General features: G+C 39.9%; 1 protein-coding gene across 1 annotated transcript; it reads left to right on the top strand.

Annotated features, from left to right (window-relative positions):
• Nucleotides 1–22,612: 22,612 nt before the first annotated feature.
• Nucleotides 22,613–53,851, top strand: LOC125401398 (vomeronasal type-2 receptor 116-like). Its single transcript, XM_087906689.1, has 7 exons — nucleotides 22,613–22,793; nucleotides 23,928–23,961; nucleotides 25,563–25,869; nucleotides 26,144–26,941; nucleotides 28,261–28,488; nucleotides 32,780–32,903; nucleotides 52,947–53,851. The coding sequence occupies exons 1-7, from the start codon at nucleotides 22,613–22,615 to the stop codon at nucleotides 53,849–53,851; spliced, it is 2,577 nt and encodes an 858-aa protein (XP_087762815.1).
• The last annotated feature ends 18,238 nt before the right edge of the window (nucleotides 53,852–72,089 follow it).

Here is a 72,089-nt window from a genome sequence, read left to right on the forward strand (position 1 = left end):
GTTGAAAGTTGCTGGGTAATGGTTATACACGCCTTTAATCACAGAATTCTGGAAGCAGAGGCAGGCAGATTTCTGTGAGTCTGAGGCCAGGCTGATCTACAGAGTGAGTTCCAGGACAGGCTCCAAAACTATAAAGAAACCCTGTCTCAAAAAAAGAAAACAAAAAACAAGAAGAAAAAGAAGAAGAAGAAGAAGGAGGAGGAGGAGGAGGAGGAGGAGGAGGAGGAGGAGGAGGAAAAATATATTGGAAATTATTTTACCAACAAGCACTCTTAGCCTTTGAGTCATCGTCAAGTTCCAACTTAATTTTTTTTTGTAACACAGACTCACTGTTTATCTCTGGCTTTCCTGGAACTCCCTGTTTGGGTTAAGACTTCACCCCAGGCCCTGACATCCATATATCCAATGAGTCTGAAATGTTTGGGTGGAAAGTTCCATCCCAAGCTCCATCTCCTTGTTGCCTCACTCCACCTCCACCTCCAAGAAAGCCACCAAAAAATAACCCCTCTTCTGAGAGGCTCAAGACCATTCTCTCAGGGTATTTAAACTACACCCAGAGAATGAACACAAGGTTTTGGTTTTTCCACCTTCCTTCTCCATTTCCTTTTTGGGGGCTGGAATTCCACCTGGGAGTTCTGGTATCCATTAAACCTGGGCTTTTCCTAATTCTGATTGATTTGGTCTAATTTCGATTATTGCATCAGTGGAGAGATTTATCGGGGCCACAACAACTTTTCACTCACTGTATGGACCAGGTTGGCCTTGAACTCAGAAATATCTGCCTGCCTCTGCCTCCCAAGTAATTGGTGGGATTAAAGTTGTTTGCCACCATGCTCAGCCCAAACTTTATTTGTAAACTTTGCTTAATATTTGCAGTTTGTTGTAAATCAAACCTTTAAACAATGATTCTAAGAAAGCCTCAGGCTCCATAAGGACTGTAAAGATATCTACACTAGGACCTGGAGAGAGCCCTCAGTGATAGGAACACTTGCTGCTCTTACAGAGTTCCACGCCCAACACCAACATGGTGGCACATAATCATCTCTAACGCCAGTTGTAGGGAATCCAGTGTTTCTGGAGGCACCTGGTACACACATGGTTTATGTTATGCCAAGATCACAGAGTCCCCTAAAAACTAACTAGGAGACTGAGTCCTGAATGTCAAAGCAAGGAACCTTTCTTTATTCAAGCTGAAGCTTGGACTCTCCATCTGTCTGATTCAGTGGTTGAGAGCAGAGGGTGCCAAGCCCAGTCAGGTAGGGTTTTTTTTTTTATCATTGTAGAGATTGAGGTGACAGAGTTTTTAGGGTTCAGGACCCTGATTGGCAGACATTTGTCTTGGGGTCTTGGCAAAAGGAGAATAGGGTGAGTCCTGGGCTCGGGCACATCTAGTGGTCTAATCTCATCTTATCTAATGGTTGGATTGTCAGGAACTTTTGTTTAGATGTTGTCTCTTTCTGGGTGGGGTTAGCTTATGACTTTTACTGGAACCCTGTCTTGCCTGCTGTGGCAACTGCGAGGCCTGAGCCCTGTGAGCGGCCAGGCTTCACTGGGCCCCACATGACCTAGGCCCCATTATGTGTGGCCAGGTTGCCATGTGCCCCAAAGTTTAAACACCTTCATGCAGGCGAAGCCCTCATGCATATAAAATCAATCAATCAATGTCATAAGAGAATACTCCCCTAATTTTAATAAACTCCCTGACTTTGCTTCATTCTGACTATCCTTTTTTCTCTTTTTTTCAAGACAGGGTTTCTGTGTATATTGGTGCTGGCTTTGTTTTGTGTCCTAAAACTTGCTTTTTTGACTGGGCTAGCCTCAAACTCACAGAGATCCACCTGCCTCTGCCTCCCGAGTGCTGGAATAAGGGCCTCTCCCACTACTGACCTGCTCTTTATGACTTTTCTTAAACTCCCTTCCAGAGCCCACATCACGGATCCAGTTTACCTGAATGCAGGTCACTATTTGTAGCTCCTCAGACTTCTGGGCTTTGCCATGCTAGGCTCCCTCAACTAGGGCCCTGCTGTGTCTTATTTGGTTTAATTCTGCTGTAATTGCCTTTCCCAGGGTCAGGTATCCCAGACTGCTTTAGAACGTGATCATTACATATAGGCAGAAATATTAGGAGTTAAGGGTCATTAACAAGAGCAACTTATAAGGTCCCAAGGCCTAGATTCCAAGACGGTCTGCCTCTGAAGAAAAAAAGCAAAAAATAAAGAAACAAACTTTAGTAAAGGAACACTAGCCCACTTCAGCATCTGGCTCTGGCAGGCATTGTTCTTCTCCCTGATTACCTCTGCCTTCTAAAAACCCTTAGATTTCACTCCTGAAACTAATCCTCAAGGTCTATTCCTTTGTTTAGCCACCTCTTCCTCCTGGGGCCCATTACCAAAGTCCAGCTTAAGAATTGAATATCACTGGACGGTGGTGGCACCAGCCTTTAATCTCAGCACTCGGGAGGTGAATGAATATCTGTGAGTTTGAGGCCAGCCTGGTCTACAAGAGCTAGTTCCAGGACAGGCTCCAAAGCTAGAGAAACATTGTCTCAAAAAACCTATGGTGGCGCGTGCGCCATGCAAAGTCACATGCCTATAATCCCAGTACTTGGAAGGCAGAAGCAGGTGGATCTGAGTTCAAGGCCAGCATGGGCTACAGACCAAGGTTCAGGCTCCAAAGCAACAGAGAAACGCTGTCATGAAAAACAAACAAACAATAAAATTAAAAAAATATATATACTTTAGGGGCTGGAGAGTTATGTCAGTAGTTAGGAAAACTAACTGCTCTTCTAGAGGACCTAGGTTCAATTCCTAGCACCCACATGGCAGCTCACAACTGTCTCTAACTCTAAGATCTGACAACTTCACACAGTCATACATGCAGGCGAAATACCAATGCACGTAAAATAGAACTAAAATAAAAAAAAGTCAGGCTTTGGTGGCATATGCCTTTAATCCCAGCTCTTGGGAGGCAGAGGCAGGTAGATCCCTGTGAGTCTGAGGCCAGCCAGTGCTACAAAACAAGTTCCAGTCTCCAATGCAACAGAGAAACCTTGTCTCAATAAATGAAAAAAATTAAAAAAATAGATACATTAACTGTGCTCCCTGGGCTGACGTACAGAAATCCAGTTTAAGAAAGGGTGGAAAGATTATGAATAATTGTGTGTGTGGCGGTGTGTGTGTTGGGTATCAAGATCTTGATGGGAAAACTCGCAGAGACGTCTGACCTGAATTTATGGGAACTCACAGACTGTGGATGGAGATCTGGGGGGCATGGACCGACCTAGGCCTTCTGCATCTGGATGACAGTTGTGTAGCTTGGTCTTTATGGAGCTTCTTGCAGTGGAACCAGGTCCTGTCCCTGATGCATGAACTGGCTCTTTAGAACCTATTCCCTATGGCGGGATGCCTTGTTCATTCTTGATGGGGAGTGGGGGACGGGAGACAGAGCTTAGTCCTGCCTCAACCTGATATGCCATGCTTTGTTAATTCCCATGGATGGCTTTACCCCATCTAAATGGGGACAGAGGATGATTGGATTGGGTGAGTGATAGGAGGGATGTGTGTGGAGGGAATGGAAGGAGAAGAGGAAGGGGAAACTGATTGGTATGTGAAATAAATAAAACAGAGATGAATTTATAAAGATAGATACACTAAGAGGCTGGGGTGAAGCAGTGGCAGAACAGAGATTTTGCATGCCGGTACCCCATAAAAAGAAGAGCTGCATCTGTTAGTGCAAGTCTGTGATCACAGATACTCTGGAGACTGAGTCAGGATATAAACCTAAAATGCCATCTCAGGGAACTTAATGAGACCCTGTCTAAAATTTAAACAGAAAGGGTTTCTGGGATTGTGGCTCAATGGTAGAGCATTTGCCCCACCTGTGAGACCATAAATCCAATCCCTGGGACAGTGTAGGGTTGGTGAGGTGAGTAAAGGTCCACCAAGTAAACGAGGGCCTTAGAGCCAAGGCTGAAGACCTGAGTTGGATCTGCAACACCCACCTGATGGAAGAAGAGAAAAGTGCTGACTCCGAAGACTGCACTAAGCTTCATTTATATACATGGAATTCAAATATTCCCCACCTCAAATTCAAAATAATAGAAAAGAAAGTCATTTTATCTGTCATCTATCTATCTATCTATCTATCTATCTATCTATCTATCTATCATTTATCTATCAATCAATTTTATGGCATGGTTTCTGTGTGTAAACAGCCCTGGCTGGTCTGGACCTCACAGAGACTCACCAGCCTCCCGAGTTTTTTTTTGAGACAGGGTTTCTCTGTAGCTTTGGAGCCTGTCTTGGAACTAGCACTTGTAGACCAGGCTGGCCTCGAACTCACAAAGATCCACGTGCGTCTGCCTCCCTAGTGCTGGAATTAAAGATGTACACCACCCATGCCCAGGCATTTTTTTTTCTTTTATGTGTTTGATTTTGGTTTGTCGAGACAGGGTTTCTCTGTAGCGTTGGAGTCTGTCCTGGAACTAGCTCTTGTAGACCAGGCAGGTCCACCTGCCTCTGCCTCCTGAGTGCTTGGATTAAAGACGTGAATCTCTCTCTCTCTCTCTCTCTCTCTCTCTCTCTCTCTCTCTCTCTCTCTCTCTCTCTCTCGGCAGAAAGGATCCTAACCACCTTTCAGAGACAATGGAGATGTTACATGCCCACTATACCAATATTTTGATTTCAAAAGACTGATCCTGCCTGGCAGGGACTGAGGAGAATCTGTGAAATGGGGTCATTGCCTTTAATTTTCAAAGATTTAGCTCTTTTTAGCCTGGTTTACGAAGCCTATATTATACTTCTTTGGCATAGACTGTACCGTGGGAATATGTTTGGGGGGATAGTAGAGGGGTTTCAGGTCTGTTTACCATCTTGTTTTGTTTTGTTCATTATGTAGCCAGAGGCAGCTATGTAGTCCAGGCTGGACTCAACTCACCCTAAGATCCTAGATTGGACACTAGCCAATCTGGTGTGACGTCATTGCTCAGCGTGGTGTCATTCAAACATTTGCCTTTCAAATACTGCATGATGTCAGTGTGGTTGGCAAGAACCTAATATTTCATTACTTTAGAGGCAGATGCAGGAGGAATTTCATGCAGTCTAGTCTACACTTTGAGTTTGAGGCCAGGGCAGTAGCAGAGGTTATAAAAACAAAAATAAGCAGGAATGGTACGGATTGATGAGTCCCTTTGATTTTGACTGAGGTTGTCTGGTACTGGGGTTTGATCCAGGTCCTGGCCTGTGTTAGACAAATGTTCTAGCTCTGAGCTGCATTCAACTCAATCATTTCCTTTTATTTTACATAGAGACAAAGTCACTTCGTGTACCCAGGCCATCCTAGAGCAGGAATTTGGTTTCCCTCACATCTCTAGTGCTAAGATTCCAGCATTGTGCAAGCAGCCTACCTGGCTTCTTTTTATGTAAGTTTGAGAGTGAACTTGTCAAACTGACCAGACTGAAGCAACTGCACCTCAACAGGCACTGCCCGAAGAATCACTGTCTTGTGTCCCTTCTTAAGAAAACCATCCCCAGGCTTGTTTTTAAGATACTGTTAAAAATTACATCCATTATCAGGGTTGTGGTGGCACAGGCCTTTTATCTCAATACTTGAGAGGCAGAGGCAGACCAATCTGGTTTACATTGAGATTTCTATGACATCCAATGCTACTGCCTTAGAGATCAAAACAAAACAAACATTTTTTTTCAATTTAAGCACAAAAGTATAACCCATGAGCTACAATTTCTGGCATTATATCACATCAAATAACAATGATTCCATAACTGAAAGCAACATAGCAGAGAAGCCAGGACAGAGCTAGAAGACCTGAAGTACAAGAGCAGTCAGGCCTGGGTAAGATCTTGCCTCAAGGCTCTTAAAATACTGAAGAACCTACACTTAGATAAAACCTAATTATAGTATATCACTCATTGGCTATTAAAACCCAGCTAAACCACTGGGTGGTGGTTACACACACCTTTAATCCCAGCATTCTGGTGGCAAAGACAGACAGATCTCTGTGAGTTCAAGGGCAGTGTGTTCTAAGAGTGAGTTTCCTGACAGCCAGAACGACACAGAGAAGTCCTGTCTCAAAAATATAACAAACAGAAAGCCCTAACTAAATCAAGACTAATGAACCAAAAATACCATCTTTCCTCTTGAAAGAATTTTATTTAAATTTTTCAAAATATTGCTGATTTTGTGTGTATGGTTTTTGGGACTGCATGTATGTATGTGCACTATTTACATGCAGTGCCAGGCCAGCAGAGGACTTTACATGTCTGTAATCTGTGACGTAGGTGCTGGGAATGGATCCCAGGATGTCCAGAAGAGCAGTCAGTGTGGTGTCTTATGTGCTGGGCCATCTCTTAACATGTAGATAATCTTAACATGTAGCTCAGTTACTTCGGATTCTTGCCCAGAATGCAACATGTTCTGGGTTCTATTCCCAACCCTGCACTAACCTGAAAAACACCTAGAATCCCAACAGTGAGGAGTTGTAATCGAAAAGATCAAACATTCAAGGCCAGTATGGTGTACATGAGATCACCTCTCACATATACTACTTTCAGATACAAAGAAACAGGCCTGTGGCCTGCATCCCACCTCTTGTGTGGTGCAAAGAGGCAGATTTGCAGGTCCAAGTCAACCTGAGTTACAGAGACTTCATGACCTAATGAGATTCCATCCCAAATAAAAGTTCTAAAATTCTTACATGAGCACCTATTTTCATTTTTCTTTTCTTTTCTTTTCTTTTTCCTTCTTTCTTTTTTTCTTTTTTAAGAGAGGCTTTCTTTGTATAGCCTCAGCTATCCTGGAACTAGTACTGTAATCCAGGCTACCCTCACACTGACAGAGATCCACCTCCCTCTGCCTCCCACTTCTGGGATTAAAGGTGTGTGCCATAACCAGAAGCATAAACACATGTTATTCCATATCACAATTGAGAAGTGAAAGCAGAAGTACAGTTGAAGGTCATCCTGGGTTACATATGATCTCTGGGCCAATATATTCAATATTGCTATCCTGTCTCCAAAAGCTAGTGGAATTTTAAAATACATTTAAAGTTTTGATTTCCACACTCAAGAGGTTCAGGCCCGTGCATTTCTGCAGGTTTGAGAACAACATGAACTATCAAACCAGACTATTTCAAAAAGCAAAGAACCAAGTTTTCTGACAGGATGTCCAAATGCTGGGAGGCTGAAGCAGAAATCCATGCATGAATTCACTTCACAACACTGAGTTCATTTGCTGTTCAAAATTCATTTATTATTTGCTTATTTATGTACTTGGCTTATAATTTATGTCTGTGATGGACTCTTTGTAGATAATTTTGTTTGGGACTTTCAACAATTCTCCTACCTATTCTTCAGCTGGCTGACTTTTGTTCATGTGTTCTCCACATTGTTCTGAGTGTGCCTCTATAAGACTTTAAGACAATTCTGAAGCGATTTCTGACAATTCTGAACCCTCCCAGCCTCAGTGCCACAGTGCTTACTCTCCTCCCCTGGGAACCAAGGACTTAACCACTACACATGCACGTATATTCTCCAGAAATTGGGGCAAGATAACCTTTAAGATGTTGACTCAGTTCCTGATTTACGTACCAGGTGGGAGGCCTCCCGGAGACTTGATTTGACTCAGCCCCTGGGAAAGGGGTCAAAGTGACCCTCAGATGTTTCCTCTTACTTGGCAACTGCTCTCCAGCCAATTATTGGTAATAGCTCTTTTGAATAAGCCAATCATAATAGTCAAAGAACAACCCCCAGACACCCCCCTTGCTTCTGTGGCTTTTTCCTTTAAAATTAGCCTGTACCAGCTATTTGGGGATCTTTCTGACCCCTCTAACGCTGAAAGACCCTGTCCTGACAGAATTAATAAAATTCTCATGCTTTTACATCAGCTGTGGTTTGAGAGATGGTCTTTTGGCGTGACTCTTCCTCAGTGATTTGACTCTATGGTCCAACAGTGGAAGACACTTCAAAACATACATTCTCAGCTGGACAGTAGTGGCACATGCTTTTAATCCTAGCACTAGGGAAGCAGAGGTAGGCTGATCTCTGTGAATTTGAGGACAGCCTGGTCTACAAGAGCTAGTTTCTTGTCTAGAAGAAAAACAACAAAAAACTAAAGCAAAACAAACAAAACAAAACCATACACTCTCAAACTGAGAGATATGGAGACTCCCAGGGTAGGGACTCTTCAGGGACAATCCCATTACAAAGGACTCTTTTTGTTGTTGTTGTTGTTTGTCTTGCTATTTTTTTTTGATATTATTTTTGAGACAGGGTTTCTCTGTAGCATTGGAGCCTGTCCTGGAACTAGCTCTAGTAGACCAGGCTGGCCTTGAACTCACTCACAGAGAACCACCTGCCTCTGCCTCTCAAGTGCAGGGATTAAAGGCGTGTGCCACCACAGCCAAGCTTCTCTGTAGCTTTGAAGCCTGTCCTGGAACTTGCTCTGTGGACTAGGCTGGACTCGAAGTAACAAAGACCCACTTGTGTTTGTCACTTGTGTCTGTACTCGAATTAAAGGCATGCACCAACACTGCCTAGCTTTTTTTTTATATTTGAGACAAGGTCTCTGTGTAATAACTCTGAATGGCTTTGATTTCTTCATAGACCAAGCTGGTCTCAAATGCATAGAGATTCACCTGCCTCTGCTTCCCAAGTGCTCTACCTTTTTTGGGCTAAAGGGCTCCTGATATATTATTTGACATTTGATAAAAGTATGCCTCATCAACACTGACAGAGTCCACTAAGAGACATAAGGACATGCTGTGAGCACTAGACATCCTTTTATAATGTATTTCTAATTATTTAAAATGCACCGTTGTTTAGTTGAGACCTAGTTGATAAATATAAAATGCACTCCAGCACCCAAGGCTCAGGAAGAATTGCTGAAGATGGGGTGGAAAGACTGTGAGACCCAGAGGGTCAGGAAACTATCTTTGAGACTATGTCTCCTCCAAATGTCAGAAGTTACACCATTAAAGTCTCATGAACATGGCTGCCTAAAGATGAGCTGGGCAAGAATGATAGACAAGCCAAAGTCACCATAGGAATAACTGGAGGGCCTCAACCCTACACAAAGTCCCAAGAAATACTGAGAATGGAGAGTTAGCCTACCCTAGGCAAGAACACACCAACCTTAATACAAAACAGTCAGTCCTGAAAACATACCTATGAGTAAAATAATGGAAGAGGAGGTTATACTTCAGAATAAACATGTATAAACTTTTGCATATATGCATGTAACAGCAATTAATAAAAAGGCCATGCATTTGAAATAGAGCAAGGAGGGGACTATGGGAGGTTAAATGGACACTGATTTCCACACAAAGCCAGCACTTCATCCATTGTGAAGCCCCATGTTTGTGTTAAAAATGCATAGTCGAGCAAACTGGGAGTATGGGGACCTCGGGGAGGGTTGAAGGGGAGAGGGGAGAGGCAGGGAGGGGAGCAGAGAAAAATATAGAGCTCAATAAATATCATGAAAAAATAATAAGCCTCAAAAAAACGGAAATTAAAAAACTAAGTAAAAAAAGATGTATTACACTAAAAAAATGCAAAGTCCTTAATTTTTAAAATATTTAGTTTCATCATATGTGCTTAGGTGTTTGCCCCCATCTATGATTGAGCACCCCATGGGTGCAGAGCCAGAAGAGCCTAGAACCCAGTGTCAGGTACCTTTGGAGCTGAGTGGAATTGCAGATGATTGTCATTACCATGTGGGGGCTGGCGTTCAGCCTGGGTAGTCTGCAAGAGCATCCAATGCTCTTAACCAGGCAGCCCTCTCTCCAGAGCTCCCCATTTTCTGATCTGAGCATGTGCCTGCTGTTTCCTAGGATGATCTCAAGCTCAATGTGTTGCCCTCAATACCTTCAACTTTGGATCCTGCTGCTTAGGGCTGGGTGCTGGGATTTCACCCCCACCCCAGTTCATTACACAGTGCTTTCTGCTGCACACCAGACCCAGTGCTTCCTGCATATTAGGCAAGTAGTCCAACAAGGGAGCCACACATAGTCTTAAATTATTGTTTGGTTTGCGTTGTTAGACCAGATTCCATGTATTCAGGCTGTCTTCCAAATCCTTATGCAGTTGAAGCTGGCCTCGGAATCCGGATCCTCCTGCTTTTAGCTTCCCAATGCTGATGTTACAGGCATTGGCTACTGCAACCAAGCGCCATTTTATTTTATTCAAGGATAGACACCTGGCAAAATCAAATGAACCTGTTATTATTACATTTTTTCCAAGTATTTTTAATTTGATGGTATCACATTTTATTTATTTTTTTTGAAAGTAATTTTATTAAATTATAAAAAGTTTCCATTTACGCCCCTCCTCCCAACGCCCTCCCACACCCCCCCTCCCTCTCCTCCTCCCTCTTTGTCCCCAAGGGCAGTCAGGGTCTCCTGCCCTGTGGGAAGTCCAAGTTCCTCCCCCCTTCCTCCAGGTCCAGGAAGGTGAGCATCCAAACAGACTGGATCCCAAAAATCCAGTATATGCAGAGAAACCAGTCCCAGTGTCATTGTCAATGGCTTCTCAGAAAGACTGCAGGCCAGCCACATTCAGAGAATCTGGTTGGATCACATGCTCGTTCAGTCACGGTCCATCTGGCCTTGGTAAACTCTCATTAGATCCGACCCCTTGTATCAGTGGGTGATAGTATCCCTCGCAGTCCTTCGTCATTTTCTTCCTCCTTCTGCTCCTCATTTGGATCTTGGGGGGCTCAGTTCGGTGCTCCAACGCGGGCCTCCATCTGTATCGCCATCCAACGCCAGATGAAGGATCTATGGTGATAAGCAAAATATTCATCACTATGGTCACGGGCCAAGGCCGGTTCAGGCACCCCCTCCTCTGTCCAGAGAACAATCTGGGGATCTCTCCTTGGACCTGGGATCCCATATATAATCAAGTTTCCTGTAAACTCTAAAATGACTCCCTTAGTTGAAATATATTCTTCCCTGATCCCACATTCATCCTTCCTCCCTTCCCCCCATCTCGGTCAACCGAGCTTTCTCCATTCCTCCCCTACTCCCTTCTCTCTAACCCTCTCCCCTTCCAACACCCCTCCCACCCCCCACCATGCACCCAAGGTTACCTGGGACTCTTGACTATTTCCTACCTCCTGGCGGATAGCTAAATAATCTTCATCAGGTTCGTCTTCTTATTTAGCTTCTCTAGGATCACGAATAATAGGCTCAAAGACCTTAAATTATGGTTAGAATCCACTTATGAGTGAATACATACCGTGTTCCTCTTTTTGGGTCTGGCTTACCTCACTCAGTAAAGCGTTTTCTATGTCCATCCTTTTGCATGCAAAATTCAAGATGTCATTATTTTTTACCGCTGAGTAAAACTCTAATGTGTATATGTTCCACACCTTTTTTAACCATTCTTCTATTGAGGGGCACCTAGGCTGTTTCCAGGTTCTGGCTATTACAAATAGTGCTGCTATGAACATAGTTGAACAAACACTTTTGTAGTATGTTTGGGAATCTCTAGGGTATATTCCCAAGAGAGGAATTGCTGGGTCCTGAGGGAGGTTGACTCCCAGTTTCCTGAGAAACCGCCACACTGATTTCCAAAGTGGCTGCACAAGTTTGCATTCCCACCAACAATGGATGAGTGTTCCCCTCATTCCACATCCTCTCCAGCATAGGCTATCATTGGTGTTTTTAACTTTAGCTATTCTGACAGGTGTAAGATGGTATCTCAAAGTGGTTTTGATTTGCATTTCCCTGATCGCTAAGGAGGTTGAGCATGACCTTAAGTGTCTTCTGGCCATTCGAAGTTCATCTGTTGTGAATTCTCTGTTCAGATCAGTACCCCATTTTTTAATTGGGTTAATTAGAGTTTTAGTGTCTAGTTTCTTGAGTTCTTTGTATATTCTGGAGATCAGACCTTTGTCTGATGAGGGGTGGGTGAAGATCTTCTCCCAGTCAGAAGGCAGCCTTTTTGTCCTACTGACAGTGTCCTTTGCTTTACAGAAGCTTCCCAGTTTCAGTAGATCCCATTTATTCATTGTTTCTCTTATTGTCTGTGCTGCTGGGGTCCTACTTAGGAAGAGGGCTCCTGTGCCTAAATCTTGTAGACTACTTCCCACTTTCTCTTCTATCAGGTTCAAAGTGGACGGATTAATGTTGATGTCTTTAATCCATTTGGACTTGATTTTTGTGCATGGTGATAGATATGGATCTACTTTCATTTTTTTACAGATTGACATCCAGTTATGCCAGCACCATTTGTTAAAGATGCTTTCCTTCTTCCATTGTATACCTTTAGCTCCCTTGTCGAAAATTAGGTGTTCATAAGTTTGTGGGTTAATATCTGGGTCTTCTATTCGATTCCATAGGTCGACTTCTCTGTTCTTATGCCAATACCAAGCTGTTTTCAATACTGTAGCTCTATAATAGAGTTTGAAGTCAGGGATGGTAATGCCTCCAGAAGTTCTTTTATTGTATAAGATTGTTTTGGCTATCCTGGGTTTTTTGTTTTTCCATATAAACTTGAATAATGTTCTCTCAAGGTCTGTGAAGAAGTTTGATGGGATTTTGATGGGGATTGCATTGAATCTGTAGATTGCTTTTGGTAGAATTGCCATTTTTACTATGTTGATTCTCCCAATCCAAGAGCAGGGGAGGTCTTTCCATTTTCTGGTATCCTCCTCAATTTCTCTTTTCAAAGGCTTAAAGTTCTTGTCAAATAGGTCTTTCACATCCTTGGTTAGAGTGACCCCAAGATATTTTATGGTGTTTGTGGCTATCGTGAAAGGTGATGTTTCTCTGATTTCCCTCTCCTTTTCTTTATCCTTTGTGTATAGGAGTGCCACTGATTTTTTGGAGTTGATCTTGTATCCTGCCACGTTACTAAAGGTGTTTATCAGCTGTAGGAGTTCTTTGGTAGAGTTTTTGGGGTCGCTTATGTACACTATCATATCGTCAGCAAATAACGAAAGTTTAACTTCATCCTTTCCAATTCGAATCCCCTTGATCCCCTTATGTTGTCTTATTGCTATTGCTAGAACTTCAAGCACTATATTGAAGAGGTATGGAGAGAGTGGACAGCCTTGTCGTGTTCCTGATTTTAGTGGAAAGGCTTTGAGTTTCTCTCCATTCAATTTGATGTTAGCTGTCGGCTTGCTGTATATTGCTTTTATTATATTTAGGTATGATCCTTGTATCCCCAGTCTCTCCAACACCTTTATCATAAATGGGTGTTGAATTTTGTCAAACGCTTTTTCAGCATCCAATGAAATGATCATATGATTTTTTTTCTTTCAGTTTATTTATATGATGGATTACATTGATAGATTTGCGTATGTTGAACCAGCCCTGCATCTCTGGGACGAAGCCTACTTGATCATAATGGATGATTTTTCTAATGTGTTCTTGGATTCGGTTTGCCAGTATTTTATTTAGAATTTTCGCATTGATGTTCATAAGTGAGATTGGCCTGTAATTCTCTTTCTTGGTTGTGTCTTTGTGTGGTTTTGGTATTAGGGTGACTGCAGCTTCATAAAAGGAGTTTGGCAGTGACTTTTCTTTTTCTATATTGTGGAATACATTAAGGAGTATAAGTATTAGCTCTTCCTGGAAGTTCTGGTAGAATTCTGCATTGAAATGGAAGATAAGTATAACAAAAAAATTGAGGAAATGAGTAAAGAAATGGAAGAGAAATATACCAAAAAGTTTGAAGAAATGAGTAAATCCGTAAATGAAATTCTGGGAAACCAAGAAAAAACAATCAAACAGGTAATAGAAACAGTTCAAGATTTGAAAACTGAAATGGAGTCAATGAAGAAATCACAAACCGAGGGCCAGCTGGCTATGGAAAATCTGGGTAAACGAACAGAGACTTCAGAAACAAGCTTAACCAATAGAATACAAGAGATAGAAGAAAGAATCTCAGACTCTGAGGACACCATAGAGAAATTAAACACTCTGTCCAAAGAAAACAGCAAATCCAACAAATTCTCATCACAAAACATTCAGGAACTGTGGGACACAATAAAAAAACCAAATCTAAGAATAATAGGAGTAGAAGAAGGAGAAGAATTGCATTTCAAAGGTCCAGAAAATATACTCAACAAAATTATAGAAGAAAACTTTCCCATCCTAAAGAACGATATTCCTATGAAGGTTCAAGAAGCATACAGAACACCGAATAGACTGGATCAGAAAAAAACATCCCCTCGTCATATAATAATCAAAACACAAAGCATTCAGACTAAAGAAAGGATATTGAGAGCTGCAAAGGAAAAAGGTCAAGTAACTTATAAAGGTAAACCTATCAGACTTACACCAGACTTCTCGATGGAAACCATGAAAGCCAGAAGGTCCTGGATAGAGGTACTGCAGAAACTAAGAGACAATGGATGCAAACCCAGACTACTTTACCCAGCCAAGCTATTGTTCACTATCAATGGAGAAAACAAAATATTCCAGGATAAAAACAAATTTAAACAATACGTAGCTACTAATCCAGCCTTACAGAGAATACTAGAAGGAAAATCACAACCCAAGGAATCCAACATTCCCAACACTGCCTACATTAACTCAGACATCTAGCGACCCTTCACAAGCACAACTCAAAGAAGGAAAACACATACACGCTACTACCCAAAAAAATGACCGGAGTCATCGATCACTGGTCATTAATATCACTTAATATCAATGGTCTCAACTCACCTATAAAGAGGCACAGACTTAGAGATTAGATACGAAAACAGGATCCAACATTCTGCTGTCTACAAGAAACACACCTCAACCACAAAGACAGACACCTACTCAGAGTAAAGGGTTGGGAAAAGGTTTTCCAAGCAAATGGACCTAAGAAACAAGCAGGTGTGGCCATTCTAATATCTAACAAAATCGACTTCAAACTAAAATCAATCAGAAGACATGGAGATGGACATTTCATACTCATAACAGGAACAATTCATCAGGAAGAAGTCTCAATCTTGAATATCTATGCCCCTAATATAAAGGCACCCACATATGTAAAAGAAACTTTTCTAGAACTCAAGGCAGTCATCAAACCACACACACTAATAGTAGGAGACTTCAACACTCCTCTCTCACCAATGGACAGGTCAATCAGACAGAAACCTAACAGAGAAATAAGAGATTTACTGGAGGTACTGAATCAAATGGACTTAACAGACATCTATAGAACACTCCACCCAAATAGGAAAGAGTATACCTTCTTCTCTGCAGCCCATGGAACCTTCTCGAAAATTGACCACATACTTGGTAACAAAGCAAACTTCCACAGATACAAAAAAATATTAGTGACCACCTGTGTCTTGTCAGATCACCATGGATTAAAATTAGAATTCAACAACAATGGTACCCCCAGGAAGCCAACAAACTCATGGAAGTTGAACAGTCAACTACTAAATCACCCCTGGGTCAAGGAAGAAATAAAGAAAGAAATTAAAGTCTTCCTTGAATATAATGAAAACAAAGACACAACGTATTCAAACCTATGGGACACAATGAAAGCAGTGCTAAGAGGAAAGTTCATAGCACTAAGTGCCCACCTAAAGAAAACAGAGAAAGCACACATTGGAGACTTAACAACACACTTGAAAGCTCTAGAAAAAAAAGAAGCTGATTTACCCAGGAGGAGTAGAAGACTGGAAATAATTAAACTGAGGGCTGAAATCAACAAAATAGAAACACAGAAAACAATTCAAAGAATCAATGAAGCAAAAAGCTGGTTCTTGGAGAAAATTAACAAGATTGACAAACCCCTATCCAAACTAATCAAATGGCAGAGAGAGAACTTGCAAATTAATAGGATCAGAAATGAAAAGGGGGACATAATCACAGACACGGAGGAAATTCAGAGAATCATTAGATCTTACTACGAAAGTTTATATGCCACAAAGTTGGAAAATGTAAAAGAAATGGACATTTTTTTAGATAAGTACCATATACCAAAGTTGAACCAAGACCAGGTGAACAATCTAAATAGACCTGTTAGTCGTGAAGAACTAGAAGCTGTTATCAAAAATCTCCCTACCAAAAAAAGCCCAGGACCAGATGGTTTCAATGGTATCACATTTTAAATAAGAAAATCCTAGAGCTGGAGAGATTGGTCCCTCAAGAGTTAAAAGCACTAACTGCACTTAACGAGGACCCAAGTTCAGTTCTTAACACTGAGGCTGAGCACTGGCAACTTACCTGCAAGTCCATCTCTAGGCAGATCTTACATCATCTGGACTCTGCTGGCACCTACACTCATGTGCACACCTTTACATTCAGATACACACGGACATAATTTAAAACTAAAATGCATCCTTAAAAACAAAACAAAACACAACACAACACAACAAAACAGGGGGCTGGGGAGATGACTCAGAGGTTAAGAGCAATGGCAATTCTTCCTGAGATCCTGAGTTCAATTCCTGGTAACCACATGGTGGCACACAACCATCTGTAATGTGATCTGGCGCCCTCTCCTGGCCCGCAGGCATGCATGTAGACAGAACATTGTATACATAAAAAAAAAAAACTTTAAAAAAGTTAGACAATTTAAAAAAATAAAAAACAGCAGTTTTTGCAATTAATTTGCCTTTTAAAAATCTTAATTTTTATTTTGTTTTAGGAGTATTAGTGTTTTCATCTCAGGTCTCTGGAGTTGAAATTACATACAGTTCTGAGCAGCCACGTGAATTCTGAGAATCAAATGGGGATTCTTTGAATGAATAATAAGTGTTCAAAACAACTGAAAATCTGTAACACTCAATAATGATTTAGTTCTTTGTTTCCTCTTTCTTTCTTTTAGATGTGGTCATACTGTGTAGATCTGAATTTTTGTGGAATTATAGTTTAGTCAGGAGCACGAAGGGCTGCTCAGAAGTCTGAATTGGGAGAATTGCTGGAGCCCAATTACATCACATTCTGATGCCAAGGACATGATGATTTCACGATTCAGCTTGTGTGGTGCTGATTTGTGATAGACTTTTCCACCGGGCCTGGCAGTGAACACCTTCAATCCCATGCTGCAACAGACACAACAGTTGATCTCCAAGTATTCAAGATCAGCTTGTTTATATAACAAGCTCCAGTTTGGCCTGGGTATATAAACAACCTCTGTCTCTCAAAACTAAATAAATTACTGAACAAAGAACCCCCCCCCCCCCCCCCCGTGCTGGGCAGTGGTGGCACATGCCTTTAATCTCATCACTCAGGAGGCAGAGGCAGGGGATCTCTGTGAATTCCAGGTCAACCTGGTCTACAAGAGCTAGTTCCAGGACAGGTTCCAAAGTTACAAAGAAACCTTGTCTCGAAAAACCACACACACACACAAAACAAACAAACAAAACAAAAAAACCAACCCCCAACATACAGAACAGACAAACAAAACAGAACTTCCACTTCATCAGAGTCAGCCACAAAGCTCACTTTTCTGCTTAGGACCCTTCACTCTGAAACACAGACTGGACTCTCCCCATGTTTGTGGGCAGAGGTAAAGGCTCCTTCAGCCACTGCTGCACGCCCCACCCCCATGGGCAGTGCTGCACTCCTGGAAGCCCTCTTGAAGGTGGGCTTTTTTGTTGTTTTCTTTTTAACTTTATGTGCACATTTGTGTGTGTGATGGTGTCAGATTCCCTGGAACTGGAGCTACAAACAGCTGTGGGCTGCCATGTGGGTGCTGGGAATTGAACCTGGATCCTCTGGAAAAGCAGCCAATGCTCTTAACCACTGAGCCATCTCTCCAGCACCTCAAATGGGCTCTGAATGTCCTAAGATTTCTAGTGCTCTTCATCCAGAAGCTGCTGTCCTGCTTTTTCCTCCCATTCTCCCTAAGGCAGGGTCATATGTGATCCACGTTTGCCCTATGCTGCCCCTGCTGGCTTTGAACACCTAATCCTGTTCTATCAAGCCTGAGATCTATACTCATCCTAAATCCAAAATTCTACTTGTGTTTTTATTTTATTTCTATTTCTCAGTCAAACAAATTGTTAATACTTTGCATCCAGTGAGACAAAAGGATGCTCTCAGAGCCACCTTGGGCTACTGCCATCCTTGATTATTGGCCAGGGATGGACTGTGTCCCTTTGGGGGGTCAAAAATGACCACTTTTCTAGTCCCACAGAGTGAGGGATCAGCTTAGTGAATCCCCACTCTGCTCATCCACATGGAGTCCAGGGCTGATCATGCGAAGGTCAGGCGCTGATTTTCTTTTGGAACTCACTATGTAAACCAGGCTGGCCTCCACGGTGCTAGGGTTAAAGGCTCTTGTCAACAGGCCTGGCCTCAGAGGCTGGCTTTCAAGTGTCACATTTCTCCTCCCACTGGAATTCTGGAGATCACACTAAGGTCTTTGGTCTTCTGTGGCAAACCCTTACCCACTGAGTCATCCCAACCTTCCACAAAATTACTTTTCTGTCTAAACCCAAGAATAGAGAAAGCATTTCCCAGCCAACACTCAGGTTGTTGTGGCTACATGTTAGGAATGCTCAGTTAATTCTCACGGATGCTCATGTGTCATTAATGTGCTCCTGGATTGGCCACACCCCTAACAATCATCTCTTAATGATAGCACATTTGTTGCCATCAGTTCCATGGACTATACTCTACAGTGATATTTTATTTGTATTTTAATATATAAAGCTTGCCTAAAGATCAGAGTGCAGAGCTAAGCCACTAGAGGCCAGGGAGTGGTGGTACACACCTTTAGTCCCAGGACGCAAGGCCACCCTGGGCATTGTGAAATTGAACCTGTCAAAAAGAGAAACAGGCTTCACAGGAAGCTGTTCCCAGCACATGGGAGTCACAGGCCTTTGATCCCAGCACTAGGGAGGTGGAGACAGGAGTGAAATGGCTGGATGGAGAGAGGTGTGTGAGGCAGGAGGAGACAAGATTGCAGTCTGAGGTTTGGTGGGGAGCATTGCAGTCTGCAGTCATGCTGATGATAGGATCACCCCTTTTTTTGTCTGAGCCTTGGTAGAGGTAAGAACTCTCTATTAGCTTGGCTGCTTTGTTTTCTGATCTTCAGCTTGAACCCCAATATCTGTCTCTGGGTTTTTAAGTCGTGATATAGTCCTCCATGAAGATGAGCAAGTGGAAATTAAGAAATACGATCCCTCAAATTCTGGTATTGGAAGGCAGTGGTTGATTAGGGCACCTGTGACTCATGTGGTCTTAGAGTTTCACTGGAGCCATCTACAGTGATGGAGGCTTCAGAGATTTGCTGATTTCAGTGTCCTCCCATCGGTTCCAAATGTAGTGACTCCATGACTTCAAAGGAACCCAGTGCATCATCCTCAGCCTGTCTTCAGAACAATAGCTGCCCAGGTGACACAGAGACATTCCTTTATATGCTCTAGATTAAAACTATTAAGATGTCATTAGGGTGAAATATAGAAAAGATGAACATGAAAACAAATGTTGACATCTGGGTTTGAGATAAGTATTGTTGTTTAGGCTTGTAAGGTGAATGTAGTGATATTTTATTTGTATTTTAATCAATAAAGCTAGCCAGAATATCAGAGAGCAAATCTAACCCCCTAGAGGCCAGGGAACAGTGGTACACACCTTCAATCCCAGGACTCTGGAGACAGAGATGATAGAGTTTTAAGGAGCATTTAGGATCAATCTCCAGGTAGGTACAGGCTGCACATCTTTGCACACAAACACGCATGTGCACCCACAGGTATTGGTTTTTTCAGACACAGTTTCTTTCTTTCTTTCTTTCTTTCTTTCTTTCTTTCTTTCTTTCTTTTGTTTTTTTGAGACAGGGTTTCTTTTATTTATTTATTTATTTATTTTAATTAATTAAAAATTTCCACCTCCTCCCCACCTCCCTTTTCCCTCCCCATCCCCACCTCCAACTCCCTCTATAGTCCTAAGATCAGTCAGGGTTCCCTGCCCCGTGGGAAGTCCAAAGTCCTCCACCCTCCATACAGGTCAATAAAGGTGAGCATCCAAAAAACCAGGCTCCCACAAAGTCAGTCCATCCAGTAGAATCAAAACCTAGTGCCATTGTCCTTCATTGTCAGCCACATTCAGTGTGTCCAATTTGATCACATGCTCCATCAGTCCCAGTCCAGCTGGCCTTGGTGAGCTCCCATTAGATCAGTCCTACCGTCTCAGTGGGTGGATGCACCCCTTGTGGTCCTGACTTCCTTGCTCATGGTCTCCCTCCTTCTGCTCCTCATTTGGACCTTGGGAGCTAAGTTCAGTGCTCCAATGTGGGTCTCAAGACAGGGTTTCTATATGACTTTTGGAGCCTGTCCTCTTGTAGACCAGACTGGCCTCGAATTCACAGAGATTCATCTGCCTCTGCCTCCAGAGTGCTGGGATTAAAGGCATGCACCACCACCTCCTGGCTAGACACAGTTTCTCTGTGTAGCACTCACTATTTTGGAACTCATTCTGTAGACCAGGCTGGGTTTGAACTCAGAGTTCAGGAATTAAAGGAATGAGCCACCAATGCCCAGCTATTTTTATACTTTTAAAGCCTTACTATTGTCCAGGCATGGTGGGAAACACCCTTAACCATCTTGGGTCCAGGGGAATCATGCAAAGATGGGGACAGACCACCAACGTCTAATAAACCAGAAGCAAACTTAAAAAAAAGATAAAAGGAAAAACACTGCTGAGCACAGAAGCTTATCAACTAGCTGAGACCACAGGCAGGTTTCGAGCTTCTGACCCTGTGGCAAAAGGCTGGTTTCATTTTTATAGTAGAGGCACAAAGCATTCGGTATGAACAAAGGAATTTTTACAATATCAAGGTAAAACTCAGAAACAGATTGCCTTACATTAAAATCTCCATTGACAGAGTTTTTCAGTTAAACTCATGTTTGTATTAACCTATTGTCTTCCTTGGTACTTCCAGGCAGTGCTTACTGAAGCCCTGTGCTCTCCCCTTTGATGCCGCCAGTTTCACATAGCAGGGATGATGCATAACCCAGAGGTCATTTATCTATTTCCTAAAAGTTGATTCAGGTCATATCCATAAGCTAGCTCTCAGTTTGCAGAGAGATGCTTTGGCCTTGTAAACAGACCTATGGGTTGTAAAGCAAAATAACCCACTGTTAATAGTTAATCCTCAAGCTGCCAAAAAAGCTGATGACAGTCTGTTCTCATTTTCCTAGACTTACAACTTTATATTTTTTATATCTACATTCCTATTTCTGAAATCTACGGATTTTTTTTTTTTTTTGGTTTTCAGAGACAGGGTTTTTCTGTAGCTTTGGAGCCTGTCATGGAACTAGCTCTTGTAGACCAGGCTGGCCTTGAACTCTCAGAGATCTGCCTGCCTCTGCCTCCCAAACGCTGGGATTAAAGGCACATGCCACTAATGCCCAGCCCATAATTATTCTGAAATATACAATGAGATCTGAGGAGAACACTAGTCCTGTTTGTCTCATCTCAAATACTAAATTAGACATATCATCACCCACAGCAAAATGCTTGCCCTAAGTTTGTCCTACTTTCTCTGTAGTACATTTCCACTAAAAGATGCTTTCCAGCCCACACTCAGCAGAACACTCCCACACTGACAGTGCAGGTTTCAAGTGCAAACTAAGTCGAATACTAGGAAAATGGTATAAGAATTTACACGTAAACACAGCATCACTTCCCAGTTTCTCTTTGCTTCTAAGATACTAAACAAGGCTTCTTTACAGTCTCTACTGGATTATAAAATGAGTAAAACAATGTAGGAAATCAGAGATAAACCAGAAGAAATGGGTCAAAACACAGTATTGGTCTGCTTGAATGAAGGGCCAGGAAAGGAGATCATGTTTGGAAATCTAATACCCAGCTTCTCATTAATAATGATTGGCTAGGAGGAGGAGTCTTGTGTAGTATTAGTAATAAGGCACAGAGGTCTGGTTTTCTCTCTGAATCTTTTGAATACTTAAAATTAGCATTCAACATGGGAATGAAATGTGGTTCTATGATGAGATGGGTGGTTTTGGAGCAGTAGGATTCAGAAAATTTCTGGGTTTGGCCTGATTAATGGTTTTCAAGACAGTGGAAGCACAGGCTTTGGTTAGGTATTTTGGACCTGTCACATGTGTAGAATATGCCGCACTCTGTGTGCTGTGTGGTGCTCCACTGCTCTAAACATGGAGCTGATTTGCCCTGACATGGACTCAGTGAAACAGTTCCCAGTGAGGAACCATGAATTCTGACATCGTGAGTCCTCCTGAACCAATGTGCAAGTGTCACTGTGGATTATCTAATGAAGTCCACTGACATCATTTCTAAAGGTGTTAGCATAAACACATTGATAAAGTAGTCATGGGACCAAATTTTCTCTAATTGGCATCTTCCCAGGGGTATAATTTCCACAAAAATGAGTGATGTCATTAAACTAGCATAACTGTCCTCGTATCTATTTATAAACCAAATTTTATCACATGGGCTGTGGAAATCAGGTGCAGAGCCGCAGGGAAGAGAGTGTCAAAGTTTCCCAATGGATAAGAAAACATCTGCACACACACAAAGAAAGGATTCGTGAATGCATAAATAGCTTCTCATACGACCACAGAAATAAAAGCAGGTGGTGATACCCAGGTGCCCACTGGATGTGCTGATCTGCATGGAAGGTCATAATTCAACTGCCCAGGCTTAGAGCAGACAAACATGCTTACTTTGGTTTTGTTCTTCTTGCTCCAGAACATTTTACCTCAGGAGCCCGGTTTCATTCATCCCAGGTGCTTTTGGAGAATGAAGCAGAATGAAGAGACTGATGGAGACACATTGAGATATTATACCTTTCTTATTGGCCCAAGGAATAGAACACATGCTGTGGAGGATTTGGAAGGTCGTTTGCATGAGGAGTAAGTGCCTTTTTATTTTCTATGTAAATGCCGTCATGGATATTCCATGAGGGGTCAAGACATGAACATCTGAACAATGCCTTGAATCTTCTGCCCTCTTCTCCCAACTTGCACCCAAATAAAAACACCACATTCTTCTAGAGACTACATGTTATTTTTCTATCTTTAAATTTTCAGAGAATGTTCTATTTTTCTCCCACTCCCCCTCCAAATTTCCAGACTGGGTGTTGTGTGAATACGTACTCTATACTGTTTATGTCACATATAGCCTGCCTCTTCTCAGTTTCCACAGCACAGTTGCAGGTGATGCCTCATCAAACGAAACCCCATTCTATTCCAATGAATGTCATATTTTAGTTCATTTTCAGTTACTCTCTCAGATGTTCTGCATGTGGTCACACTAAAACTTTCAAAGGTGCATCAAGACAGGAAGTAGGAGACCTGTCCACTCTGAACTTCCTATGAGTTCCTCTTCCTTCATAGTTCACATGTGTACCTGCACAACCACTGGCCTTTAATTTCAAAGTCCATTTCATCACTGAAAAATTAGCATAAAGAAGGAATGTATAGAATGTAAATGATAGGTTTGTGTTCTTTGAAAATTGAAGCTGTCACTAATAGTGATGACTGCTCACTTCTGCTGTCAATTGCTTAAGTGACAGTTGTGCCACTTGAGAATTGGCACTATCTGACAACAAGAATAGAGGAGGTACCAACTAGATTCACCTCTGTCATTATTTAAGAGGCATGTGTCTTTTCTTTCCAAGTCTAAGTTGTTTATTCTCTGACCCTCATATCGCATTGACCTCTCTTGTTTTTCTGTAAGTCACTTTATTAATTATTTCTACCCCTTTTACTTCTTTTGAAATATACATATTTTGATTTTATCAATTGTTAAGAGCTGGTTTCATACACAGAACTTTAATCCACTAGGTCACTTTATTGTCTCAAATCATAGATGATTCTTAATACTTAGTTTGCAGGACTTAGTGTTTGAGTGTTTGAGTTTTACAAATTCTAATCTCAGATTCCTGTTGCAAGTTACCAAAATTTTCAATGTTATATTTCCTGTGTGGTAATAAAGAAAATTCTAAATTTTTTATTTTATAAATATATAGATAAATACCTATTTTCATACATAAAAACATTGCAGTGGTACAATTTCTAAGTGGTAAAGTGATTGTATTTAACTTTAATGAATTATTCAAAATGATAATGTATGTTTGATATTTTGTGGCTAGATTATATGCAATGAGTTAGGAAGAAACCACAATTTTTCTTCCCATATACAAAAACAGAAATTGGTATCATTCTCTTCCAACTGACTACTTACCCATTATTATTACATGAAACTCCATTAATATTTAACATACACTTTACAGCTAAGGTCTTCTATTTTGCAAACATGTAATACTGGCACATACTAATCCCAGTAGGATGCCATTGTTATTGTAATTGGATGGTGTAGGAGGGTCTTCTGTCTATGTGTTACTTTCGTTCATTAAATAAAAAGACTGTCTTGGCCTTTTGATAGGGCAGAAAATTAGGTGGGACAAGTAGACAGAACAGAATGCTGGGAAGAAGGCAGTCTGTAAGACGCCATGACTTTTATCTCCAAGAAGGACATTGGTTAGATTCATGCTGGTAAGCCACAGTCAACTGGCAATACAGATTATTAGAAATGGGTTGAATCAACATGTAAGAGTTAGCCAATAAAAGGTTAGAACAAATGGACTGGGCAATGTTTAAATGAATACAGTTTCTGTGTAATTATTTTGGGTAAAGCTAGCCAGGTGCCTGGCAGTGGGAAGTGGCCCGCTGCTCCTTTTACAACAATGGAAAGATATCTGGAAAGATATTTTCCAGAAGACAATTTATGTTGGTCAGATACACCCAGAGTGAATATATGGCATACGGGTGTAAACATAAAATAGGTAAACAATATTGGGGAGGAAGTACATGCGCTTAATTTCTTCACTCAGTATCTGGAGCAGGTATAACCCCATGCCTTTGATGAAAGTCTAGTATACAACAAAAAATCATTCAAAGCCACAGAATCCATTCATTATTTATGGCTTCAATGTACATTAATACTGTCCATATATACAGATGCATAGAGACATAAAACTTTATAAAATATACCGCTGGTATTTAAATACATTTAAAAATATATCTTTAAAAAGATTTTATCCCTGAAAAAAGATAAACAAGAAACAAAAATAGATGAATATGTATAGGATGGGATATGTTATGTATATTACCTACTGATTATAAATAATTGTAAGCAGAAGAGCCAAATATTGTCCATACCACTTTACACTCATCTGACATTTTGACTGCCTTAGCCAGTTCAGTTAATTTCACATAAAATACAGTAAATTCAATGGTTCACACATCATGTGCATTTTTATTGTTCAATAATTTCAAAATGTGTACATGACCAGGTTTACTGTTTGGTCAAAGCCAGTGGCCTTGTCTTTACCTTATGAGCAAGCACTCAAAAACCAGAGATGGACAAGGTTCTCTGTGAAAGATGATAATGGCGCATCTTCTTTATTGGAGATGCATTCTCATGAAATATAAAGTGTTTTCAAGCTTCCAGCTTCCTATGTCATCTGAACATTACAACACAGAAGATTCATTTCAGACATTGGGGGTGGTTGGGAATACCATTCAGTACAGATAGTCCTCATATTCATTGTACATGATTTTCTGTAGGTATTTGTCCTATTAAACACTGTATCATTTTACAGAACACCAAAGAAAAACTATCAGCTTGTAATGGCCTTAATTTTTTCCTTGGATGAAGTCAACAGGGACCCTGATCTTTCTCCAAATATGTCTTTGCAATTTGATATTTTGCCAAGTGGGTGTAAGACTATGCCACAATTTCACAGTTGCCTTCGATATCATAATATTCTCAATGTTCAACATACTGATACTTTGTATCATAGTTTTCACTGTAAAGAATGGAACAAATGTATAGTTATGCTTTCAGGACCAAGCTGGGTAGTGTCTTCTATGGATGGAAAAACCTTGCACAGCCTCCTTCCTTATCAGGTGAGATTTTGTGTGGTCATGGGTGGCAAGAAATCCTGTCTCCATTGGTGCCATTTTCAGTTGTTAAGAAAAGTGTGAGGAGGCGACCGGCCTACACTTATCTCAGGCTGTTTAGTCCATGGGTACTATTCAGGGGACTTCTGTATTTACATTTTTGAAATAGAGATGAGGGAAGAGTAACAGGCAAGGATGTGATTTAGAACTCTTTACAGAAAAGTGTGTTTGACAAGTCCTTAGCAGTGCATGCTACCTCACGCTGCTCTCTGTTTCCTAGTTTTTTCAGCTCACCTACGGACCCTTTCATCCTGTCCTGAGTGATCGTGAACAATTTCCTTTTCTGTACCAAATGGCCAGTGAGGACACATCTCTACCCCTGGCTATGGTCTCCCTCATACTCCATTTCAGCTGGAACTGGATTGGGCTGACCATCTCAGACAATGATCAGGGTATCCAGTTTCTCTCGTATTTGAGAACAGAGATGGAAAAAAATACACTCTGCTTTGCCTTTGTTAACATGATTCCGCTCAACATTCATTTGTACATGCCAAAAGCTGAAGTGTATTATAACCAAATCTTGACGTCATCCTCAAATGTTGTTATCATTTATGGTGACACAGACAGTACTCTAGCTGTCAGCTTTAGAACGTGGGTATCCCGAGGAATAAAGAAAATCTGGGTCACCACCTCACAGTGGGATGTCACTACAAGTAAAAGCGACTTCTCACCTGAATTGTTCTCTGGGACTCTGGCATTTGCACACCACCATGCTGAGGTTTCTGGTTTTAAAAGTTTTATCCAGACAGTGAACTCTCTCAAATACTCAGATGAATACCTGGCAAGGCTGGAGTGGATGAACTTTAACTGTGGAGTCTTGGCTTCTATGTGGAAGACACTGAGGAACTGCTCATCCAACAACTCATTGGAATGGCTGATTGCACAGACATTTGACATGGCTTTTAGTGATGGCAGCTATGACATATACAATGCTGTGTATACCATAGCCCATGTCTACCATGAGAGGTTTCTTCAGCAAACGGGCAATCAGGAAGTACACCTGGGTAACTGCTTGAAGGTGATATTTCTATTTGGTGATATTTCTATTTGATGATGCTCATCGTTTTCAATATCAGTCTCTATTAGAGTCTCTACTAGTCCATTCTAGTGGGTTAGAATATATTTCCACAAGTAGCAAGATTTTTGAACATTTTTTCTCTTGCGGAAGTAAATTTAGAGGTTTGGAAAATCTCAAATGCAAACGTTTTGGTGTGGGAGACACAATTTCTAAATGAAAATCAGTGATTCTGTTATAGAGTACCTGAATATCATCATCATTGCTGTAATACTGTAAACATGGGAGTCTTCTTCATTAATCCTCTCCATGATAAAAAGATGAGCTTTTGTTCCTTAATTGACAAATATGTAGTAATCATTGTAGGGGTGGTTTGCACAGATGTTCTAAACTGATTCTGCCCCAACTCTGGGCTTTGTAAAACTCACGTGTGTGTGAATGGATGGTTCTTATTGTATATGGGTGAATGTTTGTGTGTTTCTTTGTTCTTTTGGGTATATCTGTGTAGATGTTAAATATGTGTTTCTATCTATCTGCATACCTACCTGATTGTGTAAGTGAGAATAAATTGGTCTTTTGTCAATGCCTTTCTCTTTGGGTGTGCTTCTGTGTGTCTCTCCCTATGTGTATTTGTCAGTGCATTATCTACAAGTGCCCATGGGTGTGATTTGTCTGTGTTTGTGGTTGTGCTTGCACTTATGCATATTTGTGTTACTGGGTATGGACAAGTTTTGGTGAATGTGTTGTACATATGTATATCTGTGTTTCTGTTCCTCTGTATGTGTATCTGTCTGTCTTTGCATTTGAGGATAAATCTGTCTCTTTCAATGTCTCCCCGCATTTATATCTGTTTATAATATGTATGTCTCCCTGTGCACATTTATCCATGAATTTGTGAGCATGTGTATGGTCCTGTGTATGTTTTTGTGGGTTTCTCTTTCTCTATATCTGGGTGCATAAGTCTGTCTCTATGTGTCTATATGTTCATATCCTTTCTTGTCTTCAGGTGTATGTATGTGTAAATAGTATGTGCCTGTATTATGTATGTATCTATGTATGAATATGTGTCTCTGTGTGTATGTGTTTATGAATATTTAATACTTACAATTGGGGTTGTTATGTATGTCTGTGCTTATGTTTGGTAGTTCCTCTGAAAAAAATAAAATTTTAGGACTGATATTATATTTCCATTTATCTACTTGCTTTTATTGAGATTTCTCACATGGGCACATTCAAGAAAGTTGCATTGAAGATGAAATCAGAATATATTTTCTGACTTCAAGGAAGGGCACATTCACTAAAGAATGCTGCCTGTCTTTCAGGTAAAGTCCTTACTTAGGAAGATTCACTTCACTAATCCAGTTGGGGACAGAGTGAATATGAACCGGAAAGAAAAACTGGAGCCAGAGTATGACATTTTCCAGATTTGGAATTTCCCAAATGGTCTTGGACTTAAGGTGAAGATAGGAATGTTCAGCCCATATTTTCCACATGGTCAACAGCTCCATTTATATGAAGACATTCTAGAGTGGGCCACAGGAAGTAGACAGGTAGGTCTGACCCGATGTAGTGATTTACATTACAAAAACATCCATTGCAGGAATCCAGAAGATTAAAAAATATGCAACCAGGGCTATACTCCCAGATATACAAATTTCAGTGCACAAACAAGTGAAGACAAATATGAAGACATCCAAGCAACACAACTCCAAATGTTAGAGTCAGAGTTTTAAACAAGAGTGTGTTCACAATGTACTGAACAAAGACTCAAAGATGACCTTGAAAGTCAAACAACCTCCAGAACAAAGCAAGGAGTTCACGAAAACTTGCACACAGTACGGAACTGTGCAAGCATGTGACAGATATATCCCAAAAGATACAAAAAATGAAAATAATTCAAACTAAAATATATAAAGGAAAAATAAATGAAATAACTTAAATATATCAGTGAAAATTCTCACTAACATAATCCTTCAAGATGAAGAGAGGGTGGCAAGACTCAAAGACCAGACTGAAAATATAAATCTGAAGCTATGATGAAGACAAAAAAATAAGAAAAAAATAAAAGATATATGAGACAAAGAGAATCAAATTAAAGGATCTAAGTTTTAACCTATATCCAGAAGAGAAGAAGGATACCCCATAAGCATCAACAGTATATCCAATAGTGTGTAACAGTGACTTTTCAGAATACAGTCGGACATGTGGCTATCTAGAAACAGGGGACATTTGAATACCAAACACATAATATCTGAAGAGAACCTTTCCCTGACATAGTTTACTTTGAATTCAAAATATACAGGACAAAGAGAACAAGTTGAAGGCTTCAGGAAAGAAGTCCATAAAACAGTACAGTATCAGTGATAGAATTGAAGCAGTTAGATTCATAATTGCCAAACCCAGTCACTATATCCAACAAAGTTATCTTTTATAAATGAAGGAAACTGTGATGGCTCTTCTTGGGTACCAAATTCACAGTTTTAAGAATTCAATGAAACTCAAATATGCAGAGCAAACCTGAAAGGGAGTTTTGCTTAATGTGAAGTGGGACGATCCATTTCTTATCCATATCTTTGAGATAGGATAAAACACTTTACAAAGAGCACGGGTGATGCATGCCTTTAATCACAGAACTCTTGAGGTAGAGGCAGGTGGATCTCTGAGTTGGAGGACAACCTGATCTACACAGTGATTTCCAGGACAGCCATGGTAAAAGATAAACCTTGTGGTTAAAAGCAAAACAAAAAATTAATAAAAAAGAAGTATGACTTACATACAGGAAGGCCAAAAGACTGAAAGATATATATCTATATCTATCTATCTATCTATAGAGATTGAGAGATAAAAGACTTACTCTCAATTGAGATGTTTTAAGTGTGGAAAGACATGTCTTTTATCTGGATTTTATGTTGGGAAGACACAACTTTAACCAGATCAATTTGTCTTGGAAAATCCACCTCTTATCTGGAATACACCCTTTCCTGGAAGCACATATAAGGACACAGAAAAAGAAAACCTTTGCTCTTTGTGTGCTTGTTCCCAAGTTCATTATTTCACTGGCATTAAGGGTATTTCTTTGGGATTCCAGTGTATAATGGAAATCAACTGAGACATTCAGCCTCGTGGACTGAGAAGTAGATGGATTCTTGAACTTTCCATTCATATCCAGCAATTATTGAATTAGCTAGATCACAAGACATTCTAATAAGTTGCATATGTGTATTTATAGAGGAGAGAGACAGAGATAGAGAGAGAAACAGAGACAGTTCTGTTTTTTGATTTGTTACTCCAAAGAACCCTAACTAATATAAAGACAGAACAAAATTTAATGATGAAAATAAATTATAGGAATTGATAACCATTCTAACACTACTATGTAAGACACCTGAAGAACTCTTACAACCTCTAAAATAATGAAAATACAAGTGACCAAAGTATACAAAGACATCACTAGAACACCAGACAAACAACTATTAAAAGTATCAAATATTGCAATAACAACAATAAGCAATAATAATTAGCTAAATTTTCAATAGCAATTTAATGTTAATTTTCCCATTCTCTATTTAAAATACACAAACATCAAGATTGGCTGTAAAATCAGCAGTCATTTTTGCTTCCAAACTCAAACCTCACTTACAAACATGAAGAGACTACTTCCATAAATATAGGGTGGGAGAATTTTGAGGAAATGTAACATAATAAAGGAAATTAGAGACTAAACATTTTAATGGACATAGATGTAAAATTTCTCAACCAAACCAGAGTAATAAAACTCAACAACATGCCATTCCATGTCTCTCCCAAAAAGGCAGCTTCTGTCTCTCCCTTCTCCCTATTTCTTCCCCCTCTCTGTTTCTCTCTCTGCTCTTTTCCATTTTTGTCCTTTTCCCATCCATAACCCACTAAATAAATATCCAACCTCACTCTGCAAAAAACAAAACAAAACTAAACTAAATTAAAACACAAAACCTCAACAACACAACAGAAATATCTTCCCCACTGGTAATAATGACTGTATTTCAGAGATGCAAGTTGGGTTCAACATATGCAGATCAGTTGTGTAAATGTGGCAGATAAATAGACTCATTGATAGAACTAGAGGATCATCCAAATATGTGCAGAACGTGTGCATAACAATTTCAGCATTCATTCAGAATTAAAATAAAATAACCAGCATAAAAGAAAGATCACATCTTGACAAAATCAGGTTTTCTTTTCATTAATTAATATTTAACAGTCTGATCACTTTAAAAATGTTTTCCATGGCAAACCATTTGACAACATTATCCTACATGAAGAGAAAAGAATTTCCATTGAAATCCTAAGTGAGGCCAGTTGTATGTTGTGGTCCATATCTTAATCTAATCTCTTGGGAGGCAGAGACAGTCAAAGTTCTGTCTTTTTATTGCAAGTCTGGCCTACATTGCAAGTTCAAGTCAGCTAGGGTTACATATAGAGACTACACCTCAAAATACATGGGCAAAACGTAGACAAGTATATACATGTTCTTCATTCTCATTCAAAATACTCCTTAACATCTTAGCAAGTACAAAAAGAAATTATAACCATGATAAACAGAAAAGAAGGGAAGAAATATGTCCACTGGTAGCATACATGTTTAACCCCAGCAATCAGGAGGCAGAAAAAGCATATCCTTGTGGGATCTAAGTCAGCCTAGTCTATAGAAGGAGTGAGGTTTAAGACCACTACACAGTGAAATCCGCTTTCAAGGAGGCAGAAAACAAAGGGATATTAGTCCCTAATTAAATTGTGGAGAATATGAAAGAGCGTGAGCATAGGAGACTCTGAAGTTTCAACACTGAACTCAGCACTGAACAGAGCACACAATGTGAGCCTGCAATATTAGCAGCTTTCCAAAGCAGAATGTAGGCCTGTATCACTAGTTTTTTGATGATATGAAGATATTTTATTTTAAACTTTAAGAAATCTTCCAATTAACCTCAAGTTCTTTAACTTTTATCCAGGTTCTGCAGTATCTGCAGCCTTTGTAAAGCACTCTATGCTCAGGAAACACTCCACCTTCCAGCTCCGTGCACATCAACTCAGCACTTCATCACTAAAAATGCACCAGGCTCTACCTAGTCATCTGTCTTTTTTACATTCTGTCATGCTTTGCAGGGTGATTTTTGTGGAGTTTTTGTGTGCTATCTCAGATTTGAGGAGTATTTCCCTGTTTTAGCTTTCTCCATTGGTCCTACCTTGTCATGCTATTGCTGTGATTACACAGATCATAAGCAAAGTGAGAAGGGAGGGTTGGTTTGACTCATGGGTTATAGTTGAGGGAAGACAAGGCAGGAACCTGAAGACTGCAACTAAAGTACTGAACCCGAAGGAACACTGCTTACTGGATTCTTCTGCTTGATTTCTCCTACAGCCTGCCTAGGGGACAGCACTGTCCACAGTGGACTGAGCACTTCTATATCAAATACCAATGAGTAAAATATTTTGCAGTTATGATGACAGGTTAATCCAATGGAATTTTTTTTTGTTAAGGTTTCCTCTATCTTTTTAATGTACTCTGTGTCAAGTAGAAAAAAATAATAAGAAAAAAAACTGTTTGCATGCTCTGTCATGTTTATTTGTCGACAGTGAACAACTCATTCGTCCTAAATTTCCAGCTATGTGACGCTATCAATTTTATGTTAAATTGTTTCTATACATTTACATAAATTGTCATTCTATAATATGCAAAGTGAAATATGGTACTCTTTAGTGTATATAAAATAAACTTATTGATACTTTATCAAGGTAATTAAAAGTAGTTATGGAATGAATAGGCAGGTTTCCTGATATCAGCATGTGTCTAATTTTCCTCAGATGCCGCCCTCTGTGTGCAGTGCTGATTGTGGTCCTGGATTCAGAAAATTCAGGCAGGAGGGAATGGCAGCCTGCTGTTTTGCTTGCAGTCCCTGCCCAGAAAATGAAGTTTCTAATGAGACAAGTGAGTATTTGCTGCCGAGATAAACACTTGACCTTGATCAGTGGGACGATCAAAGGATCTAAAATCTTCGGCACAGATTGAATATTCACTTTCCCAAGTTAGATTTATTGGAATATGATCAATATCAATGTCCCTTTAAGTCACACTGTTTGGTATGACATACATCTTTGACCCACTAAAAATTCATGACATATGTCAATTTCTCAAAGAAACAGTTTTGATAATCAAACTGCAGTGAGAGAGAATTCTAAACAAGGTCTTCCTAGTGATTTATTAATCTAACTATATGTGTGTATGTGTCTCTACAGACATTTATAGACACCATGTGGGTATAAAAATTAATGAGGATCAGAATAGGACATCAGATCCACTGAACTCTGGTGTGGGAGGTCCTTCTAACAGCCTCCCACTACAGAATTCTGTTAGAGGGTGTTAGGAACCAATTGCAAGTTCTTTGGTTAATGAAAACAGAAATATTTACTTGTACAGTTAAATCAGACACAGATAAATATGAGACAGAAGACTAAGCAATATCCAGAGACCCCCTTTTCAAAGGATCAATGTGATTTGAACTCTAGGGAAATATTGATAGGTACTGACACATAATATAAAACAGATGAGGAATCCTGCATTCAATATTTTTATGTACAGCACCCACTTAATAATTTTACACATGTTAAATTAAAACAGTGTGGTATGAATGTAACATAGTCACAATCATCTGAATGGTGTTGTCACCTACAAGCCCTTATTAGTCAAATAACTATTTGTTTAATATTGGGTATATACAGATGACAGACATATTGTTTTCCTCTATGGTTCTCACCCCATGTAATAAAATAAAAGTCTTTAAAGCATATTAATGGCCATTAATATAGCAAAGTAATTAATTCCCTTGCTACTACAGCTGGTAATGAGTTCATCCCCAGGAGCCATGTAATAAATAGAGGTAACGAACTCCTAGAAATTGTCTTCCGACTGTTGGGGGAGGCTACTTGTTCATCCCAAGTGCCCAGACTTGAAATACTCACATAGAAACTATATTCATTAAATCATTATTTGGCCCATTACACTTAGCTTCTTATTGACTGACTCTTACATAATAATTTAGCCAATTTTTATTAATATGTATATTGCCACATGGCTGTGGCTTACTGGGTAAAGTTTTCATTCATCTGTCCCTGGCAGCAGCTCCATTGCTTCTCTCTCCTTCTACCTCCTTTCTCCCATCATTCTTCCTTGCTTTCCCTGCCTACCTCTATTCCCTGTGCAGGCACAAAGTGGTCCTTCATTCATTATCCAATAAAAGCAATACATAAAGAGAAAGACCTCCCACACCATCTGCACTTACACATACAACATACACCAAAGAAATAAACAACATCTAATGAATTGGCTTTAAATGGAAAAAATTATAAGAGTAAATGGCATTTACTCTGCTATCAGTCTTACTTGAGTATTCTTCTGTTATTGTCCTCATGGTTCTATATCTGTATCTATTTCCCACCTGACTACTCTCTGTGTCTGTATCTCACAGAAAAGGAAAAAGGAAGGAGCATGTCGGTTTACAAATTGATGGCATCAAGATGTAGGGCTTATTAATGCCAAATATGTAGAGAGGATTCTACCTTCAGTGATAGAGTTACTGCTCCTCTTCTACATTTTTTTTCATTGCTACTTGTTTGCTAGCTTGTTTTATGTAATCTCATAGGATTGTGAGTGGTTTTTTTGCATTTATTTGTTTCATACACCAACAATAGTTTCTCCTTCCTCCTCTCTTTCTAATCCCTTCTTTCCCTCACATCCACTCCTGTCTCCATTCAGAAAGGATAAGGCCTTTAATGGGAGCCAACAAACCCTGGCATGCGAAGTTAATGCAGGACCAAGCTCCTAACTTTTGTATTGATGCTGGACAATCCATCCCACCACAGGGAATGTGTTCCAAAAGGCCAGTTCATGTACCACGAATAGATCCTGGTTCCACTGCTAGGAACCCCATAAACAGACCAGCCTACACAACTGTTAGAAACATGCAGAGGGCCTAAGAGAGTCCTACGCCAGCTCTTTAGGTGTTGGTACAGATTCCATGAGCACCCTTGAGCTCAGGTCAGCTATTTCTGTGGGTTTTTCCTGTCGTGATTCTCATCTTCCCGTTGATTGAGGTTTCTTTCTGCCTGATTCCCTCAGCCATTAATTTCAAATGAAAAACACAGAGGTCTACATTAGTTATAATCTGATTGACCCAGCATCTTATGCTCTTCTTATTAACCAATTCTTATAACTTATATTAACCCATTATTCTTGTCTGTGTTAGCCATGTACCTTAGTACCTTTTTCGACAACACAGTTACATCTTGCTTGCTCTGAGGGTAGAACACAACTCTGACTGAGACTTTGTTCTTCCCTGAATTCTCGTTGCTGTGCCTCTAATTTCTGCACCCCACCTACACTTCCTACCTGGCTACTGTCCACTGAGAATTTATTTATAATATAATTGACAGGGTACAGACCATTGCCCCAAAGCACTCCCCTTGCTCATATAATCCCTCCTCCCTATCTTTACCTTGTCTCTGTACACTGCCATTTTGTCTTACTGACAGTGTCCGTTGCTTACAGAAACTTTTCAGTTTTAAGAGGTTCCATTTATTAATTGTTGATCTCAATGTTTGTGCTGCTAGTGTTATTTTCAGAAAGTAGTTCCGTGTCCATGTCTTCAAGACTCCTTCCCACATTCTCTTCTATCAGCTTCAGTGTAATTTGATTTATATTGTGGTCTTTGATAAACTTGGACTTGAGTTTTGTTCAGGGCAATAGATATGTTTCTATTTGCATTCTTCTACTTGTTGATACCAGTTATACCAGTATTACTTGTTGATGATGCCTTATTTTGTTGTTGTTGTATGATTTTGGCTTCTTTGTCAAAACTCAGGTGTTTATAGGTATATGGATTTATATTAGGGTCTTTCATTGAATTCCATTTATCCCTGTTTCTGTTTTAATGCCAAGCCAAACTGTTATTACTATAGCTCTATAGTAGATTTTGAAATCAGGGATGGTTATACCTCCAGAACTTCTTTACTGGATTCTTTCAACTGTGTGGGGTTTTTGTTTTTCCATATGAAGTTGAGTCTTGTTCTTTCAAGGTCTGTGAAGATTTTTTGAGGCTTTTTTTTTGATGGAGATGAAATGAGTCTGTAGTTTGCTCTTGGTAAGACTTTCATGTTTACTATATTAATCCTAATAATCCATGAATGTGGGAGATCTTCTATTTTCTGATCTCTTCTCTAACATCTTTTTCAAAGACTTAAAATTCTTACCATACAAGTCTTTTGTATGTTTAGAGCTTTATTTGTTTGTTTAGAGCTTCCCCCCAAGATACTTTACATTATTTGTGGCTATTGTAATGAATGTTGCTTCTCTGATTTATTTCTCCACCATTTATCATTTGTATAAATGAAGACTACTAATCTTTTTGAGTTAATTTTCTATCTATCCACATACTTAAGGTCTTGTCAGATATAGGAGTTCCATGATATAATTTTTTGTGGTCACTTACATATACTATCGTATCATCTGCAAATTGCAAGAATTTGACTTCTGTTCCAATTTGTATCCCTTTGATCTCTTTTTGTTGTCGTATTTGTTGTCTTATTGCTCTAGCTAGAACATCAATTATTATATTGAAGAGAAATAGAAAGACTGGACAGACATGTTTTGTTTCTTTTTATAGTGGAATTACTGTGAGTTTCTCTTTATTTAATTTTCTGGTGACTTCTCGTTTACTTTTATTGCCTTTGCCATGTTTAAGTATGTTCCTTGTATTCCAGAAAGCTGTGGAATAGTTCTCTTGTACACTGTAAAGATTTGTCAGATGTACTGATGTACTAAAACACTAATTGTCCAGTAGCCAGGCAGGCATGAAGTGTAGGTAGGAGAATTTAGGGAAGAGGAAAGGCTCAGTTTGCAGTCACCAGTCAGATGCAGAGGAAGGAAGATGAGAATGCCTCACTGAGTAAGGGTACTCAGCTACATGGGTAAACATAGATAAGATTTATGGGTTAATTTAAGTTTTAAGAGCTAGTTGATAGGAAAACATGAGTTAATACACCACTAATTTATAATTAAGAAAGACTGTGTATTTGGGAAGAAGGGCTGTGACCCTGGGTAGGAAGAAACTTCTATCTATACCTGATGTCTCCAGATCCGTTATCATGAAGGTGTTGGATTCCATCAAAGGCTTTTTTGGAATCTAATGTGACGATCATGTGGGTATTTTCTTCAAGTCTGTTTCTATGGTGGATTACATGACAGATTTTCAACAAATGAAAATCTGTAAACCAGCCCCACATCTCTGGGATGAAACTTACTTGGTCATAGAGGATAAATTCTTCTCTTGTGTGTGTTCTTGGAATCATTTTTACAGTAATTTATTGAGATCCTTTGCATCAATGTCATGAAGGAGTTTGATCTCTAAGTCTATTCTTTGTTGCATCTTTTTCTGGTTTGGCTATCAGGGTAACTGTGGCAAAGTGAAGACTATTGATTGTTCCAGGGCAAAGACTGGCTTGTTCGTCCCTGGCAGCCTGGCTAGTTTACACCTGAAATAACCACACAGAAACTGTATTAATTAAATCACTGCCTGGTCCATTAGCTCTAGTTTCCTAATGGTGTGGGAGGTCCTTCTGTCCATGTGCAGATATTGGTATTATCTCTTCTGTGAAATGCTAATAGAATTCTGCACTGAAGCCATATGACCATTGTGTTTTTTGGTTGGGAGATTTTTAATGACTGTTTCTATTCTTTATGATATTGGTTTAATTTTGGTTTGTAGTAACTGTTAACCAAGTTTTCCATTTCTTTTAGATTTTCCTGTATTTTACAGTATAGGTTTTTGAAATATGACCTAATGATTGTTTTCTCTCTCTCTCTCTCTCTCTCTCTCTCTCTCTCTCTCTCTCTCTCTCTCTGTGTGTGTGTGTGTGTGTGTGTGTGTGTGTGTGTGTGTGTCTGTGTGTCTGTGTGTCTGTGTGTGTTTCTGTCTTTCTTTGGGTTTTCAAGAGAGGGTTTCTCTGTGGCTTGGAGTCTGTCCTGGAAGTAGCTCTTGTAGGCCTGGCTGACCTCAAACTCACAGAGATGCACCTGCCTGTGCTTCATTAGTGCAGGAATTAAAGGCCTGCACCACCACTACTGAGACCCTAATGATTCTCTGGTTTCTTCAGTGTCTGTTGTTATCTCTACCTTTTCATTTTTGAGTTGGGGTAACTTTAATTTTCTTTCTCTTTTTTTTTTAGTTAATATGAATAAGCATTTGTCTATCTTGCTGACTTTCTCAAAAAAGAAATTTTTTGTTTCATTGATTCTTTTTATTGTAGTCTTTGTTTCAATTTCGTTGATTTCAGCCCAAGTTTGATTATTTCCTGTCATCTACTCCTTCTGTTTGGGTTTCATTCTTTTTGTTCTACAGCTTTCAGTTGTGCTGTTAAGTTGGTAGCATGAGGTTTTCCAAATTCTTCTTTTTAATTTTTCTGTTTCTCATCATATTTTTTTGATTTTTATTCAGCTCTACATTTTTTTAATCAAAGTTTATTAAAATACAAAAGTCTCCATTTCCGCCCCCTCCTCCCAACCCCCTCCCACTCCCCCCACTTCCTCCCCTCCTTCCTCTCCATCCCCAAGAGCAGTCAGGGTCTCCCAACCTGTGGGTAGTTCAAGCACCTCCCCCCTCCCTCCAGGTCTAGGAAGGTGAATATCCAAACAGACTGGATCCCCAAAATCCAGTATATGCAGAGGAAACAAGTCCCAGTGTCATTGTCAATGGCTTTTCAGAAAGACTCCGGGCCAGCCACATTCAGAGAATCCGGCCACATTCAGAGAATCTGGTTGGATCACGTGCTCCTTCAGTCCCTGTCCAACTGGCCTTGGTGAACTCTCATTAGATCGGTCCCCTTGTATCAGTGGGTGATCGCATCCCTCGCAGTCCTTATTTCCTTTTTCATGTTCTTCCTCCTTCTGCTCCTCATTTGGACCTTGGGGGACTCCTACCGGTGCTCCAATGTGGGTCTGCATCTGTATCACCATCCGTCATCGGATGAAGGTTCCCTCTGATCTTGCCTTCCTTGCTCACGTTCTCTTTCCTTCTGCTTCTCATTTGGACCTAGGGAGTTAAGTCCAATGTTCCAATGTGGGTCTCTGTCTCTATCTCCATCCATCGCCAGATGAAGGATCTATGGTGATATGCAAAATATTCATCAGTATGGTTATGGGCCAAGGCCGGTTCAGGCAACCTCTCCTCTGTCCAGAGAACAATCTGGGGATCTCTCCTTGGACCTGGGATCCCATTTATAACCAAGACTCTAGTAAACCCTAAACTGACTCCCTTAGTTGAGATATATTCTTCCCCTGATCCCATATCTATCCTTCCTCCCCCCCCGAGTCCCCCCAGCATTCCCCATTCCTCCCCTGCTCCCTTCTCTCTAACACTCTCCCCTTGCAACAACCCTCCTACCCCCCCCATGCACCCGAGGTTACCTGGGACTCTTGTCTATTTCCAATCTCCAGGAGGAAAACTACCTGAATTTTCTTCAGGTTCACCCTCCTATCCAGCTTCTCTAAGATCACGAATAATAGTCTCAAAGACTTTTAATTATGGCTAGAATCCATTTATGAGTAAATACATACCATATTCCTCTTTTTGGGTCTGGCTTACCTGACTCAGTAAAGCGTTTTCTTTTCTTTTTTTATTATTTTTTTAATTTTTTTATTTTTTTATTTTATTTTTTATTTTTTTATTTAATTTTGACTGGGAACCCCTCCAGAATCAAGTCTCTTGCAAACCCTAAAATGGCTCCCTTAGCTGAGATATAAACCTCCCTGCTCCCCCAACCATTCTTCCTCCCTCCCCCCTCCCATTCCCCCAAGCCTTCCCCAATCCTCCCCCTCTCCCCTCTCCCTGACCATCTTCCCTTACTTCCACCCCCCCACCCCCCATGCACCTGAGTTTGCCTGGCAATCTTGCCTACTTCCACTATCCAGGAGGATAACTATATGATTTTCTTCAGGTTCACCTTCTTATTTAGCTTCTCAAGGATCACAAATTATAGACTCAAAGACCTTTAACTATGGCTAGAATCCAGTTATGAGTGAGTACATACCATATTCCTCTTTTTGGGTCTGGCTTACCTCACTCAGTAAAGCGTTTTCTATTTCCATCCATTTGCATGCAAAATTCAAGATGTCATTGTTTTTTACCGCTGAGTAAAACTCTAATGTATATATGTTCCACACCTTCTTTAACCATTCTTCTATTGAGGGGCACCTAGGTTGTTTCCATGTTCTGGCTATTACAAATAGTGCAGCTATGAACATAGTTGAACAAATACTTTTGTAGTATGATAGGGCATGTCTTGGGTATATTCCCAAGAGTGGAATTGCTGGGTCCTGAGGGAGGTTGACTCCCAGTTTCCTGAGAAACCGCCACACTGATTTCCACAGTGGCTGCACAAGTTTGCATTCCCACCAACAATGGATGAGTGTTCCCCTCACTCAACATCCTTTCCAGCATAGGCTATCGTTGGTGTTTTTGAGTTTAGCTATTCTGACAGGTGTAAGATGGTATCGCAAAGTTGTTTTGATTTGTATTTCCCTGATCGCTAAGGAGGTTGAGCATGACCTTAAGCGTCTTCTGGCCATTCGAAGTTCATCTGTTGTGAATTCTCTGTTCAGTTCAGTATCCCATTTTTTAATTGGGTTAATTAGAGTTTTAGTGTCTAGTTTCTTGAGTTCTTTGTATATTTTGGATATCAGACCTTTGTCTGATGAGGGGTTTGTGAAGATCTTCTCCCAGTCAGAAGGCAGCCTTTTTGTCTTACTGACAGTGTCCTTTGCTTTACAGAAGCTTCTCAGTTTCAGTAGGTTCCATTTATTCATTGTTTCTCTTATTGTCTGCACTCCTGGGGTCCTACTTAGGAAGTTGACTCCAGTGCCTATATCTTGTAGACTACTTCCCACTTTCTCTTCTATCAGGTTCAAAGTGGACAGATTAATGTCGATGTCTTTAATCCATTTGGACTTGAGTTTTGTGCATGGTGATAGATATGGATCTACTTTCATTCTTCTACAGGATGACATCCAGTTATGTCAGCACCATTTGTTGAAGATGCTTTCCTTCTTCCATTGTATACCTTTAGCTCCCTTGTCGAAAATTAGGTGTTCATAGGTTTGTGGGTTAATATCCGAGTCTTCTATTCGATTCCATAGGTCGACTTCTCTGTTCTTACGCCAATACCAAGCTGTTTTCAATACTGTAGCTCTGTAATAGAGTTTGAAGTCAGGGATGGTAATGCCTCCAGAAGTTCCTTTACTGTATAAGATTGTTTTGGCTATCCTGGGTTTTTTGTTTTGCCATATAAACTTGATTATTGTTCTCTCAAGGTCTGTGAAGAAGTTTGATGGGATTTTGATGGGGATTGCATTGAATCTATAGATTGCTTTTGGTAGAATTGTCATTTTTACTATGTTGATTCTCCCAATCCAAGAGCAGGGGAGGTCTTTCCATTTTCTGGTATCCTCCTCAATTTCTTTCTTCAAAGACTTAAAGTTCTTGTCAAATAGGTCTTTCACTTCCTTGGTTAGAGTAACCCCAAGATATTTTATGCTATTTGTGGCTATCGTGAATGGTGATGTTTCTCTGATTTCTCTCTCTGCTTCTTTATCCTTTGTGTATAGGAGTGCAAATGATTTTTTGGAGTTGATCTTGTATCCTGCCACATTACTAAAGGTGTTTATCAGCTGTAGGAGTTCTTTGGTAGAGGTTTTGAGGTCGCTCATGTATAGTATCATATCATCTGCAAATAACGAAAGTTTAATTTCATCCTTTCCAATTTGAATCCCCTTGATCTCCTTATGTTGTCTTATTGCTATTGCTAGAACTTCAAGCACGATATTGAAGAGGAATGGAAAGAGTGGACAGCCTTGTCGTGTTCCTGATTTTAGTGGAAAGGCTTTGAGTTTCTTTCCATTCAATTTGATGTTAGCTGTCGGCTTGCTGTATATTGCTTTTATTATATTTAGGTATGATCCTTGTATCCCCAGTCTCTCCAACACCTTTAGTATAATTGGGTGTTGAATTTTATCAAATGCTTTTTCAGCATCCAATGAAATGTTCATATGGTTTTTTTCTTTCAGTTTATTTATATGATGGATTACATTGATAGATTTGCGTATGTTGAACCAGCCCTGCATCTCTGTGATGAAGCCTACTTGATCATAATGGATAATTTTTCTAATGTGTTCTTGGATTCGGTTTGCCAGTACTTTATTGAGAATTTTCGCGTCGATGTTCATGAGTGAGATTGGCCTGTAATTCTCTTTCTTTGTTGTGTCTTTGTGTGGTTTTGATATCAGGGTAACTGTAGCTTCATAAAAGGAGTTTGGCAATGATTCTTCTGTTTCTATATTGTGGAATACATTAAGGAGTATAGGTATTAGCTCTTCCTGGAAGTTCTGGTAGAATTCTGCATTGAAACCGTCTGGTCCTGGGTTTTTTTGGTAGGGAGATTTTTGATAACAGCTTCTAATTCTTCACGACTAACAGGTCTATTTAGATTGTTCACCTGGTCTTGGTTCAACTTTGGTATATGGTACTTATCTAAAAAAATGTCCATTTCTTTTACATTTTCCAACTTTGTGGCATATAAGCTTTCGTAGTAAGATCTGATGATTCTCTGAATTTCCTCTGTGTCTGTGGTTATGTCCCCCTTTTCATTTCTGATCTTATTAATTTGCATGTTCTCTCTCTGCCGTTTGATTAGTTTGGACAGGGATTTGTCGATCTTGTTGATTTTCTCCAAGAACCAGCCTTTTGTTTCATTGATTCTTTGGATTGTTTTCTGTGTTTCTATTTTGTTGATTTCAGTCCTCAGTTTGATTATTTCCAGTCTTCTACTCCTCCTGGGTAAATCAGCTTCTTTTTTTTCTAGAGCTTTCAAGTGTGCTGTTAAGTCTCCAATGTGTGCTTTCTCCGTTTTCTTTAATTGGGCACTTAGTGCTATGAACTTTCCTCTTAGCACTGCTTTCATAGTGTCCCATAGGTTTGAGTATGTTGTGTCTTTATTTTCATTAAATTCAAGGAAGACTTTAATTTCTTTCTTTATTTCTTCCTTGACCCAGGGGTGATTTAATAGTTGACAGTTCAACTTCCATGAGTTTGTTGGCTTTCTGGGTGTAGCATTGTTGTTGAATTCTAACTTTAATCCATGGTGATCTGACAAGACACAGGTGGTTACTATTATTTTTTTGTATCTGTGGAAATTTGCTTTGTTACCAAGTATGTGGTCAATTTTTGAGAAGGTTCCATGGGCAGCAGAGAAGAAGGTATATTCTTTCCTATTTGGGTGGAATGTTCTATAGATATCTGTTAAGTCCATTTGATTAAATACCTCCAATAATTCTCTTATTTCTCTGTTGGGTTTCTGTCTGATTGATCTGTCCATTGGTGAGAGAGGTGTGCTAAAGTCTCCCTCTATTAGTGTGTGTGGTTTGATGACTGCCTTGAGTTCTAGAAGTGTTTCTTTTACATAAGTGGGTGCCTTTATATTAGGGGCATAGATATTCAGGATTGAGACTTCCTCCTGATGAATTGTTCCTGTTATGAGTATGAAATGTCCATCTCTATCTCTTCTAATAGATTTTTGTTTGAAGTCGATTTTGTTAGATATTAGAATGGCCACACCTGCTTGTTTCTTAGGTCCGCTTGCTTGGAAAACCTTTTCCCAGCCTTTTATTCTGTGTAGATGTCTGTCTTTGTGGTTGAGGTGTGTTTCTTGTAAACAGCAGAATGTTGGATCCTGTTTTCGTATCCAATCTCTAAGTCTGTGCCTTTTTATAGGTGAATTGAGTCCATTGATATTAAGTGATATTAATGACCAGTGGTTGTTGACTCGGTTATTATTTTTTTGGGGGGGGTAGTGGAGTGTATGTGTTTCCCTTCTTTGAGTTCTGCTTGTGAAGGGTCGCTAGATGCCTGAGTTATTGTAGGCGGTGTTAGGAATGTTGGATTCCTTGGGTTGTGATTTGCCTTCTAATACTTTCTGTAAGGCTGGATTTGTAGCGATATATTGTTTAAATTTGTTTTTATCCTGGAATATATTGTTTTCTCCGTTGATAGTGAACGATAGCTTGGCTGGGTAAAGTAGTCTGGGCTTGCATCCATGGTCTCTTAGTTTCTGCAGTACCTCTATCCAGGACCTTCTGGCTTTCATGGTTTCCATAGAGAAGTCTGGTGTAAGTCTGACAGGTTTACCTTTATAAGTTACTTGATCTTTTTCCTTTGCAGTTCTTAACATTCTCTCTTTAATCTGAATGTTTTGTGTTTTGATTATTATATGGCGAGGGGATTTTTTTTTTGATCCAGTCTATTCGGTGTTCTGTATGCTTCTTGAACCTTCATAGGGATATCGTTCTTTAGTTTGGGGAAGTTTTCTTCTATAATTTTGTTGAGTATATTTTCTGGACCTTTGATCTGCAATTCTTCTCCTTCTTCTACCCCTATTATTCTTAGATTTGTTTTTTTTTATTGTGTCCCACATTTCCTGAATGTTTTGTGATGAGAATTTGTTGGATTTTCTGTTTTCTTTGGTCAGAGCGTTTAATTTCTCTATGGTGTCCTCAGAGTCTGAGATTCTTTCTTCTATCTCTTGTATTCTGTTGGTTATGCTTGTTTCTGAAGTCTCTGTTCGTTTACCTAGATTTTCCATAGCCAGCCGACCCTCGGCTTGTGATTTCTTCATTGACTCCATTTCAGTTTTCAAATCTTGAACTGTTTCCATTACCTGTTTGATTGTTTTTTCTTGGTTTCCCAGAATTTCATTTACGAATTTACTAATTTCTTCAAACCTTTTGGTATAGTTCTCTTCCATTTCTTTACTCATTTCCTCAATCTTTTTGTTATACTTATCTTCCATTTCTTTACGGCAGATTTTCACCTCCTGTTTAAGTTCCTCTATTATTTTCATAAAGATCCGCTTAGAGTCGATTTCTTCTATTTCTTCTGGAGTAGGGTGTTCAATTCTTCTAGTTTCGTGCTCCCTGGATTCTGGAGATGTCATGTTGCCTTTCTGGTTGTTGGAGGAATTCTTGTATTGGCGCCTGCCCATCTCCTCCTCTCTGGATGAAACTCCTCAGCACTCTCTGGATAGAGCTCCTCAGCACTCTCTGGATAGAACTCCTCAGCACTGCAGCAGGGATAGCTGGTATTTCCAGGACCCAGGAGACAAAAGTGTGGCAGCAGTGGGGGCAGGGTGGAACACCTAAGACCCTGCCTCAGAAGCAGAGGGAGGAGGGGCTGTGCTCTCTTCTGGGACAGAGAGCCCAGGCGAGCACCCACTCACCTCTCTGGATAGAATTCCTCAGCACTGCAGCAGGGCTAGCTAGTGTTTCCAGGACACAGGAGACAAAAGGGCGGTAGTAGTGGGAGTAGGGAGGGGTCCTGTGGGACACCGAAGACCCTGCCGAGGGGGGAGGGGTTGTGCTCTCTTCTGGGACAGAGAGCCCAGGCAAGCACCCACTCACCTCTCTGGATAGAACTTCTCAGCACTGCAGCAGGGCTATCTGGTGTTTCCAGGACACAGGAGACGAAAAGGCAGCAGTGGGGGCAGGGAGGGGTCCCGTGGGACACCGAAAAACCCTGCCGCAGAAGCTGAGGGTGGAGAGGCTGTGCTCTCTTCTGGGATACAGAGCCCAGGCAAGCACCCACTCACCTCTCTGGATAGAACTTCTCAGCACTGCAGCAGGGCTAGCTGGTGTTTACAGCACCCAGGGAGACATCAGCTCTACATTTTTATCTGCTCGACTCTCTGCCTTTCCTCTCCCATTCAACCCTCACCCAAAGTCCCCATGTTCCCAATTTACTTAGGAGATCTTGTCTTTTTCTACTTTCTATATAGATTACATCTATGTATGTCTCTCTTAGAATTTTCATTGTTTTCAAGGTTCTGGGGGATTGTGATTTTTAGGCTGGTTTTCTTTACTTTATGTTAAAAAAACACTTATGAGTGAGTACGCATGATAATTGTCTTTCTGAGTCTGGGTTACCTCACTCATAATGATATTTTCTAGCTCCATCCATTTGCATGCAAATTTCAAGATGTAATCATTTTTTCTTCTATGTGGTAATGTACCACATTTTTCTTATCCATTCTTTGTTCAAGGGGCATTTAGGTGGTTTTTATGTTCTGGCTATGACAAACAATGTTGCTATGAACATAGTTGAACACATGTCCTTGTGAACAGTTGAGAATCCTTTGGTTATATACCTAATAGTGGTATTGCTGGGTCTTGAAGAAGGCTGTTTCCTGATTTTCTAAAAAATCACCAGACTGATATTGAAAGGGGCTGAACCAGCTTACACTCCCACCAGCAATACAGGAGTGTTACTTTTTCCCCACAACCTCTTCAGCATAAGATGTCATAACCATTCATACAAGTGTAAGGTGGAATCAGAATTGTTTTTGATGTGATAAGATACATGCGGTTATTTCAGCTTTTTATATATCTTAAGGTTTGTTTTGTTACCGAGTATGTGGTCAGTTTTTGAAAAGATTCCATGAGGTGCTGAGAAGAAGGTAAATCTTTTATGTTTGGCTAGATTATTCTATAGTTGTCTGTTAAGTCCATTTGTATTTTAACATCTTTTAGTTCCTTTATTTTCCTGTTAACATTTTGTCTGACTGACCTGTCCATTGGTGAGAGTGGAGTGTTGAAGTCTCCTACTATTAGTGTGTGGGGTTTAGTGTATGATTTAACCTTTAGCAGTGTTTCTTTTATACATGTCTGTGCCCTTGTATTTGGGGCATACATGTTCAGTATTGAGATTTGCTCTAAAAGATTTTCCCTATGACTAATATGAAATGTTCTTCTTTATCTCTTTTGATTGATTTTCATTTGGAGTCTATTTTGTTAGATATTAGGTAGCTACACCAGCTTGTTTCTTAGGTCTATCTGATTGGAAATTTTTCCCCAACCCTTTACTCTGTGGTGATGTCTGTCTTTGAGTTTGAGGTGTGTTTGTTGTATAGAGTAGATGATGGATTCTGTTTTGTATCCAATCTGTTAGCCTGTTTCCTATTAAATGTGAGTTGAGTCAATTTATATCAAGGGAAATTATTGACCAGTGATTTCTATCTCCTTTAATTTACTTTTCATTATTGGTGATGTAAATTTTTGTATTTTTCCATACTTTGGGATTTTTGGCTGTAAGATCAGTTGTTGGTTTCTTCTTCTTCTTCTTCTTCTTCTTCTTCTTCTTCTTCTTCTTCTTCTTCTTCTTCTTCTTCTTCTTCTTCTTCTTCTTTTGGTTTAGCCAACTTCCTTGGGTTGGGGTTTTTCTTCTGAGACTTTGTGTAGGGCTGGTTTTGTGGCTAGGTATTGGTGAAATCTAGATTTCTCGTGGAATATCTTGTTTTGTCCTTCTGTGGTGATTGAAAGTTTTTCTGAGTATAGTGGTCTGGGCTGGCAGCCATGGTCTCTTAATGTCTGCATAATGTTTGACCATGACCTTCTGGCTTTCATTGTCTCCAATGAGAAGTCAGGTGTGATTTTGATAGATCTATCTTTATATGTTACTTGGCCTTTTTCCTTTGAGGCTCTTAATATTCTTTCTTTATTCTGTATGTTTAGTGGTCTGATTATTATGTACCAAGGGGATTTTATTTTATACAGTCTATTTGGTTTTCTGTACACCTTTTGCATCTTCATAGGCGTATCTTTCTTTAGGTTGAAAAAGCTTTTTTCCATGATTTTGTTAAATATATTTTCTCTGCTCTTGAGTTGAACTTCTTCTCATTCATCTATACCTCTTATTCTTAGGTTTGGTCCTCTCATGGTATCCTATATATCCCGGATAATTTGGATTAAGCTATTGTTATATTTAATGTTTTCTTTGACTGATGAGTCTATTTCCTGTATTGTAATCTTCAGCGCTTGAGATTCTCTCTTCCATTTCCTGTATTCTGCTGTTTATGCTTGCATTTGTGGTTCCTGATCATTTTCTCATGATTTCGGTTTCTATAAATTCCCTGGCTTGTGTTTTTTTATTGTGTATATTTCAGTTTTTCAGGCTTGAATAGTTTCTTACATATGTTTGATTGCTGTTTCTTGGTTTTCTTAAGGGATTTGCTAATGTCTTCCAATTCTTGTCTGTCTTTTCCTCCATTTTTTGAGGGAATATCGCATTTCCTCTTTAAGAGTCTCAAGCATTCTCCTGAAGTTATTTTTAGGTCCTTTTCTTCTGCTTCGTCTATATTTGGTAGATCAAGTCTTGCTGTTAAAGGTTCTCTAGATTTTACTGGTGTTGTATTGTTCTTTGTGGTTTTGCATGTGCTCTTACTTTGTCTATTCACTTTTTATTCTAAATGGTATGTTTTGGGCTGTCTGTGACTCTGGTCATTAATCTAGGTGACAGTGAATCCAAGGCTCAGATGGTTGTTCCTGGTAGTAGAGTCAGTACCATGGATCTAGTTGCCCCATTGGTCACTCGGTGTTCCTGGAGGTCACTAGCGCTTCTGGGGTTTTCCCCTCTCCCATGGATTTTGCTGTCTCAGGCTTGCTCTGGCTTAGGATGCCAACTCAGACCTGTTTCTGTAAATGTTCATGGTCTGCATCTGCTTCTGCAAAGGACCCTGGCTCGGGGTTGGTCCTGCAAAGGTCTCTGGCTTCTATCTACCCCTTCAGAGATCCCATACTTGGGTGTGCCTGGACCCACAGACGACCTGGTTCAGGCCTACTCCCTCAGAGGTCCCAGACTTACACACAGACCTGTAGGGGTTCTGGGTCATGTCTACTCACTGGAAGGTCCCAAATTTATGCCGGGATCTGCAGTTGTCTCTGGCTCTGGCCCACTCGCTCAGTGGTTGTTCCACTGTACCTCATCCTGCGGAGTTTGCTGTCTCAGTTTTGCTCAGACCTAGGTTGCTGGCTCAGTCCTGCCTCTGCAAATGTCCCTGGTCTAGATCAATTCCTCTTCCAAGGCTGGGACACCATAGACTAAGCTTAGCTTACATAGTTCTATCCCTGTAAAATTTTATACACGTCTCTCTTTTGCTAGTTCCACTCCCTGTATGCAGTTTTCCATGGCATATGTCTCACAGCTTGGGAATATCAACATCCTATCATCTCAAAATACAAATGTGACTTCCATTTTCACAGATGCATTCAATGAACTCTCACAGAATCTTCACTGAGTTTCTGACTCTGGGAATATCTTCATCAAAAAAAGGGGTCACATGCAAACAATAATTCTTTTTACTATGTCACATGTTGTGGTTTCCCAGCTTTCCAAAGCTCTCAGTTCATCATCTCCCTGCAGTAGGATCTTCACCACAGCACCAGGTTTTTCAGATTCTTTATGTAGGCACTTAGTGCTATGAACTTTCCTCTTAGTTTATACTTTTCTAGTAGCCCATTAGTTTGGGTATGTTGTGGATTCATTTTCATTGAATGCTAGGATGTCTTTAATTTTTTTCTTGACCCAGTGATGGTTCAGTTGAGAGCATTTCAATGAGTTTGTACTTTTTGGTTTGTGTTGCTGCTGAACTCTAACTTTAACCCATACTGGTTCCATATAATACAATGAGTTATTCAAATTTCTTTGTATCTGATGAGATATTATTTATGACCAAGTATGTGTCAATTTTAGATAAAGTTCCATGAGGTGCTGAAAGCAAGTATGTTCTTTTGTGTTTTGGCAAAAATATTTCACAGTAGTCTCATAAGTCCATTCAAGTCTGATGTGTGATTTAAGCTTTAGTAGTTTCTTTTAAATGTCTCTTGTATTCAGAGAATAGATCTTCAGAATTAAGACTTCATCTTGATGGATTTTCCTGTGATGAATATAAAATGTTCTTCTCCATATCTTTTCAGTAATTTTACTTTGAGATTTATTCTTTTTTAGATATTAGGGTAGTTACACAAGCTTGTATCTTAGATTAATTTGATTGAAAATTTTGTTCCCAACCTTTTACTCTGAGGTAATGTCTGTCTTTGAGGTTTGAGGTGTGTTTCTTGTAAGCCACAGAAGGATAGATCCTGGTTTCATATCCATTCTGTTAGTCTATCTCTTTTTATTGACAAATTGAGTCCATTGATGCTATGAAATATTAATAATCAGAAATTACTAATTCTTGGCGGTTCTTTTGCCTTGGTGGTTTTAGTGTTTGAGTTTCCCTTCTTTTGAGATTGTCTGTTGTGAGATATCTATTGTCTTTGTTTCCATGGATGTTGCTAGCTTCCATGGGTTGCAGTTTTTATTATAGTACTTCTGTAGTGCTGGATTTCTGGATAGGTGTTGTTTAAATCTGGTTTTGTCTTGAAATACATTGCTTTTCTTGTCTATGGTGATTGGGTGTTTTTCTGGGCATAGTATTCTGTGATTGCATCTGTGGTCCCTTGTTGTCTGTAATACATCAGTCCAGCACTTTCTACCTTGTAGTGTCTCCTTTGAGAAGCCAGGTGTTATTCTGATAGATCTGCATTTATATGTTTATTGGTCTTTTTCATCTGCAGCTCTTAAAATTATTTTTTCATTGTGTTTGCTTAGTGTTTTGACTATTATGAGGTGAGGAGACTGTTTTTTGGTCAAAGCAGTTTGGTATTATGTAAGCTTCTTGTACCTTCAAGCACATATCCTTCTTTAGGTTAGGATTTTTTCTTTTGTTAAATATATTTTCTGTGTCTCTGAGCTGAGATTATTCTCCTTTTACCCTGATTATCTCTAGGGTTGGTCTTTTCATGGTGCCACAGATTTTTTCTGGATAAATTATGATTGAAATTGATTGGATTTAACATTTCCTTTGACTTATGAATCTATTTCCTCCATTGTATCTTTAACATCTGTGATTGTCTCTTCCATCTCTTGTATACTTTCCATAATGCTTGAATTAGTAGTTCCTATTCACTTAGCCGTATTTTTCATTCCCTGAATTCCCTCAGTTTATGCTTTGCTTATTGTTTCTATTTCAATTTTCAAGTCTTGAACTGTTTCCTTTAACTATTTGACTGTTTTTTCTTGACTTTTTTTTTTTTTTCAGGGATTTATTGATTTCTTCGAATAGTTTCTTTGTCCTTTTTTGATTTCTTAAGGGAATTTTGAATTTCCTCTTTCAGAGCCACTACCATCTTCCTAAAGTTATTTTTAAGACTGTTTTCTTCTGCTTCAGCTGTTTTGGAATGTTCAGGTCTTACTGTTGTAGGAACACTAGCAGTCCCATATTGCTCTTTCACTTGTTGAATGTATTCTTGTGCTGGAATTTACTCGTCTGTTCTTCCAACAGGTGTGGGTCAAGGCAGTGCCTAACTAGTCTGTTCTTCCATCTGATATGGCTTGTGTCTGTGCATAATCTTCAACTGCTGAGTTAGCACTTGTACCTATGTAGTCTTCTATAGTTACAAGGTATTACTGGCTAAAAAGAAGATATGTAGGTGCCTCCTTGCTGCCTGTAGCTGGGACAGGACTGCAGAGGAATGGACTTCTTTCTTCCCAGAATTATCCTGTTCTCATTTACCTGCCAGTACTTCCTGTCTGGTTGTCCAACCTATACTTGCTGCCTGGCTACTGGTCAATCAGTGTTTATTTAATATATAGTTGACAGAATAGAGACCATTGTTTCACACCAAGGGTGGTAATTCAGCCTGGAGGCAGGTCTCTCAAATGCATGTCACTCATGGGAACTGCCATGTTGCTGCTTGTTATGAATAATACTGAGGAGTAGAGCATCCTTACTATCAGATGAGGACACAGCTAAGAGCATACTTATTTAATTTATTAGATTATGTTTGCAGTTCCCAACATCAAAATTATATTTATATAACCTTCCTTTCTCATTTCCACCTCCTACTTTCCCCATATAAACCCAACTGACCTCATAGTCACCATCTCTTTTGATACTTTACATGTCAACACATACAAATTATTGATCCTGAAAGGACTGTAGCCATCCCAAGCGTGGAAGATACATCTCTAACAAACCCTGTCCTTCTCTCACATTCCATTTGCCTTGCTAAAATACATTAGGTTACAATGGCATCTTGAATAAAATTTGCCTCCATGACATCTTGGGGAGTGATCCTATTAGGATATTTGATCTTTTTGGAGAAGATATGGTCTTATTGGATGAAGTGTTTCATTGTGGAGGCAGAGTAAGAGGTTTCACATATGCTTAAGAAACACACAGTGAGTCTGTTTACTTCCTGTTGCTAATGGATAAAAACAGAACTCAAAGCCCCTTCTACAATTCCAGGTCTATCTGCATACAACCACATCCTAACATGATGATAATGGACTGAACTTCTGACTATAAGATACCCAATTAAATGTTTTTCTTTAAAAGACTTGTCATGGTCATCATTTCTCTTCAGAGCAATATAAAGCCTAAGACAATTACATTCCCAAAGCTAGCCACCAAGATCTATTGCCTTAATCAGCTACTTCCTCCACCTGAGACTGACTATCATTGTTCAGATATCAAAATGTGAAGTCAAGCTAACAAAAATCCCTCATGACTGTCCTAATTAACCTGATAATCAAAATTTTTTTTCTGATAATCAAATTTAACACTTTATTCTAAAATGTGGTAACCCTTTTAACTTTATAAATTGCCATTTTCCCACAGGTTATGCCTGTTTCTACTCTAATCAGAGAAAGCTTTGTCTTCTTGGCCCAAATATCCACTCCTTCTCTCCTTTGTTCTGTTCCCTTCTCCCTCATTCTCTATCTTCTGTGTCTCTTCTAAAAACATCCTTCATTATAACATGACAAATGATGACATTAACGCACATTTAATAGACAAAGTAGTGATTATTTGGATTCATTCCACTAAAGGATAATGAATGAGTATTGTGAAATGGAAGCATTGCTATGCAGCATTATCTTTCAAAGTCATCCTCAGCACAATTGCAGATACTGCAATGCTAATTTCAACACTTATAATTCAAATGTTTTGTCAAGAAAATTGCTCAAGATTCACTAATCATAGTTTTTTTTTTCTCCATCAGATGTGGATCAGTGTGTAAGGTGTCCAGAGGACCAGTATGCCAATGCAGAACAGATCCATTGCATTGACAAAAGTGTGAGCTCTCTGACCTATGAAGACCCCTTGGGGATGGCTCTGACCTTAATGGCCTTGTGCTTCACTGCGTTCACTTCTGTGGTTCTTGGGGTCTTCATAAAGCACCATGACACTCCACTTGTGAAGGCCAATAACCGGAATCTCAGCTACACCTTGCTTGTCTCACTCATCTTTTGTTTCCTGTGTCCCTTGCTCTTTATTGGTAATCCCAATGCACCTAAGTGTATCCTGCAGCAAATCACATTTGGGGTAGTATTCAGTGTAGCTGTTTCTACTGTGTTGGCCAAAACAGTGACTGTCCTTCTGGCTTTCAAGGTCACAATCCCCAGAAGAAGGATGAGGTACAACCTGATTCCAAGGGCATCCAATTTCATCATTGTCATCTGTACCCTCATCCAAATTATTCTCTGTGCAATTTGGCTGGGAGTTTCTCCTCCATTTATTGAAATTGATGCCAAGAGTGAACAAAACCACATCATCATTGTATGTAGCAAGGGCTCATTTATTGCATACTACTGTGTCTTGGGATACCATGGAACCCTTGCATTAGGGAGCTTCATTGTGGCTTTCTTGGCCAGGAATCTCCCCGACACATTCAATGAAGCCAAGTTGCTGACATTCAGCATGCTGGTGTTCTGCAGTGTCTGGGTCACCTTTCTTCCTGTCTACCATAGCACCAAGGGCAAGGTCATGGTGGCTGTGGAGGTCTTCTCCATCTTGGCCTCCAGTGCAGGCTTGCTGGGGTGTATCTTTATCCCCAAGTGCTACATAATTTTGTTAAGACCAGAAAGAAATTCTCTTAAAAAGTTAAAGGGGAAAGCATCTTTCTGAACTACCATTTCCTAAATTGAAACTGACAGCTGTTGTTTGATACAAAACCACTTGTTATGATACAAGGAAAGATGTATGCATTAGCTAGTGACTCTCACTCTTTCTTCTAATGAAGATGCCTAGAATTGACATACATACTACTTTTCTGAACATAATGACTTGTAATCTTCCATTCATCCACTTAATTTACAAGACCTGGCTATTGGACATTGTAGCAGTGTAGAAGACTTTTACTTTCTTTAATTACAATCAGATTTAAAATAAACTAAAGGTCTTTATATTGATGTCTGAATGAATGTGTGTCTTTAACCTCCTTGTAAGACTAAAGACTCACATGATCCATCCATATACTTTCTCCCAAATTTACTATATATCTATTTTCCTTCAAGAAAATATAGGACTCCAAGAAATAACCGCTCTACAGGAAAAAAGAACATCTTGATAAGTGTTTCTGAGCAATTTGAGTTTCCCTTTTGAGAATTCTCAGTTTGTTTCAGGATCCATTTAATATTGCAATCTTTGTTTTTGATATATAGTCTCTTAAGTTTTCGATATATTTTGGATATTTGACCTCTGGCAGATGTAGAGTAGGTAAAAATATTTTCTCATTGTTGTAGGTAGAGGGCTGCTTGTTTTTCCTGGCTGCCCAGCCAGCTTAATTCCAAAATAATCACACAGAAACCATATTCATTACAACACTGCTTGGCCCATTAGCTCTAGCTTCTTGTTGGCTAAGTCTTAAATTAATTAAACACATTTCTAGTATTCTGTGTATTGCTATGCTGCAGTGGCTTAATAAGTAATGTTCTAACTGGCATCTGTCTCCGGTGGAGAATACGTGGCATTTCTCTCTTACTCTGCCTTTCTTCCTCCCAGCATTCAGTTCTGTCCTCCCCACATATCTAAGTTCTGCCCTATCAACTCACCAGGCAGATTCTTTATTCATTAATGCTAATCACAGCACACAGAGGAGACTCCCACATCATCTCATTATCTAGGTTGCCTTAGAGGAGCTTTTCAGCTTAATGAGGCCCTATTTATTAACTATTGATTCTATTCTGTACACTACTGGTGTTCTTTCCAGAAATTTTTCTACCAATCCAATAATTTTGAGGTTCTTTCCCACTTCTACCAGGTTCAGTGTATCTCTTTTTATATTGAAAGTTTTGATAAATTTGGACTTGAGTTTTGTGCAGGATGATCAGTATGGATATATTTATTTTCTACTATATGCAGACATTTAGTTAGGCCAGCACCATTTGTTCAAGATGCCATATTTTTTTCATGTCTGCTCTTCTGATTAGTCAAAACTAGGTGCCTATGGCAGTATGGATTTATATCTAGGATTTGTTGTTTGGATGTTTTGTTTTTTGACTTCTGTAACTTCTCGGACTTTTAGGAGACTGTGATGGATGTGGTATCTGGTAAGAAATTTTCTGTTGACCTGATTGGTGTGAATGGTGAGGGTTCCAGTTAAATTTTGTTTCAGGGCATTAGACATGGCACTTAGGAATGGGGATAGGCTAGAGTCTGACGTGTTTCCAAGGAAAGGGAGAAGAGTGTTCAAACAGGATGTGTTCATTTAGTCTCCTTGAAATGAGGATACAAGGTAAAGAGAGGACACCAGAGGAGTTCTGCTGTAAGACTTAAGATTCAGATAAGGAAGAAGAGTGCTGAGTTAATGATCTACATGTAGTCTATCTTCTTTCCTGGCAGGGCTAGCATTTTCGGTGGCAGAGCATGGTTCCTGGGAGTGGAATCTAGGACTCCAAGACTGTAGATTTATTGCTTTTACTGACAGAATTATCTTGTTGGCCTAATACACAGGAAAGCAGAATAAAGATAGGTTTCCATTCTGAAAAAATATTTAATGCCATCTATATCAATATCACTTTTGTTTAGTATAAGGAATTCTATATCAAATAAAACTTTTGTTTAATATAAGGAATTATAAACATTTCTTATATCCCACTCTGCAAATGTTTATGCATATACACTGGTGCATAAACACCCAGTTACTACAGAGCTCCTTTACCTGTTAAGAGCACTTTCTGTTCTTACCAAGGACCTGGGTTCAATTCCCAGACCCACATGGCAGCTCCCAACTATCTGTAGCTCCAGTTCTCAAGTATTTGACATCTTCATACCAAATCACACAAAAATATAATTTAAAGAAAGAAAAAACAAACACCAAGTGATACAAACACTGTGTCCCAGAGTGAAATATTCTAATAATATAGTCTCAGTGAAAATGCTTGAGAAATGGGGCGTATGACTTTAGGTCCCTCAATATCTGTCTCAGCTTTGAATAGACCTGGTTAAATCACCCAAGGTCTGGGCAATAACAGTAGTGGGCACTAAGCTCCCCTGTGGCACAGGGTAAAATCCTCAGCTGAAGTGGCTCAGATTGGTAGTCTAGCACAGCAGCTTCTCCATAAAACACACAGATAACCAGTTTCTGTTCTTACTGAAGGTGGTAAGCTGGGAACAGATGTCCAGGGAATGCAGAATGGCTTGGAAGTGGGAGTCAGTGATGCACTTTAGTATTCTATGACCAGGATCTGCAGGCTGCCCACCATATTTTCTAAGAGAGCTCTGAGATTCGACATGATTGCACAGAAAGAAACTACAACCCATCCTTACTAGATTTGACACAGAAAGTTAGATTTTTAATGTGTAATAGTTTCTCCATACTTCTATCCCAAATCTTTCCATAGCTTTCTGAGTGGTTATATGAGAACCTGATCCAGTGAACATGGAACAAGACCAAGCTGTGATATTCTAATGATGCTGCCATTGCGAAATACACACACACTGGTTTGCTATGAAGGCAGACACAGATGCCCGTGCCTCCTTCTCTGTGTTTCGGTGGTTCCTAAGAAAGTCATTCATTCATAAAGAGATGCTAAAGAGAGTTGAGCATGGAGATCTGAGAAATTAAATCAGTGGCACATTTCTCCATTTTTCTGGATACATTTTAGACTTTTAGGTGTTAAAGCAAATGTGTGCTAAGTGGAGTTTGCAAACATTTCTTGAGTTACCAAGGCAATATGCAGAATATGCCGTGTCAAAACAGACTCCACCCTGTATTCATTTCCAACTGTTCAATATGATCAGTGTGGACAATTTTCAAGACATTCTGATGATATAAATGGTCAATGGGAAGAGCACATCTTTGAACTGCTTAAGTGCAGGGTCCTCCTTTGTTGCTAACGACAGCAACTATAATGGATATTCATCCACTGGGATCCAAGACAAAGGTCAGTGACCCTTTCACATCTCTCTACACTGAATAGGAAAAGGCCCATCAACGTCTTATTTTCCCACCAGCATGGGTTACACAGACTATGTCCACCATTGCTACCCATTCATCCAAGAAACCTTGGTGTACATTCTGCATTTCAAGCATTTGATGTTTCTAAATCCAATAAGTAAATAGTGTCAGAAGGGAAGATGAGACTCCACACAGAACTAGCATCTCCTCTACATCTCTGATATCAGCTCTGTCCCTATGGGATCTGTCATGTATGTGCCTACACTTCCCAGTGCTGGGTCTACACACAGTGACTCACCCCTGCCTGTCAAAGGCTTGTTGTCTGAGGTACATTTGGAGACCAGTCATGCTTCTTCCATGCAGTTACTATTCAGTTCTGTCTCCCACTCTCGTGTCTGTTGGAGAGTTCAGAAAAGGCTCAATCAACAGTAGCTACAGTGATTTATGTGATTTTCCACATCAGATTATAACACTTTTGAGTCCGTAGCTCAGGTCAATTCAAAACACTAACATATAACAATCTTCCTGCCCCAGACTTACACTTCATCTGATGAATGTTGTGAACCAACACACCCAGCTGGGTTTGATTCTCATGTTACCCACATGGTTCTGATTAAGAGTTAGCTGGATGGTATTGTATCCCTGGAAATAGACATGCCCCCCCCCAAATCCCCTAAATATATTCTCATAGGTCCTGTTACAAACATCTTATCACAATTGTACATTCTGATGTGGAAGAAAGAGCTGAGTTGGAGCTGAGTGGTGGAGGTGCACACTTTTAACCACAACATTATGGAGACAATCATGAGGAACTCTCAGTTTGAGGCCATCCTGGTCTATAGAGTCAGTTCCAGGACAGTTAGTACTACACAGAGAAACTCTGTGGCAAAACAAAACAAAACAAGAAAGTAACCAGCCAACAAGCAGAACTGATGTAAATCAATAACATTTATTGGATTGCTAATTTAATTAAAAAGTAGAATTTCTGATCTTTAAAAAAAGGAAGAAAACTTGCTTAAATGTGGCAGCTCACATCATAGCACATGGCCAATTGATACAGAAAAATTAAGCTAAGTGTGGGAGACATCATGAGTTCCATGTAGCCTTGGGTACACTGTGAAATACCGGCTCAAAATATTAAAACACTCAGTACATAGACCCATAACTAAGAACTCAGTGATTGCGGTTGCTTCAGTGAGTGTGTTTGTAACTATTACTCTATTCTAGCCTCTTTTATTGGGTCTCAATCTGATCCAGACTACCTAGATACTAGCTATATCCCAGAAGTTGGAAGAGGGCAGAGAGTCAATTCTTGAATCAGACTGTAGATTTTGATGGAGTTGGTGTGGCTACAAAGGGGGGGGGGGGTGTGGAACAGTTGAAAGTTATAGAAAGAACTAAGCCAGAGAACTGCTCATGGTTTTGGAGTCTGGAGCAACTGCATGCCACTGCTGGGATTTGAAGACTGTTGTCAGTGTCCAGATCAGGTAAATCCCTCAGGTCTACCAGGACACCCCATCTCATTCAGCTTTCTCTAGCCTTGTCATCTCAATGTAACTTAAATAGTTCTTTACTTTGAGGAATCTCTTTTTTTCAAACCTAAGTCTCTCTACAGATCCTCTCCTGCCCTGGAACTCACAGACATACTCCTCATAGCCACTAAGGCTTGGGTAACCAAAAATTTCACTATGTATTTTTAATATCAAATATTTTTTCTTAACAGCTTCTGTGATTTCTATGTTCATTTTGTGAGACAGAGTCTCATTCTGAATCCCAGAGTGACCATGAGTTGAAGGTAATCCTGATAAAAATAACAGGAGAAACACAAATGTCTTTGCCACTGTGATCTTAATTTGTCAGGATGTGCTTGTGCACACCTTTAATCCCAGAACATCAGAAGCAGAGGCAAAGTGATCTGAGTTTGAGACCAGCCCGCTTTACATAGTGAGCTCAAGGACAACCAGAACAAAGACCATTCTTTTTAGTAATTTATCTTTCTTTTATGTGCATTACTTTGAAGCTCTGAGATCCAATTGTGAGCTGCCATGAGGGTGCTAGGAATGGAGCCTAGGTCCTCAGGAAGAACAGTCAGTACTCGTGAACACCGAGTCATTTATCCAGGCCCCCTGAGACCGTTTCTTACAAAACAAAATAAAAGTTATTTTTTCTCTGCTGATTGGAACAAGGTCTATCCATGGAGACCAGGATGTCTTTAAACTTGGAGAAGACAGCCTACTTCCATTTATTTAGTGTTCAAATAAAAGTATGAACCTATATATGACAGTAATATTGAAATTTCTTGCTTTTTATGGAGGGCATGTCTGTCTTCAATTAATATTGGGAGTCCTCTGGAAAGCTATACAGGATCTCTAGAAGGAATCTAGGATGACACTGTACTAGTGAGATTCTTGCTCCCAACATGTGAACTATCATCTCCAACCACATGATCTCCTCTTTCTGATGGTTTATATAGAGATACAAACCTTGGCAATGGCTTTCTAAGATGTGTTGACTCTGTTTAGTGTTTGTTTCCCATGCTGTTTATCTCTATAGCTTGAACAGTATGAACTTAAACCCCTCCTACCTCCTTTCCCCAAATGCCTTTGCAGAAAATAATTATCAATTGAAGTCAATAATTCATGATGCCCAATTCACAGATTTCTTCAGTTCTTCTAGCCGGGATCAGCTGAGAAAATGCAGATTGGAGGAAATTCAGGAATAAGGTGTTTCCTCCACTTTCTTTGAGGTCCAGGAGAGCTCGACAAACTTTATTCACTGTCAAATGACAGGCTTGAACATCCAGGCTTCCTGGTGACCCCTTCTCAGTGGGATGAATTGACATGAATCATGTTTGGAATCGGATGGGCTATTTAAGAATCAGGGTGTTTTTACTGGGTGGTGGTGGTGCAGGCCTTTAATCCCAGCATGACTGGGGAGGTGGGAGGCAGATTTCTGTGAATGTGAGCCCAGCCTGGCCTACAGAGCAGGTTCCAGGACAACATGCTCCAAAGTTACAGAGAAATCCTGTCTTAGAAAACCAAAATAAATAATTAAATAAATAAATAAGAATATGTTAGAGGGGTTTCAGACACCAGAGAGGGAAAAATATAAATTTGAAAATAAAGATTGTGATTAAAAATGTGTGACATGGGACAGGAGAGGTGGTTCAGATTTAAGAGATTAAGAACACTGACTGTTCTTTCAGAGGTCCTGAGTTCAATTCCCAGTAACCACAACATGTCTCAAAACCATCTGTGGTGAGAGCTGGTGCCCTCTTCTGGCAGTCAAGCACGCAGGAGAACACTGTATATATAATAAATAAATAAATCTTGCAAGACAGTGGGTTGCATGTCTTTAATCCCAGCACTTGAGAGGCAGAGGCAGGCTGATATCTGTGAGTCTGAGTCTAGCCTGGTCTACAAGAGCTAGTACCATGACAGGCTCCAAAGCTACATAGAAACCCAGTCTCAAAAAACCAAAAATTAAAAAAAAAGGTTTCTATGGGGAGGTGGAGGGGCAAAATAAATAAATAAATGATAAATAAACAAATAAATCTTTAAAAATCATGTGCCCTGAGCCCTCCACCACTGCTACAGCAGTGATTTGCACAGAAAGATAGTGTGCAGGAAATATTCTTCCTAAACTTTTTCTTCATTAATGATGTCTTTTATTCCATGCTTCTCTAAGGTCTTTTGCCATGAAAATGATAGCTCAGGCCCCACTCACACTCCTGCAGCTGGCTAAACAGAGGCTGCCGAGAGAGGAGGCCTTGATCAATTCTGCTCTGGAGGACCTGCCCATGGAGCTGTTCCCAGCAATGTTTGAGGAGGCCTTTAATGACAGAGGTACAAAGATTCTGAGGGCCATGGTACCTCCCTGCCCATTCCCATGCCTTCCTGTAGGAGTCCTGATAAAGGATACAACCTGGAGACATTGAAAGCTCTGTTTGATGGACTGGATGTGTTGATTATAGAGAAAGCTTGCCCCAGGTAAAAGAGACAATCAGGGTAGAGGAAGACTCTTTGGGTGCAGAGAAGGAACAATTATGAACAGTGAGTACTTGGCCAAAGTTGGAGCAGAGGCTTCAAACAGAATTAGTTTAGAGGATTATATAAGTTTGGGGCCAGTGTCAACTGTCTGGGCAAATAGTGTCTATAAAATGGGTTTTGATATTTCTTCTGAGAAGTCTACCCTTCTCCCACACAGTAAGTGGAAACTCGAAGAGCTCAATTTGAGGGATTATGCACCATGACTTCCGGAACCTATGGGCTAGAATCCATGAAGGTGATGGCTGGCCACAGGTCATGAAACAGAAGCAGTCAGGGGAGGTCTGTCCTAACTCTGGGGTGAAGAAACATTTGAAGGTTTGGAATAATCTTGAACTGACAGAGAGCAAGATCAATGAATGTGCCACATACCTGCTGCAATGGACCCACCATAGAGAGGACTCCATTCATCTAAGTTATAGAAGCTTCTGATTTCACATTCCACCATTTAAACTGACATAGAGATCTTCAAAATGGTATATCCAGACTGTGTCTTAGAGCTGCAGCTGAGCTGGTGGGTACTAGAAGCCTTGGCACATCTTGTGCCTTATCTGAGACAGATGCAAAATCTTCACTGTCTTGTGATAGAGGGAATCAGGAAGCCCTCACTATTGCTAATTCTTCAGAACTCGAGTAGGAGTGGATAAAAACTTTGCATTCTCTGCTTCCCAAACTAAACACCTTCAGCATCTCTATATAAATGATGTCCACTTTCTATAAGACTGCCTGACAGAGGAGCTCAGGTAGAGAAAGCTGGAGAAGGTCCAACAGACTGTAGAGAATAGCTCTCTTTAAAGTTGCAAGAAATAGGGAGCATGTTAGTTGGTAGCAATCCTCTCTGGCCTTTGCCTAAGCTGCTGCTTCCACACTCGCTCCCTCATGAGTTCCAACCCTCACTGCTTTTGATGAAGAAGTATTACATGGAATTTTGAGTGAAATAAAAACCTTTCCTCCCCATGGTTTTTTGTTCATGGTGATTCATAAGAGCAGTAGAAACTGTAGCTTAGACAGATTCTTAAGAAAATACACTGTTTGTGACTGAACAACCAATCAATGTGGTCTGCCCTGGGAAAGACCAAGTTTCATGTTCCCAGCTTTCCCAGGTGTATATTTCTTTGTTTATGGTTGAGGTCTCTTGTGATTTGGTCCTTCTAGTGTGATAAATCATTCAAGTCATTGTTGTTCAGGTCACCTTTGAGCAATCATGTTGGTGAGAATTAATGGATGTGGCTTCTGATGAGACACAGTCTCACAACAAAATTTCTGATCTTCTGACTCTTCCAATATTTGTACAGTCCTTTTCTGCAATGTTCCCTGAGTCTTCTATTGGGAGTAGTTTTTGTTGTTGTTGTTGTTGTTGTTAAGATTTATTTATTCAATATGTGTACAGTGTTCGGCTTGCATGAATGTCTGCGGGCCAGAAGAGAGCATCAGATCTTATTATAGATGGTTGTGAGCCACCACGTGGTTGCTGGGAATTAACTCAGAACCTAAGGAAGAGCAGCCCGTGATCTTAGCCTCTGAATTCTCTCTCCAGTCCTGATATGGAAGTGTTTTGTAGATGCATTAACTGGTACAGAGTGCCACAACTCTGCATTTTGATTTCTGGACTTTTTGTGGTCTTTGTCTATTATAAAAAGAAGTTTCCTTGATGAAGTGTAAAGAATACACTTATAAAGACAAATGGGTGTGAGGCCAATGTTTATAGATTGTTGTTAGGGATTCTTCTCACTTAGCAAATCAGTGGCTGTTAATGCTCCTAAATAGTCAGCCCTGACAACATCAACACTCGTAACATTATATTGATTAAACAAGTTCTATTTAGGAATATATACCCATATGCATATATGCATATATTAACAATTAGTGAGAGAAGAGATCATGAACCTGAAGGAGAGTGGGTTTGATTATATGAAAGGAAAATGTCAAATAATGAAATTTGTAACATGAGGGCCGGCTTGTTGAGGTTTCTGCCCTGCCCAGGCCCCCCGCTCTTTAGCCCCAAAGAAAATCACACAGAGATCTCTACAAAATTAAATTATACTCTCACAAAACAAAAGAGAAAAAAATTATTGATCTAGAAAAGCATATTTGACCATTAAAACTAGGGTAGGCTAGAGGGTGAATGCTTTTATACCCTCATCAGTGTCAGATGCAGGAAGACAAGCAGGTTTTTCATACAAGCCCAGGTTATCTCCTGGGTTCTAAATAATACAGTATTCATAGCAATACCCATAAATCCCCTCTTTTTACAAAATCAAAGGTATGCTCCTGAATACCCAGCATGCCTGTCTAGAGTGCAGAAGCACTGGATTAGATCTCAGACCCACATAATTTTGGGCATTGTATTACAATCCTACAAACCCACCTCTTTAACCGAGAGGCAGAGAAACAGATGTTCAAGAACATCCTTCCTCAATAGTTAGGCTACATGAATCCTGCGTAGGTTTGATGGCACTTGGCCTTTACCCCTATCCCTCAAGAGGCAGAAGCAAGCAAACCTTTTTCATTCTTAGTCCAGTCTGGTCTACACAGTGAGTCACCGGACAATCAGAGGTTTCTAGGAGGACCCCGCATCAAAAAAAATTAAAAAACAAGCAAAGAGAAACAAGAGAGAAGTAAAATAAAAGACAGAATGAAATTTTACCCTGCAGTTGACCTGTCCTCATAAGTCATATTCCTCTTTATTTGGTGTTCCTTTCTGAATAGTGACATTTTCCTCTTGAGGTATCCAAATGTCGAGGGTCTCTTGACTTTTTAAACATAAGAATTTTCCTGTAAAGACAAGAGCATTGCCTTGCCACAACACTTATGAAGCTTTCTTATGACCTGTCAGATTGTCACCTCTGTGGATGAACTGTTATTTCTCTTTCTCAAGAGGTTTCTCCTTTTCACATCAAATTTTTATTCATTTTGGTGGTTTCTGTACCTTTTCTTCTCCTGCAGAATCAAGAGTGAAACCCTTTCCCAATGTAGTAAATCTCCTGGTTTCCATTCTGAGGTTAACACATCATTGAAATACACAGACTGATTTAATTCAGAAGGGTTTCTTCTATAGAAAGTCTTTCTGATGCTGTTGTTTCTTTCTCACTAGTGTTAAGAAAATTCAAGGTTAATAAAGCAGTATACAATCTATTTCTGGGGATATTTTCCATCCCTTTCCATTTGTATAACACAGCCTTTATAGTTTGATTTGATCTTTCTATAAATGCCTGACCTATAAGATTGTTTGGTTTACATGTAATATGCTTTATATTTATAATAAGCAAAAAATGGTTTAATTTTCTTAGAGACATATACTGGACCATTATTTGTTTTTATTTCTGTAGGAGCTCCTATGATGGCCATAAATCCTAATAAATGCATAATTACTAAATGAGGCTTTTTCAAGCTCAAGGCAGTTGTTCACTGAAAACCTGAATAACTGTCAATGGTGTGATGTACATATTTTAATTTTCAAAATTGTGTAAAGTAGAGCAATCCATCTGCCCAGTTTAAATCCTTTGAGTACCCTTTGGGCTACTCCCTGCAAGTAGAGGTGTTTGGTTATAGAAAGAGCAAGCATGACATCTCTTTATAATCTCCTTAATTTGTTGTCATGTAATAGAAAACTCTTTCTTTAAACCTTTGCTATTCATGTGATTTTCTTTATGAAATTCTGAGGCCTCCAGTACTCTTCTAATCAATAATTGATCAATTTATGCATTACCTCGAGCTAGAGGACCTGGAAGATATATATGGATATATGGGATTGGATGTTTGTTATGTATACAGGACAATGCCTATTCCTGATTAAATCTTGAAACTGTATGAACAATGAAGTCAATTCTGTATCATCTGGTATAAATTCAGAGCTTTCAATATGTAAGATAACTCCTTCTGAAAAATGTGAATCAGTACCTGTACTGAGGGGTTCTTTAAAATGCCTTAGTACATAAAAATAGCATATAATGCTACATTTTGAGCAGAATTATAAGGGTTTTGTTCCACCTTACTTAAATCTTCTGCTTTATAACACACCTTTCCTTTTATTTGCATCAGTATAAAATGTATGAGCCTCAGTTATTGGAGCATCTTGTACAATATGGGGGAAAATCCATGTAGTTTTCTTTGCAAGGTTAATTCTATAACATTGGGAATAATTGATCCTAATTTCTCCTAAAAACTTAGCACAGAGCTAGCCCTGTTGCCCTGCTGAGCAGTTCTTCCCAGAGAGGTGAGTGGGTGCTAGCCTGGGCAGCCTGCCTGCCTGTCTGGGAAGGGAGCACAGCCCTCCCCCCCTCAGCTTCTGCGGCAGGGTCTTCGGTGTTCCAAGGGACCCCTCCCCTCCCCCCACTGCTGCGGGCCCTTTGTCTCCTGAGTCCTGGGAAGACCAGCTAGCCCTGTTGCCCTGCTGAGCAGTTCTTCCCAGAGAGGTGAGTGGGTGCTCACCACTGCCCAGGAAGAGAGCACAGGCCCCCCCCCCAGCATCTGCAGCAGGGTCTTTGGTGTTCCAAGGGACCCCTCCCCTCCCCCCACTGCTGCGGGCCCTTTGTCTCCTGAGTCCTGGGAAGACCAGCTAGCCCTGTTGCCCTGCTGAGCAGTTCTTCCCAGAGGGGGCTGAGGAGCTCTATCCAGAGAGTGCTGTGAAGTCCTACCCAGAGAGAGCTGAGGAGTTCTATCCAGAAAGTGCTGAGGAGTTTCATCCAGAGTGGAAGAGATGGGCAGGCGCCAATGCAAGAATTCCTCCAAAAACCTGAAAGGCAACATGACACCGCCAGAATCCAGGGAGCTCGAAACTAGAAGAATTGAACACCCTACGCCAGAAGAAATAGAAGAAATTGACTCTAAGCGCTTCTTTATGAAAATAATAGAGGAAATTAAACAGGAGGTGAAAATCTGCCGTAAAGAAATGGAAGATAAGTATAACAAAAAAATTGAGGAAATGAGTAAAGAAATGGAAGAGAAATATACCAAAAAGTTTGAAGAAATGAGTAAATCCGTAAATGAAATTCTGGGAAACCAAGAAAAAACAATCAAACAGGTAATAGAAACAGTTCAAGATTTGAAAACTGAAATGGAGTCAATGAAGAAATCACAAACTGAGGGCCGGCTGGCTATGGAAAATCTGGGTAAACGAACAGAGACTTCAGAAACAAGCTTAACCAATAGAATACAAGAGATAGAAGAAAGAATCTCAGACTCTGAGGACACCATAGAGAAATTAAACACTCTGTCCAAAGAAAACAGCAAATCCAACAAATTCTCATCACAAAACATTCAGGAACTGTGGGACACAATAAAAAAACCAAATCTAAGAATAATAGGAGTAGAAGAAGGAGAAGAATTGCATTTCAAAGGTCCAGAAAATATACTCAACAAAATTATAGAAGAAAACTTTCCCATCCTAAAGAACGATATTCCTATGAAGGTTCAAGAAGCATACAGAACACCGAATAGACTGGATCAGAAAAAAACATCCCCTCGTCATATAGTAATCAAAACACAAAGCATTCAGACTAAAGAAAGGATATTGAAAGCTGCAAAGGAAAAAGGTCAAGTAACTTATAAAGGTAAACCTATCAGACTTACACCAGACTTCTCTATGGAAACCATGAAAGCCAGAAGGTCCTGGATAGAGGTACTGCAGAAACTAAGAGACAATGGATGCAAACCCAGACTACTTTACCCAGCCAAGCTATTGTTCACTATCAACGGAGAAAACAAAATATTCCAGGATAAAAACAAATTTAAACAATACGTAGCTACTAATCCAGCCTTACAGAGAATACTAGAAGGAAAATCACAACCCAAGGAATCCAACATTCCCAACACTGCCTACATTAACTCAGACATTTAGCGACCCTCCACAAGCACAACTCAAAGAAGGAAAACACATACACGCTACTACCCAAAAAAATGACCGGAGTCATCGATCACTGGTCATTAATATCACTTAATATCAATGGTCTCAACTCACCTATAAAGAGGCACAGACTTAGAGATTGGATACGAAAACAGGATCCAACATTCTGCTGTCTACAAGAAACACACCTCAACCACAAAGACAGACACCTACTCAGAGTAAAGGGTTGGGAAAAGGTTTTCCAAGCAAATGGACCTAAGAAACAAGCGGGTGTGGCCATTCTAATATCTAACAAAATCAACTTCAAACTAAAATCAATCAGAAGAGATGGAGATAGACATTTCATACTCATAACAGGAACAATTCATCAGGAAGAAGTCTCAATCTTGAATATCTATGCCCCTAATATAAAGGCACCCACATATGTAAAAGAAACTCTTCTAGAACTCAAGGCAGTCATCAAACCACACACACTAATAGTAGGAGACTTCAACACTCCTCTCTCACCAATGGACAGGTCAATCAGACAGAAACCTAACAGAGAAATAAGAGATTTACTGGAGGTACTGAATCAAATGGACTTAACAGACATCTATAGAACACTCCACCCAAATAGGAAAGAGTATACCTTCTTCTCTGCAGCTCATGGAACCTTCTCGAAAATTGACCACATACTGGGTAACAAAGCAAACTTCCACAGATACAAAAAAATATTAGTGACCACCTGTGTCTTGTCAGATCACCATGGATTAAAATTAGAATTCAACAACAATGGTACCCCCAGGAAGCCAACAAACTCATGGAAGTTGAACAGTCAACTACTAAATCACCCCTGGGTCAAGGAAGAAATAAAGAAAGAAATTAAAGTCTTCCTTCAATATAATGAAAACAAAGACACAACGTATTCAAACCTATGGGACACAATGAAAGCAGTGCTAAGAGGAAAGTTCATAGCACTAAGTGCCCACCTAAAGAAAACAGAGAAAGCACACATTGGAGACTTAACAACACACTTGAAAGCTCTAGAAAAAAAAGAAGCTGATTTACCCAGGAGGAGTAGAAGACTGGAAATAATCAAACTGAGGGCTGAAATCAACAAAATAGAAACACAGAAAACAATTCAAAGAATCAATGAAGCAAAAAGCTGGTTCTTGGAGAAAATTAACAAGATTGACAAACCCCTATCCAAACTAATCAAACGGCAGAGAGAGAACTTGCAAATTAATAGGATCAGAAATGAAAAGGGGGACATAACCACAGACACAGAGGAAATACAGAGAATCATTAGATCTTACTACGAAAGTTTATATGCCACAAAGTTGGAAAATGTAAAAGAAATGGACATTTTTTTAGATAAGTACCATATACCAAAGTTGAACCAAGACCAGGTGAACAATCTAAATAGGCCTGTTAGTCGTGAAGAACTAGAAGCTGTTATCAAAAATCTCCCTACCAAAAAAAGCCCAGGACCAGATGGTTTCAATGCAGAATTCTACCAGAACTTCCAGGAAGAGCTAATACCTATACTCCTCAATGTATTCCACAATATAGAAAAAGAAAAGTCACTGCCAAACTCCTTTTATGAAGCTACAGTCACCCTAATACCAAAACCACACAAAGACACAACCAAGAAAGAGAATTACAGGCCAATCTCACTCATGAACATCGATGCGAAAATTCTCAATAAAATACTGGCAAACTGAATCCAAGAACACATTAGAAAAATCATCCATTATGATCAAGTAGGCTTCATCCCAGAGATGCAGGGATGGTTCAACATACGCAAATCTATCAATGTAATCCATCATATAAATAAACGGAAAGAAAAAAAATCATATGATCATTTCATTGGATGCTGAAAAAGCGTTTGACAAAATTCAACACCCTTTTATGATAAAGGTGTTGGAGAGACTGGGGATACAAGGATCATACCTAAATATAATAAAAGCAATATACAGCAAGCCGACAGCTAACATCAAATTGAATGGAGAGAAACTCAAAGCCTTTCCACTAAAATCAGGAACACGACAAGGCTGTCCACTCTCTCCATACCTCTTCAATATAGTGCTTGAAGTTCTAGCAATAGCAATAAGACAACATAAGGGGATCAAGGGGATTCGAATTGGAAAAGATGAAGTGAAACTTTCGTTATTTGCAGACGATATGATAGTGTACATAAGCGACCCCAAAAACTCTACCAAAGAACTCCTACAGCTGATAAACACCTTTAGTAACGTGGCAGGATACAAGATCAACTCCAAAAAATCAGTGGCAATCCTATACACAAATGATAAAGAAACGGAGAGGGAAATCAGAGAAACATCACCTTTCACGATAGCCACAAACACCATAAAATATCTTGGGGTTACTCTAACCAAGAATGTGAAAGACCTATTTGACAAGAACTTTAAGCCTTTGAAAAGAGAAATTGAGGAGGATACCAGAAAATGGAAAGACTTCCCCTGCTCTTGGATTGGGAGAATCAACATAGTAAAAATGGCAATTCTACCAAAAGCAATCTACAAATTCAATGCAATCCCCATCAAAATCCCATCAAACTTCTTCACAGACCTTGAGAGAACAATAATTAAGTTTATATGGAAAAACAAAAAACCCAGGATAGCCAAAACAATCTTATACAATAAAGGAACTTCTGGAGGCATTACTATCCCTGACTTCAAACTCTATTACAGAGCTACAGTATTGAAAACAGCTTGGTATTGGCATAAGAACAGAGAAGTCGACCTATGGAATCGAATAGAAGACCCAGATACTAACCCTCAAACCTACGAACACCTAATTTTTGACAAGGGAGCTAAAGGTATACAATGGAAGAAGGAAAGCGTCTTCAACAAATGGTGCTGGCATAACTGGATATCAACCTGTAGAAGAATGAAAATAGATCCATATATATCACCATGCACAAAACTCAAGTCCAAATGGATTAAAGACATCAACATCAATCTGTCCACTTTGAACCTGATAGAAGAGAAAGTGGGAAGTAGTCTACAAGATTTAGGCACAGGAGGCCACTTCCTAAGTAGGACCCCAGCAGCACAGACAATAAGAGAAACAATGAATAAATGGGACCTGCTGAAACTGAGAAGCTTCTGTAAAGCAAAGGACACTGTCAGTAAGACAAAAAGGCTGCCTTCTGACTGGGAGAAGATCTTCACCAACCCCTCATCAGACAAAGGTCTGATCTCCAGAATATACAAAGAACTCAAGAAACTAGACACTAAAACTCTAATTAACCCAATTAAAAAATGGGGTACTGATCTGAACAGAGAATTCACAACAGATGAACTTCGAATGGCCAGAAGACACTTAAGGTCATGCTCAACCTCCTTAGCGATCAGGGAAATGCAAATCAAAACCACTTTGAGATACCATCTTACACCTGTCAGAATAGCTAAAGTTAAAAACACCAATGATAACCTATGCTGGAGGGGATGTGGAATGAGGGGAACACTCATCCATTGTTGGTGGGAATGCAAACTTGTGCAGCCACTTTGGAAATCAGTGTGGAGGTTTCTCAGGAAACTGGGAGTCAACCTCCCTCAGGACCCAGCAATTCCACTCTTGGGAATATACCCTAGAGATGCCCAAACATACTACAAAAGCGTTTGTTCAACTATGTTCATAGCAGCACTATTTGTAATAGCCAGAACCTGGAAACAGCCTAGGTGCCCCTCAATAGAAGAATGGTTAAAAAAGGTGTGGAACATATACACATTAGAGTTTTACTCAGCGGTAAAAAATAATGACATCTTGAATTTTGCATGCAAATGGATGGACATAGAAAACGCTTTACTGAGTGAGGTAAGCCAGACCCAAAAAGAGGAACACGGTATGTATTCACTCATAAGTGGATTCTAACCATAATTAAAGGTCTTTGAGCCTATTATTCGTGATCCTAGAGAAGCTAAATAAGAAGACGAACCTGATGAAGATTATTTACCTATCCGCCAGGAGGTAGGAAATAGTCAAGAGTCCCAGGTAACCTTGGGTGCATGGGGGGGGGGTGGGTGTGAGGGTTGTTGGAAGGGGAGAGGGTTAGAGAGAAGGGAGTAGGGGAGGAATGGAGAAAGCTCGGTTGACAGGGATGGGGGGAAGGGAGGAAGGATGAATGTGGGATCAGGGAAGAATATATTTCAACTAGGGAGTCATATTAGAGTTTACAGGAAACTTGATTATATATGGGATCCCAGGTCCAAGGAGAGATTCCCAGATTGTTCTCTGGACAGAGGAGGGGGTGCCTGAACCGGCCTTGGCCCGTGACCATACTGATGAATATTTTGCTTATCACCATAGATCCCTCATCTGGCGTTGGATGACGATACAGATGGAGGCCCGCGTTGGAGCACCGAACTGAGCCCCCCAAGATCCAAACGAGGAGCAAAAGGAGGAAGAAAATGACGAAGGACTGCGAGGGATACTATCACCCACTGATACAAGGGGTCGGATCTAATGAGAGTTTACCAAGGCCAGATGGACCGTGACTGAACGAGTATGTGATCCAACCAGATTCTCTGAATGTGGCCGGATTTTCTGAATGTGGCTGGCCTGCAGTCTTTCTGAGAAGCCATTGACAATGACACTGGGACTGGTTCCCTCTGCATATACTGGATTTTTGGGATCCAGTCTGTTTGGATGCTCACCTTCCTGGACCTGGAGTGAGGGGGGAGGAACTTGGACTTCCCACAGGGCAGGAGATCCTGACTTCCCTAGGGGACAAAGAGGGATGAGGAGAGGGAGGGGGGGAGTGGGAGGGCGTTGGGAGGAGGGGCGTAAATGGAAACTTTTTATAATTTAATAAAATTAAAAAAAAAAACTTAGCACATACTCTTTTCCAGGGTTCATTGTCTTCCTGTGATTTTTTTAAATTCATCAGTAGTAAAAGACACTACAATCTCTTCTATGCCTATTCCTGATAGTTGAAGAAGTCTCAATTTCCTTTTATAGTTAATTGAGAGATGTTTTCCACATACGTTTTTAATTTTTTACTTGGTTTATTTGGGAAAAAATCTATTCTAAGATCATATCTCCCCTCTGCATTAAAATTACAGTAAA

The sequence above is a fragment of the Myodes glareolus genome, chromosome 6 (genome assembly GCF_982192425.1).
Source record: "Myodes glareolus chromosome 6, mMyoGla1.1, whole genome shotgun sequence".
In the NCBI taxonomy this organism is placed as follows: domain Eukaryota; kingdom Metazoa; phylum Chordata; class Mammalia; order Rodentia; family Cricetidae; genus Myodes; species Myodes glareolus.

Coding starts and splice junctions, on each gene's coding strand:
- LOC125401398 (XM_087906689.1), top strand. CDS start 22,613: ATGCTTACTTTGGTTTTGTTCTTCTTGCTCCAGAACATTTTACCTCAG. Junction 26,942..28,260: donor ACCTGGGTAACTGCTTGAAG/GTGATATTTCTA, acceptor CCTGTCTTTCAG/GTAAAGTCCTTACTTAGGAA. Junction 32,904..52,946: donor TGAAGTTTCTAATGAGACAA/GTGAGTATTTGC, acceptor TTTCTCCATCAG/ATGTGGATCAGTGTGTAAGG.